Below are 72,089 nucleotides of genomic sequence, written 5' to 3'. Positions count from 1 at the left end.
TATCACCTCACCCAGTTCTAAAATATTTCGGCAAACCAAAGCTCACCAAATAAAAAACCCCCATCACACCATGGTTATCTAGAAATGGCAAGGAAAGGTTGAAACCACTATCAAACCCAACAAAACCCCTGCCAATGACAACAAGATAACCAAATACACAAATGAATTTACCATGCATTCACAAACTAGCTAGGAAATCACACATGTAACCTATTACCTTCCTTTGCTTGCTTTCTCTAATTCTAAAATGCTCCAAGAATGCTCTAAGTGTGCAATATTATGAGAGAATATAGAGAGCCCCAAAACTGAATTGACAAAAGCTACACCAGCAAAAATCTATGAACTAATCCTCAGAAACATTTTTATCATTGAGGTCTCTATTTTATTCATTTTCCTATATTTTTCCTTCAATTTTCTCCATTAAAATATGTGACCTTTCATCTCCCTTTTCTCTTATTTTATGTTATTTTCATAAATAAATTCTAATTAATGCCTCTTTGCCTTTGCCAATTTCCTTAGCCATAATAAACCAAAAGTCACACCCACTAGGATGTTTTTCCCAACATTCAGCTTGGAATACATGTTCCATGATCTTGGTCTTATTTTTTGCTTTATTAAATTTATTACATGAACTTTTAACCTAGGGTTGTTACAAACCCTCCCCTTTAGGGAAGACTTTCCTCGATGTTTTATGACACCAATGACCAACAAAACCGTTGAAAACCAAAATAAATTTCCTATGGAACTTTATAAGTTAGCTCAATGTAGTATTTATAATGAACAACCTATTCAAAATAAAAACCATCATGACAAACATGGCAACATGACAACCATACCACTTATTGGAGATTTATAACACTACTCATTTCGAAATTTACAATACAAACCATACATAAATATGTACATATACCAAAATTTCTTTGCCTCAACCAAAAAAAATTGAATGATACATAGGCCAAATTTGATCAAACATCATGTGGATTCATTGGGCCCAAAGTGCTTCCACTTCACTTTAACTTGCTCAATTTCTTGGTTCCGAAGCATGAGTTGTTTCCACTACAATATGCACTGAGGTTCCAACTGGAATTCTCCTTCTAGCTCCATTTGTAATACAAAATAATTAATCACATGATCAAAATCCTTCACATATCTTTTAAGAAATGAAACATGGAAAACATCATGGACTTTCAGTGTCAACGACAGTGCAAGTCTGTAGGCCACTGGTCCAATCCTCTCAAGGATCTTGAAAGGCCCACAATACCGAGGTGCCAACTTGGCACATGATCCAATCCTCAAGGAGCTCTTCTTGGGTTTGATGTGCAAGTACACATGCATCCCATCCCAAAACTCCTTAAATTCCTTGTGTTGATCTACATAACTCTTCTATTTTTCCTATGATGCATTTAGATTCTTCTTGATAACCTAAATTTCTTGTTCCATCTTTGCCAACTTGTCGAGTCCAATCAGTACCTATTGTAGTGGCTACAACCACCCTCAAAATTTTTTCCCATTCTTTGATTTGGAGCCTTCCTTCCTATCCATAGGAGCCTATCTTGCACTGATTCAAGTATTCATGCTATGACTAAGAATTATGTATTTCATTTTTGCTTGTGCTCACTTGTTTACACATTTAACTAATCTTTCTAAGTCACAAGCAGATCTCCCAATTTGGTCTCACAGTAGTTTTGGGCTTGCATCTAGAAATTGCACAATCCTTGAGGGAAAGTAGCCTTGATGATGGGAATTACACAGTTCAGAATGAAAGTCATCCTTGAGCTCAGAATTTTCATAGTCATGGAAGGTAGCCCAACATTGAGCCCAAAAACTACACAATCCCTCACTGAGCTTAGAAAATACGCAATGCACTGAGCTAGAAAGTTTCCTAGTTTCTAAGAATTTCGCAGTATTTCCTAGCGGTGTGCATGGAAAGTTTCCTCAAAAAAGTAAAAAGCTAAAAGGAAAAAAACATCCCTAAAAAATAGGGATCTATTATTAGTATCCTGAAGGAGACACTTTCAATATTTTTGGAAACTTCTGCCAAGTGTCACTTTTTCCTTGATTTTAGGCATGCATGTCATAAGACCTAATTCACTCAAACCTATTTAATCGATGCATCTAGAGATCATTTGCACATTTTATCTTGGAGCTCAATCATTCTTGAGGAGATCAAGGAACCTTTGGTATGGTCTTCATTGCTTTTTTGGGTGAGTTTCACTTTTGTCATCTTTTGCTACTTTTTTGTCGCTTTTTGTTGTTTCACTTGTATGAGTGCCATTTTACTTATTTCTCTTCATAATTCTTGGTGTTTCAACTTATTTTAAGTTGTATAAGTTTATTTATAATTTTTCATTTTCCTTTCACAAGTGTCGCATTGATTTTCCTGTTTTTTTTCACCGATGGTCGTCATTACGGTGACTCTCCTCACATACTTGATTTTCCTTTTGTTTGATTAGTTTCTGCAATTGATCTACATTGATTTACTCATACTTAGTTAGTTTTGCACTCAAGATCACATCATATTTCACTTCTGCACTTTTTTCACACTTCCACTGGGCATATCTACACTTTCCTTGGATAGATCTTACCTTTCCCAGTTGGGCATTGCACAATCCTAAGTCTCAAGCTACAAGATTTGCGTCTGGAACTGCACAGCGTGTAGTATAGGTTGGCCCAACTGCGCATTACATAGTTCTAGGGCTTAGCCTTCACCTTGGCCACTGAGACTATGCAATGCATAGTCTCTCCTAGTCTCTGCACAGGCTAGACTACACATTGCGTAGTCTCAAGCCTCAGGCTTCACCCTTGGCTATTAGGACTGCGCAATGTGCAGTTCCCACGTCCAATCTCCCCTACTTGTTGATGAAAATTGTGCAATCGCTCTCAACAATTTTACATATTGTTGCTTGATCATGCTTTGAAGGTAGATTTGCTGAAGCTAATGTTTGCTTGCCATGAGTATCCTTTATGTCCCACAACTAGCACACTTGAGAAGCACTTATCTCCAACAGTCATTTTTACCATGGCACTAAAGGGAGATGCTTCAAAAGAGACCACTGAGAGCATTACTAGGGAAGGAGTTGAGAAAACATCATTAGACTTGCTAGTGTATGAAAACACTCAATTTCTTATAGAAAAGGGGTCAACACTAACATGGCAGCAAGTTAATGAAGATATTTTGGAAAAGAGCCTTGAGGCATATCTAGAGGAATGATAGGTGTATCTCAGTATTTGACAGTCAGTACTACACAAGGTTGCATGCAGCTATTTAGCCTTCCCATGTGCAGATGTCGTCAGCTGGATTGTTTCACACATTGATGAGAAGACCATGAAATTGAGCAATGTCAGTGGATAGAAACTTGCTACCCTTCAAGAAGAAGATTATCAACTCATGTATCACTTTCCTGAGCCAGTGAAGCTCATGGACTCATTTTTCTATGCCACGAATAACTATGTGAATACACAAGACATTGTCAAAGGCTAGGTGAAAGAGCCATCAAAGTTTCAACAGACACCCACCCATTAATATAAGACAAAGTCTCTTAGGAAGGCCTACCAACTTTTGATTATATAATGCTTGCAGGATCCATGGTTAGCAGAGATCAAAGACCTTTACTGAAGGGTGGGCAGTCTTATTGAGCTACTTTATGAAAGAGGGGAAGTCATTCAACTGGTTAGATCTATTGGCTCGATAGTTGAGAACCCATGTAGCATAGGCCCAGAGTCCTCCCAATGGTGAGAAAACAATGTTTTATATGTCTGCATATTTACTGGATTCAATTTGTGAACAACATCAATTCCCTATCATGAACAGGACATGTACACCACGAGAAATTGTTGTGCATATTTATTGTAGGTTTCTTTTGGATTGTAGTCATCGAGGGGTAATGGAACAACTAACTAACCATTTCATCATCCTTCTTTACAAACTCATCTTTGAAGAAGATCCACCTTGCATGTCACGAGGAGAAATGGAGGCAATAACAAAGATTGCAGATTGGTATATCTCACCAGGTGGCACCTTCCTTAGATTATTTAGTGGAGAGAAGCCTCCACATGTTTTACCAAGGTATGCCACTGACAAGCTTGTCATGCAAAAAGTGTCATATCATGACACCATAGGGTTTTCAACATCTTTGCACAAGAAGAAGAAAGCACCATGGCCTACTCTTCCTCTTGAAATTAGATTATATGAGATAAAGAACTTGAAAGTCACATATACTGAGGGAAAGGAGATAGTAAAGTTTGCATTCGGTAATTGAGACTTTAATTCATATGATCCCCATGTTATTTTCAAAGACCACTATGCGAGAATTTAATTTCAGTGGATCAGTGGGGAATTTCATTGGCCATAGGAGGATCCATGGAGGATTTTCTATAATTACTCCAGACTTTGTGAGTCGGTTAGTTTAGCATGGACTTCACGGGATACTCTACAGAGGGTAGCAATTCTGGAAGAAACAACAACATAATGCAATAATCCCATGCAAGACAAGAGAAAGAGATATTTCTAATGGTCCAAAGGGAGAAGAAAGATTCAAGATGAAAGGATCATATTTTCATGAAAGAAACTTTAGCAATAGAAGCAAAGAGGAAGCATAGGATGCAGAGAGAAGAGTAGAGGAAGAGATAAAAGAAGAGATTATAGGAAGCAGAACAAAAACTGAAGGAAGAACAAGACTTGAGGAGGAGAGAACAATAAGAGAATTTGTAGCAGGAAGAAGAAAAAAGGAAAGGTGCGATGGCAAAAGAAACAACACCGATACAGGTTGAAGAGTGGGAATAGAACCAGACAACAACTGAGGAGGAAGGTGAACAAATGTAGGATTGGGAGCTTGCTCAACATATTGAGAACTTGATTGAGGTAACAAACATGGAGATGTAATAGGAGCCACAAAATGAAGATGTTGATCTGATGTCGAGAGCACCAAAATTCATCGTTAAGTCTCCACCACCTCCAATAAAAGAGCCAACCCCAAACGAGGAAGGGAATATTGTTCCTCTTGATGATGATCTGATAATGGATATTTACAATCAATCATTTGATGAGTTCCAAAAGAGGATTATATAAGCACAAAGATTTCATTTTTCGGATGATCATGCATCACCTACATTCGTTAGAGAAAGGGTGATAGTGGTGCACACCAAGAAGAATCCAAAAGCCATTGTTGAAGAAAACTTAGCTTTTGCAGGATAAATGAGATAAAACATTCAGGGTTTGATGGATGAGAATGAGAAATTAGCACAGAACTTGCAGGCTTCCAGGAAAGAGGCAGAATAACTCCACGTAACAGAACAAAATGTAGTTTCTGCACAGGTTTACTTAGAGGAGATGACAGCAGTGATACTTGATGAAGTATCAACAATTGGAGAAACCATACATAAACTCTATGTGGGGTTTGTGACCGTACATAAAGCAATTGTCTATTTGCATGACATAAAACAACAGAGCATAGATTTTGTTAAAAATATAAAGAAAATACAAGCTGTCATTACCTATGTACGAGAATGGACAATGCGATTCAAAGGGGCACCTCTTGAATCAGTAAAGAAAATGAAGCCATAGGTAGAGATGGAGAAAGAAAGAGTTCAGATATTGATTCAAAACAACAAGCAACTTGCCTCATTCGTTAGCAGCATTCAAGCCTCATATGTACGGTTATTCAGTAGTTTTGATGTCTTGGTGAAAACACACAAGATCCCATCATTTGGTTCACTCACCAAAGCGAAACCCAGTAACCAATTCTGGCAAGAGATCGAAGATTAATTGGAGAAGCTAAGACAAATTTCCACCAAGGAAGATTTGGAGTTGAATAGGAAAAACATGCAGAACTACTTCAGTGGTCCTGTCCAAATTAGAACAATGTTTCTCATGCTTAAGAATGAACTTCAAACTGGTTCTAAGACATTGTACCAAGATGCCATGGAGGCTAGAGTTCACTTACAGCCAGACACCATCACGTAGTTCGGGAATATCATCACATAGTAACAAGCTTGGCACCAATATGTGACCGAGAAACATCAAGTGGAAGTTGTTGAGCTATAGTTTTCCCATACTCAAGCATCATAGTGTTTTGTCACATTAGACTTTCAAGTTGTCTCCACCCTAGTTTGTCTTATATGGGTACAAGAGTAAATTGTAATATTATTTATAATTATGTTGTAAGTGAAATTCTAAGTCTCAATTTTGGAATGTGAAGAGTAATGATGTAATGTAATGAGTCATTTTGTAAATAAGTTGAAGAGTCATTAGGGTAGTCCAAAGGTCACAAAGGGGAGCTGAAGAATTACCCCTCTTGTTATAAATAGAACCTCATAACTCATGTAACAGGATTTTGGTAGACAAGATTTTTTCTAGGCTTAGGATTAGAAGGAGCTTAGGAGTATTGTGAAGATACTTGGCTTCTCCATAGCATAGAATGAGTATAATTCTTTGGAGGAGTAGGTGTTCTTGACTTTAATGTTCCACTATTGGGGCTAGTGGTTCGTCAATGGTGTATGCTATGAATGTAACTTTCACTTATAATAAAATCAGAGCCGACACACCTTCATGGATATGTTATGAATATAGTAGGACTATTCTTGTTGTATTTGCAATGTATTTTATTTAAATTACGCTTATGATTATGAACTATTTTGTTTACATTTGTATGTATCTTGTTGAATGTTTGTTGTTGTATTAATTCATCACTTTAACTTGTGTACTATTCCACATCTTAGCTTGTGATGTCATTACGATCGTGTGTTCCTCTCAAGCTACGTACTATTACATGCTTCCAAGGGGCACACTTCCTTTTCCCTTCATATGTTGGAACCTTCACACATCACACTTGAATTTTCGCAGGGTCACACTTTCTCTCACCAGAGTTACTGTACTTCACTCTGCATTTTTTAGCGATCAAGGCATAGCATTACCATCCACTGTTGGGACTCTTAGTCCAAATGGTGTGAGGTCTAGTTGGGAATGTTGGTGGATCCAACACCATCAATAGTACCCTATTCACTAGATCACTCCAGCGAATATGAGTGTTATAATTGGGCACATACAGCGCCTCAAATAGACTCATCCTCAAGGACTCTTGATACCCATTATTGTATGCAAACTCTACCAGTGGAAGATAATACTCCCACTTCCTTTGATGGTGCATAAAATACATCATTAGCATTTCCTCCAGAATCCTATTAACCCTCTCTGTCTATCCATTTGTCTGTGAATGATAAGTTTTACTGAAGGCCAATCTTGCATCCAAACCTAAAAATAACTCCTTCCAAAACTTAGAAGTGAACTTGGCATCTCTGTGGGATAAAATCTTCTTAGTAATATCGTGCAATCTCACTATCTCCCTGATGAAGACCTGAGCTACCTCACTAGCTCAATTAATAGTCTTAACTGGAATAAAGTGAGCTACCTTGGGAAACCTATCAACTGCAACCATTATGGAATCATGTTGTCTACGTGTCTTCGACAAACCTATAATGAAATCCATGGAAATGACCTCCCATTTCCATTCCAGAATCATAATCGATTGTAATAAACCACCTAGATGCTTACATTCTTTTTTTCTTATTGACAATCCAAACACCTTGTGACAAACTCAACGAGCTATTTCTTCAAATTCAGTTAGTAGTAAAAAAATTCACAACTGTCAAAGTTTTCTGATATCCTGGGTGACCTAAATATGGATTAACATGAAATTACCTGAAGACAAGCTTCTTGAGTTTTTGTGTAGGCAATCCTTTATGTGGACAAAAATGATCCCTCTAGTCCTATGGGAGGATCTAACAACAAACAAAGACAAATATATGTAAACTTTCCTAGTTTATACCAGAAAACACAAAGGAGGATAGATGACCTACCTCACTCTGATGCTAACATCCATTGGTGTCATCCTTGATTCTTTCATTTCCAATCTCAATCTCCTCTTCACCATTATGGATGAATACCTGCAAGGAAGATCACGTGGAGACAAAAAACAATACATAGAAAAAACCATTCCGATACAAACCATGTAACAAATCAAGGATTATTACACTAAATGAGAAACAAGTGACACGTTTATGGAAAGAAAACACATAATGTATTATTAATAGATGGTAAAGGGAGCATTACAACCACTTAAGCCTTGATGTTGGAAGCCTCCTTTAGGTGAGTTTCCAAGTCCTAGCCTTAACCTTCAAGCACTCCTTTCTCCTTAGAAAAATGGGCAGCAATTGGGCATAGTTCAACACTAGGAAGGAAACCAATCATTAGCCAACCAATAGTGGATAGTAGGGATCTCATTTATAGGGAAGGAGAGGGAGTTGAGGATCCATGAAATGAGGGAGGAGTTCCACATCTCAATGGAGAGATCCATGGGAGTAGGATCTAGGGCCAAGAATGGGAGGTCTCGTTCCAATACTCATCTACCTGAAACCACATCGTCATTCTTGAGCTTTCTAGTAAGGGAAGCTTCTCCTCCATTTTGGGAAAAACTGCCTAAAAAGGACCAGCGTAGATTTTCCTGGTAAAAGTATTGATGGAAACACTAGTCACTAGTTATGAAAAAGGTTACCAACATGGATTTTCTTGATAAAAGTAGCACTGGTATTGCAAAACAAGGTTTTTGACAAGCCCTTCAAAATTCTTTCAATACAAGTTTTCTTCTTTTCTTCAGGATGATTATAAACATGCTTCATGGTGAATACACTCACAAATTTTGTCATTTTACAACATTTGTGGCATTAACGACACAAAGTTAAAAACTTCCAGATACGAGAGGGGGAGTGTGACAAAATACTACATAACATATTTCCCCTAAATCATAAAGTCATAACAAGAAGTGATGGCTAAAGTGATTTACAAGCAAAGGCAAGGAATTAGAGAACCACCATCAAGAGACCTCCAAATAAAACATAATACAATATATCTGACATTTCTGATGTAAGTATTCTTAAAATTTAAGCATATAACAATACATGGATCCACGACATGGATGCAACCATCCATATACAAATGATCATGTTTACAATCATGAATACTTAATAACTCCATGCAGCCTGGATCTATCAAATGAAACCAAAAGTCTTCATCTATGTCTCGATCCAACCAAATTACTAATCTCACCATGCAAATAAATGGGTTGAAGTCAAACATGCTAGAAACCACCTAATTAATGGTCAATGATGTAGACCATTAATAGGTATGAGAGAAACCACCAATGATGACGATGGCTTTCAAGGTACAATACCACAATCCATGAGTGTGAACAATGAAGCTAAATTTGAACACTCGCAGAGTCATTTTATCGAAGGAAAATTATTTGAACCTATCATTGAATGCAAATAACTTTCCATTGAGGCATCCAAGCTCCAAGGTACTGAAAGGGAGTTTCTAGATCATCTTCCTGGATAATGAGTTGGAGTCGACATGAAGTGATCTGTCGAAGGAGGGCCATAATGTTTCCCACATCATCGACACGAAACATAGGATTTTCTAAAGTTAGAAAGAGTGATTCGGGATTGTTGCAGAAAATTCAAATAAGGTATAAGCGGTTTGAATTTGCAGGTGGGACTTATCTTGAATATATCAGTGATACGAATCCATAATTCGGTAGCATTAGACTCAAAATAGGGTTAGAGGTCATGGTGACAATATATAATCAAATGAGAGGAAAATGTATTTCCCAAACCGAGTAAGACAAGTCACAAAGTGAGGATGTACCAAACCCGACACGACATACAGATAAGTGTCATGTTCAAGAGAGATATACTGCCTTTCATAAAAAATATAGGATATATGTTTCTTTCCATTCCCCCCCACTATTTCTAGAAATTACCTCTTTATTTTTAATCTCAAGCTTGAAGAGGATACCATAGGCTTGTCATATAAGTTCATCCTTCAGATCAATCCATCCTAGTATTTATAACGAGCCCTAGGAAGGAGTATCACGGTCTCATTATGGTGACAAGTCCTTTATTGTTTTAGTTTTACGAGTCCAGCGGAGGGGTAACTCGACATATTTTTCATGTTTAGAGAGTTTGAAAAAGAGGCGAAAAGAAAACTCCAGATGTCCCTTTTCATAGATAGTCTCTTAAGTCTGAAAAGGTAGAAAACAATAATCAAGAGAAACTCTTAGCCATGTTCGACTTAGGTATTCCTTTTTCGTAGCTAGTCTACTTCAGTCCAGAAAAAGGTTAAACCTATACTGAGTAGACGTATTTTCATTTAATTTTACGAGCTGGAAAAGAAAAGTTCTCAACAATCTTTTCATATTTTTTGAGTCTGAAAAGAGATAAAAGAGGATTCCACCAGGAGGAATGAGAGGTATAAAAGGAGAGAAAATAATTTTGGTCATGATGGAAATAATCAAAACATGTAAAGGTCAAGAGGTTGGCTAATAAGACCACTCATTGCATATGCTCCTCAGGCAAGGGTAAAACAACCAAGTGAAAGTGCATGATCAACCAAAGATATGGTGATGATGGAATGAAAAAACCAAGTGTCATCTGGAAAAAACAGGCTGATAAAAATGGCAATCATGAGAGATAAAGTGGGAATGGTTTCATTTGTACACAAGCTTGAAACATGGGAAACTATGCTTCAGGATACTTGAAGATGGTTTCATTTTTTCACAAGCTTAAAACATGAGAAAAAACTATGCTTGGATTTGGTTTCATTTTTATACAAGCTTGAAATACAGACAAAACTATGCTTGGATTTGGTTTCATTTTTAGTCAAGCTTTAAATGGAGACAAACTATGCTTCAGATTGGTTTCATTTTTACACAAGCTTGAAACAAAGAAAAACTGTGCATTGAGATAAGTTTTCCTGCCCAAAGCTTAATAACTCAATTCGAGGTACATGCTCCCCAAGATTCATTTCATTCACCTAAGTAGACTACTGGTTACTAATAGGTCGATGGAATTAAGGTTCATTTACGAGATCAAGTGAAAGACTCAACGAATATTTTATGAGATCTAATCAAAGACTCGAATTGGAAGGGGATTTGTTTCATTTTTTAACGAGATTGACATGAGAAAAGAACCATGCTAATGACACCTTGTTTCAATTTTTAACGATCTTGGCACAAGTAAAGGAACTCTGCTTTGGGAACCTTGATTCATTTTTGAAGGAGCTTGACACAAGAAAAAGAAATTGTGCTCTAGGATCTTTGATTCATTTTTGAAGTAGCTTGACACAAGAAAATGAACTATGCTCCAAGAACCTTGATTCATGGTCCATAAGAGGCCATGGCTTCCAAGAGGTTCTCATCAGATGGGAGAAAAATGCTCTGGAAGGGATACATGTCAAGGGATTTAATGGAAAAATCAAGATCCAATGCCCCCAGTACATGATGCACTATATCACTAACTAGATCATCAACAGACGTGAGCATGGAAGAAGTTTCCACATTATTAACCTGTGGAAGGGGTGATACCACTTTCATACAAGGAACATTTAGGGAATATGGCTGATTGGGAGTCAAATTAGGACCAACAAATAAAATTCTATCAATGGTCACAATTCTCCCTTCATGTGGGAAACACATTACTTGAAAGAGAGAAGAAACAAGAGATCCTGTGACATAAACATAGTCACAGTCGAGGAGTAAATTAAAATCCAAAGGGCCATGGACAACCATCACATCGATATAGACGATCTTTCCTCCCAAAGTAATATGAAACTTAGGAATGATCCCTAACGATTGACTGGTTCCTCTGTTAAAAGCTAACAGATTCTGGGTAACGGGCACAAGTTGCGAAGAACCTAAAGATTTCCAAGTAGCTAACGACATAATACTAATAGATGCACCTTCATCTATAATTGTGCCAGGTATCGGTATATTCTAAGCATGTACTGTGATCTGAAAGGGAATGTAAGAATGAATATGATATCCTGCCAGTCGACTACAATCAAAGGAAGTAACATACTACTTGAAGGGGGTTCCATGGGAATGGGAGAACTACCCCCTTGAATTATGGGAATGGGAGGATTTCCCCCTGTACCGTGGGAATGGGAGGATTCCCCCCCAATTCATTGGGATTTGAAGAAATAAGACGAACCTGAGTGGTATGAGACTCACTCTCTACGGGAGAGGTATGATCAACTGCAGGTGAAATCTAGTCAACCATTTTCTCAACAAATGGTTGGTCGGGAACATACTCATGGGACTCACATTTAGAGTGAGTGGGATTGAATAGAGATGAATGTTGATCAATCACTTGGTCAACTAGTGGAGGATCAGGGGAAAGTGTTATAGACATTTTTGTGCCTTACATCATGAAGCATGAAATGTCAATAATCTAAGGGATCCAAAGTCCCTAAACATGTTGTTCCTACCCCTAGAGGAACAAGGTCAGCAAACCACAGCACTAAATATCAGTTCTCCACCTGAAAACACTCAAAAACAAGCTAATTTTGGATCATGTCAACTGCTCCACTGAGCATCTGCGCTGAATGTCAACTGCTCCACTCTGTACCTGCGCTGAATGTCAACTTTAATGAAGGCTACCTGCGCTAGGCGAGTTTGGCCAAGTGGCACAGTCATTCCTCAAGGTGTCAATGCCCAGGAAGCTTCCAAAATGACACTTGGATCAGGGAATTCGCCTTGTGATGAGTAAGAGGATCTAGATCTCCAAGTGGAAACAAGAACCTCCAAGTGGACTCAAGAACTGAAGAATAACTGAAGTGGGAGAGGACACTAGTCAGCTCCATGCCAAGCTCAAGCTGACTCATCCTTTCTCCAAAAATCCTATATATAGATCTCTCTCATGAGGTCTAGGGAGGCCAGAATCTTGTGAATGTAAGGAAGTGCTGTTGGTTTGAGTATAGAACTATTGGGTGATTTGCTTGAAGGAGATGAAGAGGAGATTTCTTTCTGCTGGGAGGTGATGCTGGATTGGGCCTATTATGGTTGTATCACTTCCTGAACTTTACTTCTTCCATTAATAAAGCATTTGAGGTTCTTCTATATGCATGTGTCTCAATGGCGTATTGGTACTTGTATATTTGATTTATTCTAATCCTTGAATCAATTATGAATGTATGCTTCTTGTAGTTTCCCTCTCTTGTCATTTTGCAGGATCTTGGTGTAGTTGGGCCAGTGAAAGAGCAAGGAGCTGGGAGCAAGCAGCAAAGAGAGAAGATTGGATCAATCATTAGCAGAAGATAACAGTTAGTGGATCTCTTTCTCCCCTCTCTTACATCTCATAAAGAAGTAATCTCGAATAGCTTTACTTTGATTGTTGCTGAGGTACTATCACCCTTAGAGTGGGATAGGGTCATTCCGTATTGGATACTTTTCCCAACAACAAATTGGCGACTCCACTGGGGGTCGTATATTGTTGGTTGTTTGTGTTTTTGCTATTCATCTCATAAACACAGGGAGTACCGAATCGAACTGCATTTGGATCTTTCAAATGCAAAGTAGAGGGCAGCTACTCTAGCTCAGTTTTTGGGCATGTTTATGATTTGAAGAGCTGATCCACAAGGACTCTAAATAGCTCTTAGTGATAGCTTTTCATCCTCCTTTTCATCCCTTAGTGTGTACTTGACTGATAGATTCTGATTTGGCCAAAAACTGTGAATTTTTGAGCAATCTGTGACCCGGAAACTAAGAGAAACGAAAGTTTCGTTCTTCAGTGCAGGCTGTGTGAAGGCTGTCTGCATTTCAGCGCAGTTCCCGAAGGGGCTACCTGCGCTGAATGTCAAACTGATAGTGTACTACCTGCGCTGAACCAGTCTTGCCTTGTGCTACTGGGGTTTCCTGCTGTTTCTTGCCCTGTTTTCACCCTTGTTTTTGCAGCCTGTTACCAGTCAATGTACCTATCTGAAACCAACTTTCCTTGCCACTATTCTGCCTCAGTTGTATAAAGAAACTGTATTTGTTCTTTGTGTATTTCTTACATCATTTGCAGTTTCCCATAACGAAAGTGAACTAGTCTTGCTGTGGCCTCTTAGATCTAGACCTGTGATAAAGTGTCGTTTTGATCTTAAGAGTTAGTTTGTTTGTTGTTCATAGCTGATTGAGCATTTGCTTTTGTCATATGGTTTGAATTTATATATTTCTAGTGTCGAAACAAGTAAATCTTAAGGTGTCTTTTGATTTTGGACAAACTTGTTTGCTTTCACTTGAAATTGAATTCAAAGTTATACAACAGCTTTCTTTTTGTATCGCACAAACATTAAGAAAGAGAAAAGAAATACCTGCATTGTGCATGTGCATTATGACAGTTTGCATGTTGATTTAGGAAAAAGTGCATTAGTGTGTGCTCTATGATCTGTGTGAAAAGATGTTGTCTTTCTTTTCCCTCAGTAGTTAAGATTTTCAAAGTTGAAAGATTGAAAAGCTTGCTTATCATCTTAGACTGCATTTAGGAGTGTTACTATACATCTCGTGGTGATCCATAAAGGAAAACTTCTAAACAAGATCAACCTTAAAATAAATTGAATTTACATAACAACGCATTGAAACATAACGCAAACACATAGAGGTCTAAGCTAGAGACGTGTTCCGGCGTCGTTAAACGTGATATCTTAGCGTTGAGTGGTTGGGTGATTCCTCCACGGTGAAGCGATAAGTATCAATACGAACTTGTGCTCCCACGTACCGTCGCATATATATTGGGAGACCCCTATAGGAAAAAATCCTTTATCCATAGGAAACCGTGTCGGCCGCCCTACTGATCGCAATGCAGTGAACACAGCATTCACGAAGATCGACCACTCGTACCGTAAAACGTATTATGTGGTTTTGCGAAAAGTTTGGCACACCCTCTACCTAGAACTCCAGAGCAGTTTCTTTTGGCCTTTTTCAAACTCTATAACTGAAAAAGTCCATCCGAGCATTTGTCACTTCGGGCTCGTTAAAACATCGAAGGAGACTAGAGCCATCTTTAGCTTTTTCTCGACTCTTAAAAAGTGAAAAAGCAAGTTGTGTCTAAAGCGTCGTTATAAAATTTATTTTAAACGGAACATAATCACCTCCTATTCCTACGTTGATCTTTAGGTTGAGAATATGGAACGCCCCAACCAAGGAATTCCACAGGATGGAAATCCTAGTCCTTTCTCCTCTTGGGGAGAAGTTGGTGCGCCCCACATGGCCACATTGTCGCTTCCAGGACTGACAATTGGCCTCCCAATTTGGCTATTCTCAACCAATGTAGTTCAGAACACCATGGTTCCTGAACAGTCGAGTCAACAGTTAGATGAGTCTAGAGCTACCCACCAACCTTCAACTTCCTATAACTCTTCCTCCAATCCTTCATCTTCGCAAGGTAGAGCCGGCAAAAGCCAAGCTCCCATGGAGAAGAAGGAGAAGAAGAAGAAAGAGAAGAAGAAGAAGGAGCCTAAGGCGACTGGGGGCAAGCAAAAGACATCTGACAAAAATCCACACACAGCACAAACCGAGCCCAAATCGCCATGTGTCATATGTAGAGGAGACCACTTCCATAGAGATTGTCCCTGTATTCCCCGGATACTAAGGGACTGGTCCCCTCGGTTGCACAATTCGGGAGAATCAACCTCTGATAGACATGTTGAATGCTTACCGTCAACCAGCGAAAGTGAAGGTTCAAGACAAAGAGGGGGATCAAGATTCCCCTGCAGACTGTGTGAAGGCGATCACACCATCCACCATTGTCCCTTCTTAGACGAAGCGAAGAGAGTTTTGGAAGATCGCCCGGTTTCACCGATGAGACTTCCTCCTGGATACAAAAAACTCGTGCCAAGTCCTTCGTTGGTTGAAAATACAGCTGGCCCGCTCAAGTGGTCAGCTGAAGCATCAGTCATTGAAAATGAACCTACTGAATCCAGACCAGACGAAAGTCTAAAGGTAGATACGGCAGTTGATCCGGTTCCGCCTTCAGAGGTTTCATCTTCAAATGACACCATCATTGAAGATTCATCTTCAAATGACACCCTCACTGAGGAGAATAAGGATGACACCATCCAGATTCTTTTCATCAACACAGATTCTGATGAGCATCAGGGCAATGCGCCCATTCCTTTATCGCAGGAAGGAACATCGTCAGGGTCATATCCGGCCGTGTATTCGGTCCCACCACCAAGTAACCTGGTTGTGTCCTTTGATTGGAACCAACTAGGTAGACCTCGGTTACCAGCCAGTATACCATTTAGAATCATAGTCCAAATTTACAGAATGGTAATGGCTGGAACTATCATTGATGAAGGGGCATCTGTGAGTATCCTTTCCTCTATTGCTTGGAAAGCACTGGGTTCCCCGGAGCTTTTGCCTGAGATAAGAAATCTCTCGGGTTTTGATAAAGGAACCAGTCGACCATTAGGGATCCTCCCCAATGTGCCTGTTACATTGAAAGGGAAGACCGTTCAAATGAACGTGATGGTCGTTCAAGGACCCTTGGATTATAACCTACTCCTTGGACGAGACTATATATATTGCATGGGAACTATAGTCTCCTCACTCTTTAGAGTAACGTATTTTCCACATGAAGGAAGAATGGTCAAGCTCGTAGACCAACTTTCATTTCCGGGATCACGCATCGCAAATAGTCACATACCAACCCTCAATGGTCTATTCACTCAAGAAATGTCTCCACCCCCAGTCCTCCTTCCCGATGAGTGCGAGTGATTCGGAAAGATGGGACTGGAACCCAGGGGGCATGCATCCTGGTCTGCTTCGGGCAGAGGAAACCCTGGGTATAAGGTAGAATTTCCGTGAAAGAATATGACTAGTTCGTACCCCGTCCGAAAGAAGGAAGAGGGGTTGTTCTGGAACAGGATTCTTTTGTTAAGGTTACTTGTTTGACAAAGGTCATTCACCATTGTCTACTTCGGTAGACAGTGCCGAGGAGATGTTTTCGTTTGATGATGTTAACAAAACAATCTTTGGGTAACCAGAAAGAGGCAAGCCTCCCTCAATAACATTAATGTTTTGTCTTTGAGTAGTGTTCTTCTCTTGTCGCAAGTAGTTGCTCTCTTGTCGCAAGTAGCTGTTCTCTTGCGATCTTGCAAAGAGCTGTCAAAAGTTAGGCTGACGGGAAGACAAGTACCGCATAAGCCCTGTTAAAAATAACGAGAAGACAAGTATCGTTAACATTAGACTGGCAAGACGACAAGTAGCTGTGAACACCCAAAGAAAAACAGAGGTGAGGGAGAGGAGGGGCAGCCTTGAAATTGTATTTTATACCTGGGGGCATGCAAACCTTTTGGAGTGCAAGCCAAGAGCGGTTATTTATCTGTTTTTTGGATTAGTCGTTTCCTAACTTGCATAAAGAAAGGATGTGGGGAAAAGGTCAAAATTTGCCAAATGAAGAGCATAGCTTCGTGAGATAAAGCTCCATAAAAAATAGCTATCTCACAGGAGACATTTCTTATCTTATGACTGGTATATCGAGCAGTTTTACCGCGGAATTTATGCTCGTTAAAAAATAGAAAAGCGAGATCCGAGCAGTTTTAGTACATAGTTCATGCTCGTTAAAAAATAAACATAAGAATGAGCAGTGTTTTGGCACATTCAAGCTCTTTAAAAAATGAACCCAGTACCGGTAAATAACCATTGTGATCGTAAATTTATTAACCATAAAAAGCCTTGGTCATGTTTGCACCCGCCACCTCCATTCCATTTGGCCAATCGTTCACCTCCATATGATTGTTTACCTATTTTGAGGAACAGCTGCGAAGAGTGATTTCACCTAGCCATCCTTGTGACACTGCCGTGATTGGAAAATTCCAACCTGTACCTGGAATCTGCTGCTATCCCTGTTTATCACTCGTTCCTCAAAAGACGAGTCTTCTTTGAGCTCTTTTCTCCTGACTCGTAAAATATGAAAAGTTTGCCGAGTTTTGGCCTTCCAACTCGTTAAAATGACCGGAAGAGCTATCCCTCCTCTAGATTTTAATCTTTTGGACCTGAGGGATTATTACACAAAACGGTCGAGCGCTTGTTTTATTCGGCTTGTTAAAGTTATCGAAAACTCATCCCTTCTGTATTGTTTTATGCTTTTTCGGACTTAAGGGATTAGATGACGAAAAAGGAATTTTGGAGTTAACTTTCTTTACCTTTTCAGACTCTCTAAAAATGAAAAGGACTGAGTTTTCCTTGTCATTAGACTCGTTAAAATGATTAAATAGCGACAAACTTGTCTTTAGACGAGAACGAGTTTCCCTATCGCTAGGCTCGTTAAAACATAGCGATGGGCTTGCCCGAAGGGCAGGTTATAGAACAAGCATATGTTATCCTCCTCAAGCTTGACAAAAATAAAGAGGTACTGGTCAGAAATGACTGGGGAAAAATTAGGAGAACCTCAAAGCTTTAATGGTAGCAAGTCGCTCTTGAACATGACACTTTGTCCTCCGTATCACATCGGGTTGGGTTGTTTCATTCACCGGTCTCATCACCATGGTCTTCACCAAATCATCCACATTTGGGGTAATGCTACCGATCCATCACATCAGTGTCGTTATATGTTCAAGAGATGTTGTTCAGAAAGAGTCAACCGTGTCCCATCCACTGCCATACATTATCCTTCATCCACCCATGATCGCCACCCTGAATCATATTTCACAGATTGTTTTCATATCCACTAAAATCATTAGCTCCGTTCCGCGTCATTGATGTGGGATTCATTAAGGCCCTCCTTTGACGGATCGCTTCTCGTCGACTTCAGCTCATTATCCAAGAAGTCGATCTAGGAACACCCCCTTCAGTATTTTGAAGCTTGCATGCCTCAATGGCAAGTTTCTCACTTCCGGCGACAGGTATACATCAATGACCTTCGACCAGAAGATTTTGCGTGGTGTTCAACGTCAAGTCCTTTATTCACACCACGTGAATTGTACTGCTGTACCTTGAGGGTCATTATCATTATCGGTGATTCCTCTCGCGCTTGTTAACGGTTTACATTATTGACCGGTAATCAAGCGATGTCTTTCCATGTTCGACTTCATCGCAATTCTCACATGGATCGACTTGTACTTAGAGTGAAGATCGAATGAGTTTGAAGACCCCGGATCTAGTTTCATCCATCCGGGCTGCGATATATATTCAGAAAATATAAAGACATTTGATATGTACATCATTGCAGCAGATGACCATCCTACTCAAAGGATGATAATTTCAGCAGAGAATTATCAGTCTACCATCAGACGATCGTCTGTTCTATGTACCAAAATGAATTTATAAAGCTGAGCATGGGAATGCCCACCTCAGCTAGATCATGAAAGCAGAATGAATCATAATGTATTGTATTGTATTTTATTACAGGTCACCTCTCAGCGATTGAATGAACTTCGGATCCTCCTGATAAAGCATTTCACCCGATAAACGACCTCATACTTTAGGGGGCAACTGTTATAGACATTTTTGTGCCTTACAGCATGAAGCATGAAATGTCAATAATCTAAGGGATCCAAAGTCCCTAAACATGTTGTTCCTACCCCTAGAGGAACAAGGTCAGCAAACCACAGCACTAAATATCAGTTCTCCACCTGAAAACACTCAAAAACAAGCTAATTTTGGATCATGTCAACTGCTCCACTGAGCATCTGCACTGAATGTCAACTACTCCACTCTGTACCTGCGTTGAATGTCAACTTTAATGAAGGCTACCTGCGCTGGGCGAGTTTGGCCAAGTGGCACAGTCATTCCTCAAGGTGTCAATGCCCAGGAAGCTTCCAAAATGACACTTGGATCAGGGAATTCGCCTTGTGATGAGTAAGAGGATCTAGATCTCCAAGTGGAAACAAGAACCTCCAAGTGGACTCAAGAACTGAAGAATAACTGAAGTGGGAGAGGACACTAGTCAGCTCCATGCCAAGCTCAAGCTGACTCATCCTTTCTCCAAAAATCCTATATATAGATCTCTCTCATGAGGTCTAGGGAGGCCGGAATCTTGTGAATGTAAGGAAGTGTTGTTGGTTTGAGTATAGAACTATTGGGTGATTTGCTTGAAGGAGGTGAAGAGGAGATTTCTTTCTGCTGGGAGGTGATGCTGGATTGGGCCTATTATGGTTGTATCACTTCCTGAACTTTACTTCTTCCATTAATAAAGCATTTGAGGTTCTTCTATATGCATGTGTCTCAATGGCGTATTGATACTTGTATATTTGATTTATTCTAATCCTTGAATCAATTATGAATGTATGCTTCTTGTAGTTTCCCTCTCTTGTCATTTTGCAGGATCTTGGTGTAGCTGGGCCAGTGAAAGAGCAAGGAGCTGGGAGCAAGCAGCAAAGAGAGAAGATTGGATCAATCATTAGCAGAAGATAACGGTTAGTGGATCTCTTTCTCCCCTCTCTTACATCTCATAAAGAAGTAATCTCGAATAGCTTTGCTTTGATTGTTGCTGAGGTACTATCACCCTTAGAGTGGGATAGGGTCATTCCGTATTGGATACTTTTCCCAACAACAGAAAGCTTTTGATAACCAACCGGAAGATGAGGCTAAGAAGTTGTAAGGTTGTCCAACACTTTTGAGGTTTCATCCATATAAGGAAAAAGGTGAATATGATTATTCCCTTCACATAACTTACAAGGAAATTTTACTTTACCCTTTTTCCCATGGACCTTACTATCACTAGTTGAGGGTTTGTCACCAACATGATCTCTAGAGGCTAATGACAAAGGTCGATGTGAGCCTGTAGACCACACTTCTAATACCTTGGGAATACCAGGACAATCTCTAAGAAGGTGGTCACCCTTACAAAGCATGCAAGGGAATTTAACTTTGCAGGGCTGATTGGAAGGTTTCTCCACATTAGTTGCATATGTAGCAATGATTGTTTGGTTCCCCCTTACTTATTTTCTTCTTCTTAATCTTCCTTTTATTCTTCTTCTTATCCACTTGGTTACTAGCTTGTAGAATTTCACTAGATGAAGAGGAAGAAGATCATGTTATGTAGATTTCTTCTCGAAGGTGTACAAAAAGAAAACACTTTAGACTATGGATGAAAAACAACCTTAATAGTAAAAATGGCCATAAAAAAGTGTGTATCTATAGAAAATGATATAAACAAAACCTGCCAAAGTCCTGATCTATGTAACGGAAATAGTTAAACAACAAAATGGAATAGTAAAATAAGTGTAAATAACTCCAATAATTCAATGGAAACTAAATATAAAGAATATGTTTTATTAGATGGCACCTGTGAAGGGAACAAACAATGTTACTAGTCCCCCTTCGTGGGATGGGTTCTTGGTTATCCTCAATGTCTTTAGCTTTTTAGAGTCTCTCTCTTCTCTACAATGTGTAAACCCAACAAAAATAATGTTTGAGCTCAATGGGAACTAAAAGAAAATGCAAATGGTGAGCGACAATGATAATCATCCGAGCTGCAACAATGAGTGCAACAATGAAAATGATCAAAAGTGAAGAATGGATGTAAAACCCTCCAATTTATAACAAAATATTGGGTTATTCTCGAATAATGGAAAATAGTAAAATATTATTAACCAAATTCTAGAATTAATTGTTTGGAATATTTTATTATATTTGGTTGGAGGGAAAAAGTATTTGAATTGGTTAAATACTTTTATTTAGAAATAATAAATAAATAAATGATTTATTTATCATCTCAAAGAATGTGGTTAAGGAAAAGTAAACAAATAATGATTTGTTTAAGTATTCCTAGAGGATTTAGTCAAACTTGACAAGGAATAATAACTAAATAATGATTAATTAGTTATTCCTAGAGAAAATAAGATAAACAATGATTTATCTAATTATTTTTTATGATTGGGTCAAATATGACAAGGAATATTACTTAAACAATGGTTTAGTTAAATATTCCTAGAAGATAATTAAATAAATAATGTTTTATTTAATTATTCTTCATGGGTTAAACTAGAAATAACTTAACAAATGTGGTTTATTAAGTAATTTCTTATAGTGAAAGCAATTTTACTATGGTAAAATTGGACCTACGTGGTGTATTTCAATCCATCTAGTAGGTTATGGCTAGATGATCATGTTTTTGGTGATAATATATTGTCCCCCAATGTACGAGTGTTAGGAGAGAAACTTATGACCGAAGTACGTTGTAAGGACACAATCACTAGACATCGAAGGAGAGTCAGAGAGAGAGAGAGAGAGAGACCAATGGAGCTGAATTGAAAGAGGATAGTGACTGAGGGGGTGAGACCAACTAATTGATGTAAGTCTCCTTTTATGTTGTGGTACTTGATCTCAGTGAGGCGGGGGAGACATACCTATACCCATTGAGATAACTCAGTACAAAAAATAATAATGCGCTGAAAAAAATGAAACTGAGCACTAAAGTACATGTTGAATGGTACATGACATGTTGGCATAAATGAGCCAGAAAATAATACAATGTATCCCATATACATAATGCACCTGGGAAAAACATGAGCCAGGGCTGAATACAATAACATCTAGGTACATGAGATATAATGGCCCTTCCCCTCAAAAAATGGGTGGGAGTGAGGGTAGAACAAGCAAAGAAGCCTTGTTGAACAAGAAAGGGCTTTGAAAAAATGAATGGATCATATGAAGGAGACATGCATGCTATGAACATTGCAAGTGGCAAGAACCAAACCCATCAAATCTGCAGAACTGCATATGAGGTTGTAGCATAATATGAAGTCATCCGGGCATGTGGGGGGCTACCTGAAGGGCCACCCCCTCATGAGGTTTGAAACATCTCACACACACCTAAGAATCACTAGTACAATCTGTTGCATCACTGGACCATCAAGTGTATGAATCAAAAGCATGAAATAATTAAGTCAAAGGGAAATGATGAGTCTATTTTCTTGATCTAAGGCATCGAACAAGAGTGGAAGCTGGAACCAAGATACACTGCCCTCTAGGTTGTTCTTCTGGAATAGATGTCGAGAGAATAGGGCCCCCCTTAGGTGAAGAAATTAGGATCCTCAACTAAGGCACGAGGGAAAATAGTAATGTGACTGATGGACTGACACCAAGGAAAATGGGGAAAATTAGACTGAGGGACAAACTTACGCCTTCCCTTGTCATAGCATAAAGTGCATGGTTGACCTCGCAACAACTGACTCGACTCTAGAGGGGATGGTGGACAATATGATTGAAGGCCAAAATGGGAAACACGGGATGAATGGTATGAAAATTTGGATGGAATAATATGACATGATACAATGGGACGTGAAATAGACTCCATAGATGCAAAGGTGACTCATCGCGGATGCTCTGAACAAGGGTGACTCGATGATGCTGCCACACAAAATAGGCCCAGTGGGGACCATGGAAACATGAGAAAATGATGGTTTCTCATGATGAAAATGGACACGTGAGATGACAAGCACTAAGGGAAGATGGTCCCCAAAGTACAAGCATCGCATATGAAGAAATTCAATTTTGAGAGGCAACGAAGTGATCCTTCTTGGAAAAATGGCTTTCGAATGAAGTGTTAAATCATCAAAAATCAAGAGAGACCCATTATAGTGCTTTATGAGATATTTCCAATGGTGCTAATGGTTTATCAAACTAATCTACAATTTGGTTGCAATGGGCTATAGAGAAATTGGGGGTTTTCCTATAAAAGGGTGTTTCCCCTCTAATTTAATTCATTTTCACATTGGGCTTTGGTGAATTTGGAAAGTAGGAAAAGGCCCTAAATCTTGTGGAGATTGTAGCAGTAAAAACAACCATCGAAATCGGGATCTGTGACTTTCAAGAAAATGGCCTTACTTGTCTAAAGATGGCCTTAATGCTTCTTGGAATGATGGTTCATGGTGAAGAATTAAGGGAAGAGGAAAATGAGAATGAACTTCTAGAGGAGGTCTAGAATAATCCTCACCCACTAAGTAAAACATGGGGACTATGTGGTAAAGATGGTATGACATAGAGTATGATATTTGAAGATATGGTATCAAACGTCTACAATATGTGATGTGAATATGGCTCGTCGAAGAGGCCGGTAGGACAAATTATCCAAGGAATGGTAGGATAATTGACCATACCTAGATCTGGTGGAGTCTAGGCCAAGAAATATCTTAATCATCATGCCCCCAAGCATGGGATAATGTCCGCAAGCATATGTGATGGAGGGGATTGATCTGGTATGCAAAGGTGGGAATGATGCCCCCTAGCAGGAGGCGTTTGTGGAGCGCCAATGTGTTCTGAGTGCTCAAAAATGGGATTCAATCATCTCGGCCAAACTTGGCACGAGATCCTCCAAAGGATGATAAGGAGATGTAGGGGCCTATGTGTCGCCTAGTATGCTATGGGCATACCAAATGTATTTAGAGTGGTGGACTCCAAACACATTTATTTTTATATGTCGATACATAATGTGGTTATGCATATTTTATGTGACGATTGTGGTTCGATATTTGTTTTGGTTATAGTTTCCTTATGTGGTATACATGTGATAAATTCCAACCTATAGTGTTATTTACAATGGTATCTTCATAGTTATTCTAGGCTCGATAAACATGACTGAAAGTAACGGTTTCAAATTCACGTACCAACAACTTAACTCGTAGATATTTTCTAAATAGGACTTGGTTATGCACATGATACAAAACATTCAATTGCATGACAAGCAACAAAGAATCTAAATGAACATGAAGATGAAGGATGCGATGAGCAAGGACATCGACTAACAAACCTATCACTACATCATATTCGTCCTGGTTATTGGTAGTAGATCTAATGTACACACCGTTAGCATGGAATAACATATGCAAGGGTGTGAAAATGGCCCATGCTGCCAAGGCTAGATTCCTAGAGAAGTGACTCGCACTGTTAACATAACCGATATACAGTGTGGATGATGGATCCATCTGAAAGGTGCAAAAGACAAAAAATGAGATGATACAACCTATCTAAATGCATGACATAAATAAATACATGCAAATAAATGAGATATGCTATGGGTAAAATTTCTTGAGGTAGAGTGCATTGCGAGGATTAGGAATAAATTGGCCTTCGAAATCCTCTAAGAGATATGCTCCCATACCCAAGTCCTTACGAATGATGTATGATCCTAGCCATAATGATGAGTGAGACAATGATGAAGGATACAATCAACACTGCAACGATAAAGGTAATCACCGGTGAGAAGATAGCGAGGGGCCCGGTATCAGATGCGCCATTGATCATCATGAGTAAGATGGGGGGAAAACTTCTAGGTTCGCAAACATGTGATGAATTACACACGAAGGTGCATATCATCCCAAGGGTAATAAGGGGTAGTCGTGGATTCCATGATGTCCTTATCAAAATGGAAGATGGGTGGATGGGAGGAAGATTGACTACATGATGTGGTAGAACTACCTAGTGCATCATCATGAGAAAGAAGGTTCACATACACATCATATGAAATGGTATATGACGAGCTAGTAGATTGAAGATCTACTGATGTTGAGACCCGGGTTTCTGATGAGGGAGGTTTGACAGAAGCATGTGCGGGAACCTCAGAGAAGTTTTCTTGTGAAGATCTCAAGGATGATGACAGGTAAAGGATATGGACCATGGAGTCCATCATCTTGACATCGGGGGAGGGATCACGATGGTGGGTGTTTGGTCTTTACTTACTAAGGTAATTTAAGCTCTTAATTCCTTTATCAACCCGGGAAAGTACACTTAGAGGCACTCATCTAATGTATATAGATCTAGAAGGATCTAAGGTTCTAATGATAGCCTAGTGAAATGAGATTAACAATGCTCTCTTACAAGAGGTCCTTCCTTGTCTTTTCAAACACTTAAGCATCAATTTAGATGAAAACAAATCTAATGAAATTCTGATTGCCTAGGTAACAAAATAGAGTATTAATGACTGGTTAAAAATCCTATCATTCCCTTACAAGAATCTTGCTTAATAGAATCTTATCCAATCCTTGGATCATAACAATTCAAAGAAATTTCAACACCTAACTAATCAAAGCAACAAATAAGATAAGTAATGTTGCAAACCAATGATAGTTGAATCTCTTACAAGAATCACTTATCTAACTGCAAATTGAATTTAACAATTACAAATCTGAATCACTTGGAAATCAAACCATGAACTATCTTTGAAATTAAAGCTAATAAGCAGAGATCGAAATTATACAACAGCAAGCATATATATGTCAATCTTCAAGATCATTATTGGTTGAGTCCTTTTACAAGGCTCTTTTCACAACGAATGCAAATCCTTTCCAGTTAACAACTTCAATCACATAACCTTCCTTACAGCACATAAAATAACCTCTGAGTTTTAAATCTATCTATGCAACTAGTAAAGAAACTTGATGATAGAGTGTACCAACGTAGTGAAGAGGGCCCTTCAACACCTCACAAGCAAACTGAAAAATGATTCAGAAGAATATGGCTATTGGATATGAAGGCATAAATTCGACAGTGAAGTCTGTATTAAGTCTGGAATTAAAAATGCATAAACTATACTTTCATGTGTCCAAAATCTAGCAGAAACATAGTCTTTTCTCATAGGTTATTTATCATAAATCCTATAAAAAAAAAAGATATTCGTCCTCCATATTATCCTAAAATAATTCTATTAATTACATCCAAGAAGGTCGAAATTGGATTAGTTCCTTCAGTTGTGCAAAAATTCTCAAAATAGAAAATATTTTGTTCACAAAATCTATAAATTCTATTGAAGTCACTGGGTTTGACCAGCGTTGACTAGACACCTATTTCCTTCAAATTTGAAATTGGATAGGTAATCCACCATCTGTGTACATTTAGCTTCATGCCCATAATCTTCAAATTCACCCACCTGTTATGAAACATGTCAAACCATGGAGCAATTACAGGAAGTTACAACCTCTTGTAATTTTCTGGAAAATGTCATTTTTAACACAATAATTTCAAAAATTAATTTCAAGCTAAAAATAATGATAATGACATCATATCATTTAGTTTCTAAGGATTATAGCTGGAATATGAAGGTTAAATGGTAAAAAATGGTAATCAAAAGAGGATTTTTAAGTGAAATGGACAATGATAATTTGATACCAACAGTGGGACCAGAGTCCCCCTGTTCTAGTGCATGAATGGGACCAAAAATCACAAGCAGAGGGATAGATGACCCACTATGAGTGGCCTTGAACTCGCGAACTACCTAGAGATATTCACAAAAGCCATCAAGACGAGGACAAAGATGGGTATAATGGTTGCAGTTATCACACAAAGCACAAGGGTGATTCATGCGCAACGCTTTAAGTTTCTTTATAGAGTCATGTAAGATAACATGGACCATCGGGATGTTCGACTCAGGAAACGTGTTGTTGGCTACAGACTTGAGGTGATGGAGCTCAGGAAAATTATTGGTGGCACGCCAAACAACATCACACAAAGCACAATGAGGTGTTGACTTTGTAGGCTTACAGGTAGATAGCATTTTCTGGGGAGCCTTGTCCTTAGGTTCCTTCTTCTTGGATTTGCCCCCTATCTAGATGATTTCGCAACAAGAGTGTGTTCCTGTTGAGATTACAGGGGAACTTGAGCAACAACAGGGGTCATAGGGACTAGTTAAACCAGGGTCGAAGCATGATATGGTTTGAGTTGACCATGTGAAGTGCTCGTTGGAGGATCAATGTCCTAGACTAGGATCCCCCAAAGTCATATTAGGGAGACTCAACGAAGCCATGACAGGGACAAAAAAGATTCTAGGAGGAGGAAACAAGAAAGGTATCTGCCCTACAGGATAATGTCTTGGGGGAACAATTCCTGGATGGTTAAGACCTAGAGGAAGAGTTCTTGGTGGGAACAAAGGAGAGGCACCCATAAAAGGAGGAGGTACTAGAGGGGTAGATCTTGATGGTTTAGCTGAAGTCACAATAATAGGGTGTTGTGGAACTGACTGTTGACCAGGTACTAGATTTCTTTTGAGTAGCTTGTGATGCTTATAACATGAAAACACTCGATGAACTAGGCTCAGAGATGGGAGGGGGAGGACCAGGGAAAGGACCCAACAAGGTGGAATATTTGTAGACTCCAAGTGAAACAACAATGATAGGGTTGGAAGACTACTTGCTGGACATTGATGAGATGATGGACTCAGGGGAGGTCAAGGATGGCAGCTCGTAGTATGTCAACTAATCGATAGTGATGATCTTCTGTTCATGGGGGAAGCACATCTTTCAAAAAACCGCAGACACCATGGCTGACTTGGGATAAATGTAACTACGACCCAATAGAATGTTGTAATCTGGAGGGGCATCGATAACCTCAATGTCTATAGAAATAGTCTTGCCTTTAAGAGTCACTGGACAATTGCGATACATGGCAAGAGGCTGGGAGGGGTGACTGTCCCAAGCACACAAAGTGATGGTGGATGGGGACAATTCAAGTGACTTTAGTTTCTTCCAAACAACATCAGATATGATGCAGGTGGTTGCATCTTCATCAATAATGCATCGGGAGATGATGGCATTACAGACTCGGACTGGTATTTGGAAAACAATAAATAGTGGTAATGGAGGATGTTTTGACACATCAAGAGGAAAGACAATCAAACGATCATCTGAAGGATCTACTGGGCCCAAAGAAGTTAGTAGAGCTTTCTTCTGAGATGGGCATGACTGGAGGACCTCCAGCGTCGATATGGTGGTAGGTGATTGCGCCAAGTCGTTTACTATATTGTATGTGTGGGAAGCATGGTTAGAAGACACATTGTGACGCAATGACCCTTTGGGGATCTTGGGAATTGAATCAACCTTGGGCTGAGTGATCTGTAAGGGACCATTTGGTGTCATAAGAGGCTCAGTAGAATCTTTGGTTTTAGGCTCAGTTCTGGATGAAGTTGATGGCTTGTCGTATTGATGCAGCCAAGTTTGCAAGTTGATATCGGAGGTACTGACCCCCTTAGAATTCATCATGAGAACTGGTAGTCACTAGGACCAGAAGGTTGGGGAGGGTAGGATGATTGACCTTGCTGAGGTTGAGCAACAACAAATCCTTGCTGAGGGAAAGGATTCGTAAGCACAATCGGTTGAGATGGTGTAGGATTCTGAGGTGGTTGCTGCATGGGCGATTGAACTCTAGAAGCTTCTTAGGATTCCCACATTTTCCACATCTGAGGAAAGAGGGGACACTCATGAGTATAATGGCCATGTACACCACAACATGCACAATGCTTTTTTGTACAAACAAACTTGTTTTGCTTGGGTTGGTTGCCTTATTACTGGTTTTTGGTGTTAGGTTGGTTCCCATGGGGTTGATTAGGTTGATTACCTTGGTTACCCTAGTTACCCTTGTTACCCTTCCCCTTATTCTTTTTCTTATAATTTTGGGGATTGGTCGCACTCTAATGTGCATACACTTGACCCTGAGGGGGTGGTGGCTGCTGGGGCTAAGGATGCATGGGAGTCTACGATGCTAATGCCTGAGGGGCCAGAGCACTCAGCAGTGCATAGGTGTAAGATGGTGAAGGGGCAACAGTCTGGTAGAGAGGTTGAGCACTAACTAGCCCTGACATCTTTTGATGTGGTTGGGTGAATTCATAATATGTGCTTTTTCCTAAATACACGTTGCTAGCAGGAGGGGGATGATTGTTGGAGGAACTGGTGCCCCCCTCCTTATAGCCCTAACTCTGTTGAGTATACAGTGAAGGATGTTAAATAGTTCCAACAATACTGTCGACGATGTGAGATTCCCCCAATGCATTGGCACCACTAGGATGATGGAGGTCTAGTATAACAGTATAGACATAACTAAATTGAGCATAAATCAAGTCATATCTCAAAGCGGTCTAGAGATCCTCTTCCTCTGTTTGAGGAAAGTGAGATGCGACATCTTTGGCAATGGGTGCTAAAAGAGTATTAAGAAACCAATCGAGGTAGACACGCTCTTTGAAGGAAGGAGCATGACACATGCTCCTCCTTCTATGCAATTCCTGGACATGGTCGGAAAGACAGGTGACAGAGGACTAACAAAATGTGGTCAAGAGCTTCGTACCAGTGTTGTATCGGAGAGGTAACTAAAAATATGAAAGGAAAGCTTTAGCAAGCGTCGAAAAAGTGGAATGTGAAATGGAGGGCTGGTTAATGTACCACTTCACAGCATCTCCAGTGAGCATGTGTTGGAACAACCGAAGATGAATGGAGTCATCGATGATGGAATTAGATGGACACCACATATGAAAGGAGAAAAAGTGATTAGTGGGGTCCTATCTAGAATTATCCTCAAACTTGGGAATGTCTAAGGGAAGCTTAGTCAACATATCTAGCAAACCAACATCATGGTGTATGGGGTCATTAATCAACTGGATAAAATCTGGGAGACTCAACCCAACCATGAAAGGTAGAAAACAGGTTGTCGACACAGTTCATGTAATGGTTTCGCTAGATGTGACTATTGGGATAGAACCAGAGCCACTGCCAGGTTGGTTTCCTGCACCTGCAGTAGGTCCTGACATGATGAGGGTATGTGGTGAAGGAGGCTAAGAATTGAATGAAGAATTAGATGAACCAGAAAAAGAGTCAGTATGGGGACTTGGGAGAGGAATAACGCAAACCCTGCAGGGAGGAGTAATACGTCCAGGCAAAAATTGGGGATGAAAATCTAAAAGTCTTCGCGACAAACACTTTGGTGGCGCAACGGTTACAAGACACAAGTGACACGGAAATGGTGAAGGGAGATGAAAAAAATGTCTCTGTCTCTATTGGGAATATAAATTAATTAAGTTAAGTTTTGGCTTGGCGATGTTAACCAAGCGCCCTTCGCTTAAGGTGTTCTTGTGTGTGAAAATATGTGTGTTTATTAATTAAGCCCAGATCATGTTTGAAAAAAGAAAAAGAAAAAGATTGTTGAAATATTGTAAATAAACTAAAATAAAAAACATCAAATCAACTATCTAAACCCCACCCAAACTGGGTTTGCAAACATTGTGCTAGTTGGTGGCAAAATCAACTGAAAACACACTAAAATGGCCAAGAGATATAAGAGTCGGTGTGATTGGGATCAAATGACACTATGCTGCTAGAAAGTGGTGTAGCAATAACAAAAAACTAGTGAGGAAAATCGCTACAAAAGATAGGGAGATGGGTGTGGAACCTAGGAAAAGCAGTGGCACCCTAAGGAAAATGACCAAACAAGGTTCAAGAGGTAAATTTAGATGGAAACAACCTATCTTTAAATATTTGAAAAGGAAAGGTACATATCTGAAATGTATGGCTAAAAGCTCTGTAAAAACTTAGACTTCTTACTCCGTTGAATTCCTCCTACAAAGCTGGAAGCGTACTACAAGACCTAGGGGCTAAATTCCACTTCGACGAGAAAAAAAAAGTAGATCAAGGCCTAAGTGGGCTAAGATAGTGGTCAACCAACCCAGCAGAGTGCTCTCGGAAAAACCCAGAAAATGATCAGAAAAATTCTCTGAAACCCTAAAATCGCAAGTACTGACCTGTTTTAGTGGAGATCACACTTTTTGGGCCAGAAAGTGTGATATGGACCTCCAAATCATAGGTTTGGTGTTGAAAAGTGTGATTTCTTCTCCTCAGTTCTCGGGCAGCAAGTTGTGGAAAAATTTGTCGTCTCTTGTGCGGATAGTTCCTGTCACCTGCAGAAATAACTAGAAAAATTTCGAAAACTGATCTAGGGTTAGAATGCTAGTAAACAAAATTAAGAGACTAAAAAAATAAAAACCCTAAGCTGAAAACTGAAGGTCACCTAAGTTTCTAAATCAGAATTAAAAACGCAGCAGAGTCACCATCTGTTGGTGACAATCAAAAATTCCATAGTGGAGTCGCCATTTGTTATGTAGAGTTCTTCTTGAAGGTGTACGAAAAGAAACCACTTCAGATTGTGGATGACAAACAACCTTAGCAATAAAAATGGCTATAAAATAATGTGGATCTTCGGAAAATAATAGAAATAGAACCTGCCAAAGTCCTGATCTATGCAATAGGAATAGTTAAACTACAAAATGGAATAGTAAAATAAGCGCAAATAACTCCAATACTCCAATGGAAATCAGATATAAAGAATACGTTTTATTAGATGACACCTGTGAAGGGAACAAATAATGTTACTAGTCCCCCTCTGTGGGATGGTTTCTTGGCTATCCTCAATATCTTCAACTTTTTAGGGTCTCTCTCTTCTCTACAATGTGTAAACCTAGCAAACAAAATGTTTGAGCTCAATGGAAAGTCAAAAGAAAAAGGAAAATGGTGAGCGACAATGATAATAATTAGAGTCGCAAAAATGAGTGCAACAATGAAAATGATCAAAAGTGAAGAATGGATGTAAAACCCTCCAATTTACAACAAAATATTAGGTTATTCTCAAATAATGAATAATAAAATATTATTAACCAAATTCTAGAATTAACTGTTTGGAATATTTTATTATATTTGGTTGGAGGGAAAAAGTATTTAAATTGGTTAAATACTTTTATTTAGAAATAATAAATAAATAAATTATTTATTTATCATCTCAAGGAATGTGGTTAAGGAAAAATAAGCAAATAATGATTTGTTTAAGTATTCCTAGAGGATTTACTCAAAATTGACAAGGAATAATAACGAAATAATGATTAGTTAATTATTCCTAGGGAAAAATAAGAAAAATAATGATTTATCTAATTATTTTTCATGATTGGGTAAAATATGACAAGGAATATTAGTTAAACATTGGTTTAATTAATTATTCCTAGAAGATAATTAAATAAATAATGATTTATTTAATTATTCTTCATGGGTTAAACCAGAAATAACTTATCAAATGTAGTTTATTAAGTAATTTCTTATAGCGAAAGCAATTTTACTATGGTAAAATTGGCCCTACATGGTGTACTTCGATCCATCTAGTGGTTATGGCTAGATGATCAATTTTTTGGTGATAACAAATCGAACAGGTGAAGAAGGAAAATATTCAACTTTAGGATCAACAGGAGGTTGATATTGTTCAGGTGGAGGAGAACCTAGTTGAGAATAAGTTTGGACATTCTAAACCATAGGGGTTGAAAATAACCAAACTAGAAAACCTATGGTAAATCTGGGAAGGGACAACGTTGCCATATAAGGAGCACCAACATTTCCAAAAGAAGGAAACGAAGCACAATTTTTGTGAGAGGGGTTTCCTTTATTGGTGGACTCAGGAACTATTGCCATTAGTCTCAACCTAAGATCTACTAAGGAGTATTTCCAAGGAAAGGATGTCGTTCCACGGTCAATTATTTTTATAGCTTAACAAAAAATAAATCAAAAATGGGTAAATAGGTATAAAGGTTTACCAAGCAACCATGAACTTCAATATACACCTTAGCAAATCAAGCACTTAAGTATGATATCCAATCTCCTTGAATGATGTGTTCATTGTATTATAGTATACAAGGCGACAGACTCAATTATCTATGAATGGATAGCAACCTATAGGGGACTCCCAAAATATACACTTACATACTACGTATGTGGAACACGATTTCACCCCCGGAATGCAACGCTTGGAAACAATGACAGCTCCTATGTTTAACGGCACTGGAACACATCTCTAGCCTAGACCTCTAGATGTTTTCGTTAATTTTCCGAAATTCTCCTTAGGTTATTTGAGATAAATTTTAAAGTTGATCCTGAATTATGTTTCGGTTTCAAGGCTCAAAAATTGATGTCACCTGAACACACCTACGATGCAACTAGTATGAGAAAAATACTCTTTCCATTTCAGTGAAGGCTATCTAGAATAGGGAATAAGTTCAAACATTGATACAACAACTGAGTATGCAACAAACAAAGATTCCTAACTAGATATTTCACTTTCACTATTCCAATGCACCTACTTTGAGATGAAAGATAAGAAAATGCAAATTCCATTTATTTTATGGTTTTAAAAAGACTAACAATGCTTTAACCAACAGAAAATCAGTATTCGTTCCACACATACAAGTAGCAAACAATAAATTCAATTGACCCAAAGAACTAAAGACTCAACCAAAATTCACTTTCACTACTTCAAACAATGGGATTGAATTTTGCAAACCACAATGAATATAACAATAATAAGTCAAAATTATATACACACAGAGTAGGAGAAATACTTTAGTGATCAAGAAATTTAAGATCTTCTATCAAAAACCCTAAATAAATCTCATTTTTTGGACCAACGCGATTGTAATGGTAAAAATCCGTGCTGACAGGGTCTTTAGCGCTACTGTAAGCAAAAAAATCCATGTTCGAAGCACTTTGTTTTGTATAAAAAAATGCTCTCGGCAAGAAAAGCTTAGGAAATACAAACAAAGTTGAACAAATACCTATATTTGACACTCTAAACCACACACCACTCAAAATGTGGATCCACAATCAATCAATGTTATGGATCACTAAGAGGTTGGACAAACCTATCAAAAGAGACCAAAGACAAATGAGGCTTGAAGGGTTATGTACTCCCCAATGGAGATGCCATTTTATTGTGCAGGGAATCCTTTCTGCAGACATAATGATCTCTTTAGTCCTATGGGAGGATCTAGCAACAAACAAAGACAAATATATGTAAACTTTCCTCGTTTATACCAGAAAAAACAAAGGAAGATAGATGACCTACCTCACTCTAATGCTAACATCTATTGGTGTCTTTCTTGATTCCTTCATTTCCATGCTCAATCTCCTCTTCACTGTTATGTATGAATACCTGAAAGGAAGATCACATGGAGACAATACACACTTACATAGAAAACTTCTTTACAATATAAACCACGTAACAGATCAAGGAGTATTACATTATATGAGCAATAATTGAAACATTTATGGAAAGAAAACAAATAATGTATTATTAATAGATGGTAAAGGGAGCATTACAACCACTTAAGCCTTGAAGTTGGAAGCCTTCTTTAGGTGAGTTTCCAAGTCCTATCCTTAACCTTCAAGCACTCCTTTCTCCTTAGAAAAATGGGCAGTAATTGGCATAGTTTAGCACTACGAAGGAAACCAATCATTAGCCAACCATTAGTGGATAGTAGGGATCTCATTTATAAGGAAGGAGAGGGAGTTGAGAATCCATGAAAAGAGAGAGGAGTTTCACATTTCAAGGGAGAGATCCATGGGAGTAGGATCTAGGGCCAAGAATGGGAGGTCTCATTCCAATCCTCATCTACCTGAAACCACATCGTTGTTCTCGAGCTTTCTAGTAAGGGAAGCTTCTCCTCCATTTTGGGAAAAACTACCTAAAAATGACCAACACAGATTTTCCTGGTAAAAGTAGTGTTGGTAGCACTAGTCACTTATTATGCAAAAGGTTACCAGCACATATTTGCTTAATAAAAGTAGCGATGGTCTTGCAAAACAAGGTTTTTGACAAGCTCTTTAGAATTCTTTCAAGGCGATTTTTCTTCTTTTTTTTTAGGGATGCTTCTGAACATGTTTCATGGTGAATACACTCATTTTGTGAAATTTATGGCATTAACGTCACAAGGTTCAACACTTCAGGATATGATATGGGGAGTGTGACAAAATATTGTATAACATGAGTTCACTGTTGCATGTCACACAAATCATGTCCCTAAATCTCACCAAACCATCTACCATGAGATGATAATCCACATCCTATTCACCTATCCCCTACTATCGTAACTCGTGCTTAAGTTGTCAATACATGTCATCTTGTTGTCTTGTCTGTAAGATCTAATCCTGTAAATGTGTCCCATATGAACTCATAGTTGTTATGTGATTTACCTGCACTCTTTTGCTAAGAGCATCTGAAATGCTATTCGCCTTTCCCTTAATGTATCTGATCTCGAAGTTGAACTCACTGAACATGGGCAATCATCTAACATGTATGACATTCAAATTAGGTTGGTCAAACAAGTATCTCATCCCACTATGATCAATCATCAAAATAAACCTCCTGTCAAGAAGATAGTGCCTCTCATTAGAAGACATTTCAGCCTAAAAATACCCATGAAATTCTCATGTAATTTCCATGTCATAATATGCAAACCAATAAAAATACTTAAAATTTAAAAAGAGGTACAATCCTAAATAATTTTAAATGATTTAATTTAGGTATTTGTGAAATATTTTATTATCAATTTGGGTATTAGTGAAATATTTTATTATCAATTTAGGTATCCATTATCACTCAGATTTTCCTAGAAGTTGTTGGGAAGAGGAAAGGGGTCCGAGGTAACCACAAACCAACTTTTAGGTACATAATCTAGCCAATTTGTACCCAGAGAGGGCTCTCTCTTTATGATTTAGCTTGGTTTTGAAATATTTTAGGCTAGTTGTGAAGTTTAGGAGTTTTGTTTGAATTTAGGTGGTGAGATTCAATAGCAGAGGGGTAAAACTGAGTAATTCAAGCCATTGGGCTATTGGAGTCAAAAGATGGCTTAACTGGACTTGGTTTCTTAGCAAAAGATGGTTTCACAGGGCAAGATGGTCAAACAGGGAACAAATGGAAACTTGAGATGAATGGAATGGGTTTAAAATGGGTGAAGGGTAGTTAAGAATCCTTCAACACATTTAAAGAGGGAACTTGAATGATTACTAATAAAGAGTAGTTAAGAATTCTTTAATAAATAATCAAAATGAAATAAATAGAAAACAGGAGCAATCAAGATTTCATTGTTTATGCTAATTCAGAAGAAAACATGGAGAACAATAACAATTGAAAACAGAGTGCAATCAAGCCTATTCTGAATTATTCTTTTTCGTTTATCATTCAGATGTGAAACATAGATGATATAATAAACAAGGAAAACTTTAAAAACAGAAAGTATAGAGGACTTATTGATCCAGTGTTTGCTTCAAGAAATTTGTGAAAAGTCCTTTGCTTCAATTCTTTATCCAGCAAGCCATACAAAATTTGGTCCAATCAACACTTTATTCCAAAATAGTCAATGTTACAGCAATGTCTACGAATCCACCCTCAATACTCCAATTGAGGGGGTATTTATGCAAAAAATATTTACAAAAAATATCTCATAACAGAGTTAGATATATTCTAGGATGACTAAGAGTAGGTTATAAGAAAATAGAGACAACTAGTCTCGAAGATAGGAGAAAGGTAAATTGATGTTGTGCTATTCCTTTTCTTGTTGAGTGTGCTGGAGGCAGGCCCTATGATTTGGCTTGCTGCTGTCTTCTTTAGTAATTATGTGCTGGCTGCCCTATTTTGACTGATACTCTTTACCTGTTCTAATACACTTCGACCTGTTTGACCTTTGTTCATCTCTGTTCACCTTTATTCATTTTACCATAGTAAATAGCTCAAAATTTACATTTTACCAGGGATAAATTTACAAAATTTCCAACATGTCTTCCCACCATTTTTGCTCTGGCAATTTGTGTTTCTGAAGTTTCCTCAGAGTTTCATCAGTCTCTGTATATCTGAAAAAGTTAGGCTGGATTGGGAACAAGTGTTTAATCTCATGCTCAACATAGAATAAGTTCTCTAAGCTGTCATAGAGAACTCAGCCTGTGGGGAGTGCTTTTATTCCTGATGCACTTGTTGATGAACTAGCTTGACTGCCAACATACTTATTCAATTTGCTTACATAATCTATATGCTTCATTAATCTATCATTAATCACTAAAGGACTTGGTAGCCCTTTATTCTGCAAAATAGTGAACTTCTCCATAAAAGAATTAATTTCCACCTGCATATCTTGACATCTTCTCTCCAAATTCTGCATCAAAGTTTTCTTGGTTAGCACCCTTTTGATTTCCAAAATAGTGTTTATCCTGTCTGCAATGCCAAGTTGCTCCAGTTGTTCCTTAGTTCTGTTATTCAAAAGATGTATGAGCCGGTTGGCTTGATCAGGCATTTGTCCTAACAGAGCTTTTGTCTTTTGAATTTCTCCCTGTGATGCTTTAACTAGATCAATCTGTTCATAGATTACTTGGATGGATGGCCAAACATCATTTATGGACTGTGTGATGTTGGCCCAAAGAATGTTCTTGATCTCTGCAAGAGGCTTGTCAAAAGTGAGATTTTTTTCTAAGGTTTTCACTTTATTAAGGAATTCAGACTTCTGTGATCCATAACATTGTTTAGATAATCTTCGGCAAAATCACATAACCAATCTTTTGTCGACGCGTTTCGAACCAACCAGTGTGGTTCATCATCAGGACAAGGTGGTTATTTTCTAATGCTTTGATCTCCCTTGTTTTTTCCACAACATTTATTTTGGAGACATCATAATTTCATTCTACCTTAGCCAATTTCTCTTTTACCCATTTTAATTCTGAAAATTGTAGTCTCATTTCTTCTATGGCCTTTATCAACTCTTCAATGCTCAAATTAGCACTGCCACCTTGTCCTGTTCCTGTTGTTGCTGTACCTGTGACCACCTCTGTTGTGGCTGCTGGGATGTTTGGAGCTAATGATGTTCCAAGTGTAGAAGGGACTACTTTTGAGACTATGGGGATTACATCAGGAGGCCGGGAGGTCAACTCTCCCTGCTTGTCCTTCAGTGCTTTTTCTAATGCCTGCTCTGTGTCATTCAATCTTTCATTTAGTTTCAAAAGGAGTTCCATCATCTCTTCTTCAAATTTCTGGTGTATGACCTCAACAGTCTGTGGATGCCTTGAAGGAGGCAGCTTTAGCTGCTTCCTCAAGGCAGCAATGTCTTCTTATTTCTTCTTGATTAGAGCTTCTACACCTTTTACATCTTTGGGATCATGTCCCAATCCATTGATGATTTCTTCTAATGATTTTATTATGTTGTCCTTAACCAGGGAGGAGGATTTTTCTAAGTTCAGCTGGGTAGTGGTATTATCTAAAGAATTTTGTAGCTTGTGAGCCATCAATGCTTTACTGGTTAAGGTAGAATAGACCATTTCTCCAGTTTGCTTGTGAAGTTCAATCTGATCCAAAGGATTAATATCCTTAGCCAAGACTTCTAGATTTGTTCTGATATAATCTACTGTTGTTTGAGGTTGCTGAACCTTTGGCTTGAAGTAGCTCATTATCATCTTACCCTCTTGAATGTCATAAGCTGACATCAATCTCTGCTAGTTTGTGGGGGCCATTCTCAAATACTGATTGTAAATTTGAAGTCTTACTGGATCATTTTTTGCTTTTATTTCTGTGAATGTCTTCTTGATATCCAAGGCCTCTTTACTTCGTGGCCTAGTGGATGACACTTCTACACTGTGTTATCTTTCTAGCTCTTGCCTCTATGAGCTAGTGGATGTTCCTCCCAATGGGGAGGTTTTCTGGCTAACTATCCTTTCAAATCCTTGACTGTCTATAGTTTCTTCAATAATTTCCTCTTCTGAAAGAGGATTTAGTCTTTGCCTCTTTGTCCCAAACTATCCTGTAGGTCCACTGATGGGGGTAGTGTTTTCCCTGTCCCTCTCTTTTTTTTCTTTCCTCATTTAGAGGAGTTTGCAAAATTGGACTTTCTACTAATTTAGTTTGAGCTGGAGGAGTTGGTACTTGACCCTGTTCTTTGGAGATTTCGGGCTGATCTGTCATTGTAGGTTGTTCTGTGGTCACTACTTCCTTTCCTTTGGATATTCATGTGGCTGGTATGTTGACTTCCTGTGGAGGCTGTTGAGAAGTTCAGTAGTGGATGTACTAAATGCTGATTTTTGAGACAAATTGAATGGTACATGCCCAAAATAATCTAAGTCAAGGGTTTTCTCAAGATCTCTCATAACATTTTCCATATTGACTTGCTCATTAACCTCTTCTACTAGGGTCCCCTCTATCCATTCATCCAGGTTTGCAAACTATTCAATTTCTGGGATCTTATGATGTATATAAGGGGATAACCTGTTCTTATGGCACCCACCTAAAACTCTTTCATAATCTAAGGTGGTCTTCTAATATTTTTTCAGCTTCTTTCCATGCATCCCTATTGTTGATGACAAAAGGGCCTAGCTGGTTCTTAATTCTGAGCTGAGCTTTCTTCTTGGCACCACAAAAATGGACTAAATCTGCATTTATGATCTGCCTGAAATATTCCAATGCAAATAATCTCATGGGAACATACCTGGGCAACTTAAAAGGGCACAGTTCACATCCATACATCCTAATTTCTATGTGGTTTTCATATAGGTACCAGTCACCTGTCTTGTACTATTTAGAGAGCTAGAGAATTTTATTCATGTCACCATTAATCCTAGGAGGGGAAACTCCTATCAACAGAGTGGTTGCTAGATGTAAAAATAAGTCAATGAACTCATTATAAGTATAAGGAGACTCACTAGTATTATGAAAGATGGGACTCCAAAAGATAACAGATCTAGGATTTCCTTTGGTGTCCAATTTCTTGATAGGGAAAGGAAAGTTATCTGACTGATAATATAACATAAGATGGTATATGAAAGAGGTGTATTTGAAAACTCCTTCCCTATCCAAATTCAGGAATTGATCATGGATTTTGTTGGCAATAAAGGTGGCATAATCATATCTGGTAGTAGGGGGTCGTCTTGGAGTAAAGATTGATAGTAACACTAGGGTGATATCATCAACATATTCACTAGAGTTAAATCCCATAATCAGGGATATCATATCAACAATGAGTCTTCCAGTTTTAGTGAAGAAAGCCTGCAGATAAGGAGGTGGATCTTTGGGCTGGTGCTTTGGCAACATGAAGGTTTGAGCAGTACGAGTGACTTCTGATTTGGATAACTGAGATGCTTTTCAAGCAAATATCCCATGGAAATAGGAGTGAGGGGCTAAATGGAATGGAATTGCAGAATTTCATTGACGGATTTAGTAGTTATGGGAAAAAGGACTGTCTGGCTTGGGGACATAACCGCTCTATGGTTGGGATCATAATTAGCACAACAATGATGAATTATTTCTGGGAAAACATGGACTGAGGGGAGGAAATACATGGGAAGGTTAGATTCCCACAATCCAAAAATGTCTGATTTATTTAGATAACTATCCCTCGCATGGCAAAAGGCCTGAAGATGGTTTTTAGCACTGCATAGGTCTTTTATCTGAAAATCTTTATCGGCCAGAGGTAGATAATCTAAGTCTTTGTGAGTTGCATCATGGGTGCTACATCTAGGGCTATAGGGGTTTCCATATTTGGTTCTTGTGGATTCAATATGGAATTCAGGATTTTGTGGGAAAATAGACCAAATAGTAGGTTTGGGGACTTTTTATGGTAACAAAAACTATTTTTAGACTTGAATTTGGTCCTCTCTGGTAGAATTTTCAGTAGAAAACCGAAATTACAGGGTTATGGGGTAAACTGGATAAATACCTGTGTTTAGGAGGTAAACTGTACAATGGCAGGTTGGATGACAGGCTACGGAGTGCATCAGTGTAAATTTTTTGGTTAGGTGGCGGCTGGGAAACTGGAACAGTTGACTCATACGTTGTTTTGCATGGGAGCATGGGTTGCAGCGTATTACAATGAAAATGACACTTTGTTCGTTTATTTAACAAAACTGAGGTTGGCGTGTCTTTTTTGGTTCATCGGGCATATGACGTAAGCGGGATGTGACGTTTTGTCGCTTATGGAGGGTGGTAAGCAGTTTGTATTGCACCGCTTTTGAGGCTAGGTGGTTTTGGGCTGGGGGTGAGCGAGCATATGGACAGCGTGACGCGTGGCGGGAGTACGGGTGGAAAACTGCCTGGTGATCATGAGTTAAAGCGCGGTCACCAGGGGGGGTGCGATATCATTGTCAACCGTCAGATGAAAGGAGATTGATCGAATGGCAGATGGACATGGGACATGGCGGGACATTAACTGTGGTGGGCCCAACACAATAAACAATGTTTTACTCGTATTGGGGGCAGTGTGATTGGTTGAGAGGTGGTTACTAATTAACCTAAAGGGTCAATTAATCCCGTTGTTGTGCAGTGGGGAAGGTTATTAATAAATTTTGGATAAATCTATTAATCCCTGCTAAACAACGTTTATGGTTATATTTAACCGGGGTGGGAACATATAATACTTTGGGGATCTATATAGTTAAATAATACGAGAATGGTAAATGTTTACTCGGGAGTTGTATACTATTAGTTAAAGTTAATATGACAATGAAACGAAAAGCGTCAAGTTAAACATTTCATGTGTGTATTCTAACTTAGGCTAAAGATAAGAAAGGTTTTTTTTTAGGTGATATTGTGCATTATTCCTAAGTAACATAGGATTTTACTTAGGAAACTTTATGAAATGAAAAGAATGGTTTATGGATGAGTCTAAGTACTTAGGCTTTTAAATCATTTCCGAGGGTCCGGTCCTTCCAGAAGTCAGAGAAATGCTCTAAGCCCCTTTAATTTTCAAAGACCTTAATACTTTAGGGGGAATTAGTGAAATCTTTAGGGAAAAATGTGAAGGGAAGTTAATTATGTATCCTTGTTTTGCTTGTCCTGCATCAAGTAAATTGTCTGCCTTGCACTTGTGATAAAAGTGAAAATTGACACATTTCAGAGACATTATCCATCACAAGTAATTCTGCAACACCATCTACCTACCCTACCTACTTTAGCCTAACATTTTTTCTTCTTTATTAGGGTGCACTTGGACTGGAAAACCCTTATCACACCTTTTCTTTTACATATAGAAGTCTATCTAAATCTAACCTTATTACATCCAAGGGTTCAGATTAAACTATTGAGCTCCTTTTATTCACTCTACCTATCTACTTATCTTCCAAGATTAATCAGTTTGGTCAGATTTTATTCTCTACTTCTAAAACATGAAATTCAAATCTGAACTAGCCAAGCTTAAGATGTTTGACTGTTCATCAATTGTGGCATAATTTACAAGTTGCACACAATTTGATTATTACACAAGAGTAAAAAGTAGTGGCATTTAGACTTGCACACTTTCCTTGGTCTTTCTTTTGGCGGGGTTCATTTTTCTTCACTTTTTGACCATTTTATTTCTTTTCACCCTTTGATTTTTCTTTTAGGGTATACCATCTTTACATTTTTTAAATTTTTTGATTTTTTGAAAATATGGAAAACCTTTGCAACAAGAAAAGGTGTGAACATATTATAGAGCTCATCAAGTCAATCATGAAATATGACACCTATTGGTATAGGAGCATAACAGTATCCATGAAATATTTTATTAATATTTTTTTACCTATCTTACCCATATGAATTAGAATATGGAAAAAATCATTAATGCAATGTAATTATTGATGTTAGTGAAAAAATATAAATTAAAAATGTTGGTCCATTTGACATTAATAAACATGCCCAAAAAAAATAGTAACAAAATATACATTAAAATAACAAGTCCATGACATTAATAACCATGCCCCAAAATACCAAAAAGAATAGTAATATTTATCAATTATTTTCTTAAAAAAAATAGCAACATTTACTAATTTTTTCTTAAAATATAGTAACATTTACCAATTATTTTATTAAAAAATAGTAATATTCCCCCACTATTTTTTTAAATAGCAACATTGACCAATTTGTTTCTTTTTCTTTGAAATATTGTAAGTTAATAATATTTTCCAATCACCATTTAACCATATATTATTTTCAAACTCCCGCCAAAAGTTTATTTTCAAACTCATGTACATTATTTTCAAACTCAAGCAAAATTTTATTTTATTTTATGGTCCTCTTATACAGTTTTGGATCACCATTTCGGAAAAACTAATTTTTTATTTTCATTGTATGTTGTTATTCTGAAATTGGGATCAGCATTTGGGCAAAAATATATTTTCTGCAATTCCGATCAGCATTTGAGAAAAATAAACTTTTTTGCAAGGAAAATATGAAGGAAATTGGAAATTAGGATGCATTCAAACCCTAGTTGCATTTGTAAAAAATTAAATCCCAGATTCATCTGATCAACGTCAAATTGAATTGTTTGTCTCTATATCAAGAACCAGTGAAATTCCAACCAGAAGTCTGAGGCAAATCAACCTATTATATCTTTTATTTTAGGTTCCAGCACACAAGAAGGCATACATCTGGAGAATATGAAGGTTTGTTGGTGAGAAAAATCTTGGGAAAGCGTCGACACTCCTCTTGAAGTTGAATGAGTTATATGATGCAAGACATACCAAATTTAGAGAAAAAAAAATTTCCTGAGACCAAACTTCTGTGAATCTTCCTTGTACAGATCATTTAAGGTAGGTCGAGGTGCCTATGAGATTGGACCTCGCCACTATAATATTTTTCTAATTTATCCTGAAGGTATTTAGGAGGCTGGGAATGAGCTGTGATAGATACAAATTCACCCAACACAGGAGGCTGGGAATGAGCTGTGATAGATACAAATTCACCCAACACATTTTGAAGTGACTGCAGAGGGGTTTAAAATCGCATTGGAAAGATGTAGTAAAGGCATATTACCAAGTAATACCAGTTAGTTCCCTATTGCACTAAAATCCTTTTCGATGTTCAAATTGAAAGTGAATATTTGTCTATTCACCTTCAACAATAGAGCCTCTACCTTACAAGCACTAACATTTTACTATGTCCATGTTTTCTTTTTCATGGTAAGCTTAGAGGGAGAAGTTAGTTTACCTATGAGACATTGAGCTTCATGAGATTCCACCATTTTGTATAAAGGGACCAAGAGGTGGCTACCTACGTCCCTCTTGTGTGTTATATAATTTCTTTTATGGCCTTCTAACCATAATGATGTATTCATTGGTTATAGCATCACCTAACTAAAGTAGCCTGTGTCACATGTGACATGGATCCATCTATTGATTTTCATCCTCATGGAGACTTTCCTTTAGTAGAAACTTATTATCATATTGCACATTTATATGTGGGGTAGTAAATCAAGTATGATTCATCAAATGCTAGCATGAATAATGAAATTCTCCCATTTTGTGAGAGAGTGGTATTTAACACAACGAAGGTTCAACCTCTAGGTGATCTAATCACACAGACCATGCTAAAAGTATATCTTAACATATGCTTAACCTGTTCTTACTGACATAATTTTACATAATTTCTATTAAAATATTTTAACATAATTTCTCTAGTTTTGGTATGTTTTTTGCCTCATATCATAATTTTCATAGTTGATATAAAAGCTGCCAGTAAATGTATTTAACTTTGTATCTTTATTGCAGTGAAACAGGTACTCGTAGATCTTCAAGAAAATTGGAAACTATTATAGCTGAGAATGAAAGGATGAAATGGGTAATTGGATCCCATTTGACATTTCCATTGGAGATTAGGTTACCTTTCCTCCATAAAGGAATCAAATTTGGGCTAAAAGAAGAAGACTATATGATTTAAAATTACATTGGAAAGGTGCAGTAAAGGCATTTAAGAGGAGCCAAAAGGGTGAAAAAGTCGAAAAAGTGTTCATAGATCATTTATATGAGTGCAAGGACATACAAAAATAGTTTATTGCCCAACAACAAAATTTTCCTTAAATTGGACTAAATTGTAAGGGCTATTCCTTTTATGATCTTTGAAGACTTCTTCTAATTTTTTATTAGAGTGTTAAAATATGAATTCCCTAGATTAAATGGATGGTGAATGTGGTTTATATTTTTAATGTGTAGGTTTATGTATTTCTGACTTTGAATAATGATAGCCCATGGAGAGTTTTACCATTATTCTAAGTGGTTTCCATTAAAAAATTGGGGAGTTCCCTTATGAGGGAAAGATTGCCGCATAATTGAGAGAAGGAGTTTGATTTTATACATATGATTATTTTTCTTCAAAGTGGTATAAGATTTGTACATATTGAAGAATCCAAGTTACCCATGCTTCATGAAATGGGTTTACCAAATTCTAATCCAACATTAATTGATTATGTACGTTCAAAACTAGTACTTGAGATTCAATCTGGTATGCATGAGAAGGGTGGTGCATGTGCTCATTTTGGTACACTCCTACCATTTTTGGTTTTTGCTGAAGTATTCAAGGAAGAGGACTCAATTCAAATGAATAAGAAAACATATGTTTGCACAAACGCCTCAAACATGTTATTATCTAAATTATTTTACTCTAGAAGGGATATAAGATTACATATTGTGAATGGAGAGAAATTAAAATACATGTTGACTGTAGAGACACTTCATTTTAGGTAATGTTTGACATTTTTTGTTTTTTATTTTCTTTATTTTCACAAGGTTTAATATCACTTTCTAACAATTTTTTCAATCACGATTGTAACCTACAGATATTCACTAAGAAGGAAAACTCTCTATGTTTCTTTTAAATTTTGATGGTTTAAGCAAATAAAGGATAATGGAAATTGGATTTGGATGCTAATTAAGCAAGACAACAATTATGACACCCATTCTTCTCTAATATCCATTGATGATTTTAAGGATGGTGCACATTTCAAAACATTGTCAATGGAAGAAAATTGGACTTTGTTTGAAGTTAGAAGACATATTGAATTCGAAGAGGAATTAAGCTCTGAGGATGACTTCTATTTTATTTACAATGGAAAAAGGGTGATAAATTTTTATAGTTTATTTATCATGTGTGTTCATTTTATAAAACTAGTTTCTTACATATTAATAATTTCCTCTTGGAAGATTGGTTAAAGGCGAGAGAAGAGAATCATGTGCAAAAGTTGCATTCATCCCCATAAAATAGAAATTCGAGGAATGTGTCGCAAAGTCATTCTATGTCTTCATTGCTCTTAATGATATTCTAAACCACCATATGTGGTCATGATTTTTTTGTAAGATTAGCTATAATTTGGATTCTCTAGTTGTTAAACATGATGCCTTACATATGGATTCCTATTTTTTCAAAATAAACTTTTGACAGATTCTAAAGTCTCTAAGAGAATATTTGTATTGAATATGAATGGAATAATCCATCCATTGAAAAATTTGTTCATTTTCATTATGATTTCTTCTTTTGATGTATTCTTCCATGCTGATTCTCTGAGAATCTAATTTCATTGTAATGTTTAATTCTCTAGATGTTAAACATGATGGCTTACATATGGATTCTTATTTTTTCAAAATAAACTTTTGATGGAATGTAAAAAGTCTCCAAGAGAATAATTGTACTGAATATGAAAGGAATAATCTCTCCATTGAAAAATTTGTTCAATGCCATTGTGATTTCTTCTTTTGATGTATTCTTCCATGGTGATTTTCTGAGAATCATTAAGCTTATAAAATAAGTAAGAGTGTATCATTGGAGATACATTTACTCACATAATAAAAATCCTCATTTAATAATTTTTTTAAACTTAATTTTTTTAATTTTTCAACAAGAAAAGTCATTTTGTCTCAACTGCTCTTTTTTATTAGAAAACCTGTAAATTGTTTGGTATATTCTCTTCACTTTACATAATAAACTCTCAGACAAATTGGAATGGTATAACTGCTAGTTCCAATACAATACAATATGATCCAAATGTGTTGAAATGTTTTTTCCGTCATCTTTGACATATGACAAGTACAATAGCTTGTGATGACAAATGTTTTTCTAAAGAGACTAGAAATGAATCCAAAGAGCCACCACCACCATGTATACTTTAAGATGGAATAAATGTCAACCATCATCTGAATACATGTAGAAATGACTACAAAGCCTCCAAAAGAAGTCAACTAATGTATAGTTGTTTCTCTATCATGTCTTTCTTTCCTTGTGTGCTCTCTGACCTACCCTTGCTAGATATTTTGAAGCTAATTATAATAGGTGGGAAGATGAAAACAACTTGCAGTGCAAAACTTTTCATTTCCTTTGTAGGTTTTAGGTATCAAAAATATTTTAAATGGCTTTTGGAGATGCTTATGAAACTCAACTTCTTGGTAGTTTATAAAGTTTAAAGTACCCATGTGCTCATTGATGGTTGTTATAGTCATAAATGATCTTGAATTTATGATATTGGACCTTACAACATGCAATCATGTCAAAAAATGAAATTTCTAGATGTGAATTTCATGGCCTAGTTTTCGAGAGAGCCTTCAATGACTTTTATTTGTGGTGTGTACAATCAGATGCATGCATAGTCCACTAATTTTGTTGAGGTTTGTGCAGTGTATCATATGCAACTCAATTGATGATGCTACAAGGCTATTGTACTGTGTTGCATTGAAGCAATCATTCATTATCTACTAGTATGTTTTTTGTAGTTTGCATGTTGTAATGTTGTCATTTATTTTACGATTGTTTTTGGAACCTATGCATTGTTTCTATGATCCCTCTCATGGTTTACCACTCATGTTAGGACTTGTTTGATTCTTGTTATTCCATTATATGTTGGTGGATTTTATGCATGTGTGATGTTTTGCATGTGACTAGTTCTATTTTAGTATATTTTTGGTCCTTTCTGGTGGGGCTTATGTAGTGATTTGTATAGGAAGTTCATCAATATACTTCTTGTGGGATGTATGTTGTTTATGTTGGTTACCACATAATATTCCCATTGTGTTTGGACATATTAGTGTTTTGTGTGTTTTTTGAGTGTGGTTTGCCTAGTCTAGGATGTATGTTGTGTTGTGAATCTTATACTGGTCACTGGTGCAATCTGCTCATGGAATTTCATTATTGTTCTTTGTGATTTTATATTTTATCTTGTTCATGAAAAGTAAGCTTGCTAGGGAGATGTATTTCGTTTTGTGCATTTTTTGCTAGTTACTTACACATTTGGCTCATTGCATGTCAACATCGTAGTGTACTTTAGGGTAAAATTTGTTGATGTTCTTGAGGCTTATGCATTTCTTTTTCTGAATACTAGTTGTGTGCACTCTCACATATGGATTTATGGATCATTTGTAGCAGATATTACTGACACAATTTTTTCATGATTGTGGGACTAATGCACTATTTCCTTCTTCTACTTGCAATTTCCAATTTTTACAGGGGTTGAAGCCTTTTAGTGGTATATTTTGTATTATATTGTATTTGTTAACATGGTATGCATGTAGGATGGTTGTTATGCATGACAAGACATTTCTCTACTTATGTACACTCCACCAAGGTATTTATGAGTCATTTGTGGCATATTCAGAAAATATTCTCCCATATGGAAGTGCAGCCTTCTAGCATCTTCAATGGTAATAATTTTGGTATAGGTCATAAGAAAATTTTAGTTCTTTGTGCAAATTTTATTATGACTAAACTAAGGGACTTGTACTAAGATGACTTATCCAAAGTCCCATTATTTGTGTCAAAAAAACATATTTAAAAATATATGAGTCAAATTTTAAGAAAGTTGTTCACTCATATATTCATATTGCCTTTTTTTGTTGTGTTTTGAAGGACCTTTGCATACAATTCTAGAATTTAAGTTTCAATGAGTATTTTCATATTAGAATTTTTGCAATTGATGTTAATTCTTATCATAGTTGGAAGAAAATTTTTGAAGTACATAACCAAGTTGGAAGAAGATACTACTCTAGGAAATAAAAAAATAATATGTTCTCTAGTTGCTATGGGATATTCGTGGGATTTGAAAATTTGTTAGAACTGAATACAAGTTCTATTGTTTGTAGTGCTTTAGGTTCCTAAAAGAAAGAAAAAATGTTTGCTTCACTACAAAGGCCTACACATTCTCTCACCTGATTATTTTTGGAAAATATTGCACATGAAAGTTGTTGAATTATTAATTAGTTCATTAATGATCAATAATGAAGCAACTGCACATGCATTGTGTATGCAATCTATTTGAGGTATTAATTAGGAATGGAATGTATGTAGATTCATGGGATAGAGCCCTGTTGTGTTCTTCCAAGCCAAATTTACATGAAAACATAGATTAATGATCCCTGATTGCTACTATCATGAACAAGTAAGCTCCTACTATCAACTATTTGTTGGAGGTCCTAGGACAGGTTGTAAAGTTAGAATTGGAGCTTGGTCATGGGATACAAACTCTACTGAAGAGTTTCATGTTGGGGAAATATAGTAGATCCATATAATGAAGCATGGTCAATTGTTGAATACTATAAGAAAGGGCAAGAAATACTGAATATGTTTCTTGAATACACATGCCCACATAGTGAACATCAAGAGAGAAATTTCGGGCATCTCAAGGGTAGTTGGTACAATTTTAGATGTTGGTGTAAATGGTGAGTTTTGTGTAAGGATTAAGAAAATACATGAATTCCACCCTCTTCACATGGATGTTAGGGTGGGATATCATATAATTTTAAAATAGTTCATAGAGAATAAATGCAATCTGAATGTAAGAAAAAAATTGGTGAAATTGAAGTTACATTATATGTAAAGGCTAATAATCAAGAATGTTTATGGGAGTTATTGGTTGCAGGGGTTGATCCTAGGTTAGTAAATATGGAAGGGCAGACTGTGATAAGCATAGTAGAAGAAAGTGACATTATTTCTTCTGTCTATCAAATTCCTTGAGATACACTAAAGGCAAGACATAAATTAAATTCACTTTCCACAATGCAAGGACTGCAGTTTGTATGGAGAATGGAGATACTATTATTATGTGGTGGAAAGCTTTTTTCTTAACTCAGTTTTGGATGAAAGTTGTTAACGTGAGAGACTAGGATTGGACTGGTGAAAATTTAATTGAAATTGGAGTAGCGAAATACAAAAATACTAGCTCACTTCATGATATATAATGTATAATTCCATATTGAAAGAAGGAAATACAAAACCACAAAATAATTTGGTTGATTATAACAACTCTTATGAATGACATGTTGCTCAAGTCCTCTCAAATAGTACCTTTATTTCAAGCATAGTCTAGTTAAACGTGCATGGGGTTGCTGGGACCTTATTAAAGAGGTTTAGCATGGTTTCCTAATGGCAAGATGGCCAAACTCCTTGTAGGACTACCCAATGTAGGCCAGACAATTTAGGCACTTGACGAGGAGTAGGATTTTTCTAATTTTGATGACCCAACATATCATACATATTGTGTTAGCCTTGGAAGGGTTATCCCTGAAGGAGATTAGTATTAACAATGATGCTAAACATTTAGGCCTAGTCAATTCAAAACACATGAAGAAGAGTTTGAGGATTTTGTGTTTGATTTTGATGAAGGCTATAGGTAGAAGTTTATTTCAATATCCATAAAAGGCTACAGTCACTAGCTCACTATAGGTTAAGTCATGTCCTTAGACCTACATAAGCCCTTCTCATTATGGAAAAATTTCAAATGTTTTATCACGGGAATAATAGTGACATTGCATTGAGCCTGGGGTTTTGTGATATGCATTAGCCATTTTGAGAGGTTTCTACCTTGGGTGTCATCTAAGCAAACAACATTTTTTCTAAAATTTGGTGACACAATTCATGGTGATATCACAATGTTCTGTTTAAATTTCATTTTTGAATGTAAAAATGGATTCAATGCCCTGGAAAACCTCTAAGACATTTGGATTGTGCAAAATCAATAGTTTGGAATTACAATTTTCCCAATTTATGGATGGATTTTGAGAAAAATTAACTAGAAAATGCCCAAGGGCCAAAATTTCACCTCATTAGACTAGGGAAATTTAGGTTTGTTTGCATCTACAGGGTATATTGCACATTTTTTGAAGACTGTAAGATGTGATCTTTAATGATATAGTCCTTCATCCTAAAAGAGGCCTTTATCATGTCTCATCCACCTACATGTAGGTCATTTAAACTTTAGAGTCCTTGAGTAGCTTGATTGGAATCCACATAATACACTTAGCACTGGAAATGAAGAGGAAGGCCTTATCCATTACCAATACTAGTCAAGATGGGGCCCTTGTGCAGACCCATGGGTTGTTCAAGGTTTTGTATTGTCTTATTTTTTTGGTTCATAAGGAAAGTATCTTGGTTTTTATGGATTAGATACCTTCCTTATTTCCATGTATGGAAGGGGTGTGCTTAGTAGAACTTGTGAGGCTTGTTTAGAAATTATTGTCTAATCTTCCTTGTGGAAAATTTGGACAAGTAAAAAAAAGGAACTTGGGTATTGAATGAGGAACCATCCATTTGTTGATTTTTGGTGGATAGTAGACCATGGAACACATGACAACCATTTCAAGAATTATGAGGAAAGTTGTCATCCTAAATATTAAGTTGATAAAAACATTCTTAGAGGTATTTGTGGGGTTGTGATTACAACTTTATAATACATATTGATAAGCTAGAAAGGGAATCGTTTATCTTCGTGATAAAAAAAAAAAACTGAAAGTATGAGTTCAGGGGTATATATTAGGTCCAAGAACCAACAATGTAATATGTTCCATCAAGCAACAGGTAGTCACATGGGCTAGCCATCTGTAGAACAAGAAAATGATGAGACAAACAGTGAAAACATCAAATCTAGTCCCCCCACCTTCCAGTGTTTTTAAGATCCAAACTATCTTGTGTGAATAGAAAGGGTCACAAGGAGGAATTCCTTTCATCTTTGGGGCTGCTTGGAAAACTCGATTGCATACACATACATCTAATTGTGTGGACTCGACCACTTAAAACTACAAATTTTCCAACTTTTGGTCAGGTTTTGGCCAAAATCAATTAGAAAATTTGCATAAAAAGGCCAAAAGGTTATTAGACTGCACCGATTTAAGTTTTTTTGCATATACAAAGTATATTGCACATATTTTGAACAATGAAAGCTATGATATTTGGTAATATAATCTTTAATCATGAAACCAACATTTATCGTGTCTCCTCCACCTACAAGTAAGGTTGCTTAAAGTCTCAGAGCAACTTGATTGACACCCAAAAAATACTCTTGGCACAAGAAATGAAGATAGGATATAGAAAATCAACTTATTTTTTATGGATAGGACACCTTCCTTATTTCCATGTATGTGAGGGATATTAAAGAGGACCCTTGATTTTTTGATTTCTAGTGGATAACATAGCATGGAACACATGACAACCATTTCTAGAATTATGAGAAGAATTTTCATATTCAGGATTAAGGTTATCAAAACATGCTTAGGGGTATTTATGGGCCTTTTTAACAACTTTTATAATACAAAGTGATTAGACTGAAAGGGGGTGGTTTATTTACATGATCAATGTAACAACCCTGGTAAAAAATACATGTAAAAGTTAATAAAGGAAAAATATTTACAATGGTCAAGGGACATGTATTCCAAGCTGAATTTTGGGCAAAAGCATAGAGATGGGGATCATTGGTGATTGATTAATGGCTAAGGAAATTGGCAAAGGAAATGGAAAGTACTTCGGAAAGGCAAAGTGGCATTTTGGCACATTTATTTATGAAAATAATGGAAATTAGGAGAAAAGGGAGGTGAAGGGTCACAAGTTGCATGTGAGGAGGAAAATGAAGAAAAATAATGTCCTCTTTGATAAGAAGGATTATGAGGATCAGTTGGTAGTTTTTTTCTAGTTAATTTTTGGAGCTCTCATTCTATTCTCTCTCTCTCGCATACTCTTGGACACTTAGATTTTTCTTGGAGCACTCTTGGAGAGTGTGGCATACTTGGATGCTTGGAGAAAGAAGGCAAAGGAAGAACATGAAATCGCAAGAGGACATCGGGATCAACAACTACAACAGGTTTTTATTGTAGGTACCGAGTTGCATGTATGTTTTCATCACTAGTTTTGGCATGCATGGCAGATGCATGTGGTTTATTATTCATGATCTATCATTGGCATGGAGGATTACCTAGATTGACAGTGAATTTGCTTAGCCTTGCCATTTCCGGGATAGCCATGGTATTGTGGGTTCATTTCTTTGTTTTCTGTCTTGTTCTCTTGTTCATTTAGTTGTGGGTTGAGTTACTAGTTCCTAGAGCCTTGGTTGGATAAACTCTCTGGAGCCTTGTAACAACTTGGGTTGAGTTACTAGTCCTGGAGCCTTGGTTGGAAAAATGCTCTGGAGCCCTTGGTGAGTTGATTTACTAGTCCTGGAGCCTTGGTTAAACAAACGCTATGGAGTTTGGCGACAATTATGGGTTGAATTACTAGTCCCAGAAGCCTTGGTTGGAACAAATTCTCTAGAGCGCTGGTAGGCTTGACTAGAGACCAATTTGGTGATGGTTTGTGATGTTCCACCATGAGGTGGAACCACTATTTGATGGGTTAAGGTGGTTTCACCTCTGGAAGCCCTGGTTCTATTTTGAGGGACTGCTCCATGAGATCCCACATTCATGTTTGGAATATGGCATGGGGGTGACTGGCTGAAGAGAGATTTGGATTAACCATGTCTATGGTCAGGTGGTTCATCGAAATCCAAAACCTAGTTGGCCTTTGCATCATTAATATGAGGTTATGTCCCCTTATTAATTCATGAGTATTATAATGGTTTATATTTGGATTATATGGCGGTTGTTTCCTTGGTATTTCTGTTGTTATTATGCTGGTTATGAACATGCATTATCACTGTGGCTATCTATGGCTCTCATCATGTTTTTACTTGTAAATTAATGAACAATGTGTTGAGGCATCAATGATTCTTAGCAATTCTCAGATAAGTATGATACCCCTATGCTAAGATTTTGTTTTTAAAACATGTAGCTTTCATGTTTGTGACATGTTGTACGAAATTCCTATCATGGCTAGTAGGGGTCTAGCCTAGTCCTTGTTGATTATTTCGCAAATGTATCTTTATCCGCGGTGAAATTTCATTTTTGAAGATGTCATTGAGTTTTGGGAAGTGACCTAGGATCTGGTCCTAAACAAGTGGCACAAATCCTGGAGTCATAAGCACAAAACTGGGGAAAATGTCTCTAGAAGCTCCCGTTCCCTTGTTGTGGGAGCTTCTGGAGCCTCCCAGATGTACCCTTTTCCATATCAAAGGAGCATCCAAGGGTTTGATACACTAAAAATTCAGTTGGTCTCAGGGGCTGGTTACCTGAGTGGTTGTGATGGCTCTTGGGAGTTTTGTTGCTGATGTGGAAGGTCTATGCAATGTGTTCCACCAGTTCCACTTCCTTAATTGACACATAGGGAGTCAAATCATATCATAGTAACTACTCGTCACATGTTTACCCCAGTTGGCTGGTTACATGGGTAAATGTAGGAGGAGGGTGTTATAAAGTGGTATTAGAGCATAGTTCACCCCTTAGACTGGATGGGTTGTGTGTTGTGCATCCATTAATGTTAGTTGCATATGTTTTTGTTGTGTTGTAAGACCATGTGCTTGTTTCAATTGTATGGTTTGGGTTATGGTTGCAATGAGGTCACCATGGGAAGTTGATGGTGTTGTTGTGGAGTGTGTCGTCATGAGTGTATGGTTGATTATGAATTTTTTATGCACATTAGTATTCACATGTGTTCAAGTGTACAGTGATGGGTGGTTGTTGTCCTACATGAGTTCATGGTATGTGTAGTTTATATGGCCATGCATCAATGACTGGACTCTAGCTAGAATGATGGTTATATGATTGTGTTATATTTCTATATGTTTCCATGATTATGTTATACATATATTAAGTTGATTTGTTGATCCTATAGATGAGGTATCCTCCCTGAATTATGCTAAGGTACATTGGTTTATTGTGATTTGGTTTAGCTGACATGATATACCTTGTAGGAAGAATATCAAAGATGACTAGCAAGATGGTAGACTACAGTTCCCGAGACTCTCCCTATGGATCAGATGAGAAGTGTGGTGTTTGACAATCGTCTGATTTGGAAGACACTCTAAGAAACTTAAAGGTAGAAATAAGGAGTTGTAAGGTAGACAATGACAAAATCATACAGGCACGAGAGAAACAAGCAGAGGTAAATGCAGTGATACTTCAAAGTTTGTCATAACTGTAGCGATAGGGATGACTTCAGATCAACCATGAGAAGGAGGATAGAACTAATGGGGTGAATTGAAGCAACTATCACGATGAGTAAAAGTTGGATAGAGAGGACACGATTAGAGATGGTAGGTTCTTGGACACTCCGGATAAGACAGGTGATAGATATAGGTACTATTCTAGTTCTGGTTCTGACATGCACTATGATCATTATCGTTATCATCCTTATAGGAGTAGTGATAGGGAATATTTTTCGGATGAGTTTAAGAAAGCAAAGCCACCTAAATTTGATGGAGAGATGAAGAAATCACAAGATGCAGAGACATGGTTTCTTGGTATGAGGAAGTTATTTAAGTTACATGACTATTCAGACAACAGAAAGCCATAATAGCTACATTCAATCTCAAAGGTAAAGAATATATTTGGTGAGAAGATGTGAATAATTTCAGAGGTATTCATGAGGATGACTTTACTTGGAGTGAGTTCGAGAGGCTATTCTGAAAGAAGTATATATTGGAGAGATAGTTTGATGATAGGGAAAAATAATTTTATGAGCTAAAGATGGGATCGATGACAAATGAGGAGTACACTAGTAGTTTCTTGGAGCTATTGAGGTATGTGCCTTACCTCAAGGACGAGAAAGCCAAAATTCAGAGATTCATTAGTGGATTATCAATTGCATTCAAAGACATGATTGATTTCGATGAGCCTAGATCATTGGAGGAGGCCATATGCAAGCTAAAGAAATTATATGAGAAATCGAAGCACATGTCTGAGACTAAGCAATATTTGAAGGGAAATGATAAGAACAAAGGAAAATGGGACAAGAAGTGAATAATACCTTGGGATTCAGGTAACAAAGAGAATGTCACACCACCTAAGAAGTTCAATACATCTGGCAGAGGACGAGGACTTCGATCTAAGGGGAAGAATTAGAGTGAAAATAGGGAGCCCGTGCAGTGTTGGAATTGTGGAGGAGGTAATCATAGGAGAGATTGTCCACAACATCAGGGTGGTAGACTACAGATCTACAGTGCTCAAGACGCACAGATAGTGGGAGATGTTGGAAAATTATTCCTAGGATTTATGTGGCACTGGATTAAAAACAGGAAGATCACTAGGTGTATATTATCGAGATGGATGGTAAGATTTGTGATCAAGTTGTTTCTATTTTGATTGACCCTGGATCTAATTATGGTTATGTTAATCTCGACCTACTAGATAAGTGTGATTTGAATAAATAATTACATGTAGAGTCTTGCTTAGTGCAGTTGGCTACAGGTACAAAGAAGCGAGTTCATTATTGGGTAAGAGCTTGTGGATTTGATTTGAATGGTATGCCTACCTCATCACATTTGAATGTATTACCATTGGAATCATACAGTATGTTGTTGGGCATGGATTGAATGTACCTTCATAGAACCAAGGTGGATTGTTATGACAAAGCCATTGAGTGCTTGGATGAAAATGGGGAACAAAGAGTCTTGTGTGGTAAGAAGAAAGCAACATCTGTTAGAATGGTGACATCTATGCAGGCCAAGTGTAGTTGCAGGAAAGGGTGAGTGTTATTTGCAATGTAAATTTCTACTGACAAACGTAAGGAAGTTGGGGATACAAATTTTTTGAGCAGGTACCTAGTTCTAGAACAGTTTCAGGATGTATTTCCTGTAGATTATTCAAAGTTTCCACCTCATAGGGGAGTAGACTTTTCTATTGATTTGGTGTCAGGGGTAGTGATGACATCAAAGGAACCTTACAGGATGAGTGCACCTGAGTTGTTAGAGTTGAAGCTACAATTGAAGGAAATGCTTGACAAGGGGTACATTAGGCCAAGTGTATCGCCATGGGGTGCACCAATATTGTTTGTGAAGAAGAAGGATGGTACTCTTAGGCTATGCATTGACTATAGGCAGTTAAACAAAGTGACAATCAAGAATAAGTATTTGTTATTGAGGATTGATGACTTTTTCGATTAGTTGAAGGGTGCAATAATTTTCTCGAATATTGATATGAGATCCGGATATCATCAGGTACTCATTAAAGGAGAAGACATCTACAAGGCAACTTTCTGGACCATGTATGAGCATTATGAGTTTGTTTTAGTTCCATTTGGTTTAACTAATGCTCCAACTACCTTTATGTGTTTAATGAATAGTGTATTACATCCGTATTTAGACAAGTTTGTTATTGTGTTCACTGAAGATATATTGGTATATTGAAAAAATGAAAAAGAGCATGTCAAGCATTTAACAACAATGTTGAGATTGTTGAGAAAGCATCAGTTGTATGCTAAGCTCAGCAAGTGCAGTTTCTTTCAAACTGAGGTACACTACTTGGGACATGTAGTTTCCAAGGATGGCATAGCAATGGACCTAGAAAAGGTAAGAGCTATCATGGAGTGGGAAGCTCCCAGGAATGTAGACGAGGTGAGATATTTCATGGGGTTTTTAGGTTATTAGAGGAGGTTTATCAAGAAATTATCGTAGATTTATTATCCTATCACAACATTGTAGAGGAAAGGTAAGAATTTTGAATACACAAAGGAGGGTGTGGCCAATTTTGAGAAGCTCAAGTAGTTGTTGACACATGCACCAATGTTAAAGATTGCAGATTCGGACAAAGAGTTTGTAGTATGTACAAATGATTGCAACAGAGGACTTGGTTGAGTCCTTATGCAGGATGGACATGTGGCATGCTATGAGTCACAGAAAATGAATGAGCACGAGTAGAACTACACGACACATGATCTTGACTTGGCAATGATCATACATGCATTGAAGATGTGGATGCACTATCTTCTTGGAAGGAGTTTTGTATTGATGAGTGATCACAGTGGTTTGCAGTATCTATTTGACCAATTGAATCTAAATGGCAGGCAGGCTCGGTGGTTGGACACAATCAATGAGTTTGAATTTGAGATCAAGTATATCAAAGGTAAAGAGAACAGGGTGGCAAATGCTCTTAGTGGGCAGATAGATAAATCAAATAGCAGCTATGAGCTCCTATGAGAAATATTTACAAGATAAGATCTTGCAGGCAGTTCAGTAGGATGACAGGTATATGGAGTTTGTGCACAGGTTGCAGCAGAGTATAGGTACAAGTAGTGGTATAGGTACAGGTCAGGGAAAATTTTAAGGATGGAAATTTATCTTAAAGTTTAGAAACCTTGGGGAATCCCACTAGTCCATAATATGAAATATATAAAATGTTTGGAGATATTCTTGTAAAAATATTCAAATTTATAATACTTTTATATAGTTTAGATATAATTTTATGGCGATTTTTAGGGTAAAATAATTTCATTCTATAAGATTTGGGCGAATCATTTTTACAAAAAAACAGAAATTAGTGAATATTTTTTTGGAAAAAGTATAGAAAATTAGCCCATGGGCAAATATTAGCCCCTAAAAGTTTCCCTGGTACAAGTACAGATGCAGGTGCACAGGATGTGGATTATTGTATCACGACAGATGGATTGGTTAGATTTAGGGACATGATATATGTGCCAGATAGAAATGAGCTCAAGAAGGTGATATTCAGGGAGTTTCATGCGAAACCATTATTTGGTCACCCAGGTTATCAGAAGACACTGACAACAGTGAAGAAATTATATTATTGGCCGAATTTGAAGAGAGACGTAACAAAATTTGTGGTTAGGTGCTTGGTTTCTCAGCAAGTGAAGGTAGAATGTAAGCATCCAAGTGAACTGTTGCAGTCGATTTCGATTCCATTGTGGAAATGGGAGGTCATTTTCATGGACTTTATCACAGGTTTGTCGAGGACAGTGAGACAGGATGATTCCATCATGGTAGTGGTGGACAGGTTGAAAAAGGTAGCACACCTCATTCTAGTAAAGTCTACATTCTTAGTGAGTGATGTAGCACAAGTCTTCATCAGGGATGTGATCATATTGCATGGATTTATAAAGAATATTGTGTCATACATGGATGTGAAGTTCACTTCCAAGTTTTGGAACAAGTTATTTGCAGGTTTATGCATAGAGTTGACCTTTAGTAGAACTTATCTTCCGCAGAAAAATGGATAGGCAAAGAGGGTCAACAAGATATTGGAGGACATGTTGAGGATGTATGTGATTCATCAACAATGGAAGTGGGAAGAGTACCTTCCACTAGTATATTTCTCTTAAAAAAATGGGTACCAGGAGTCACTGAGTATGAGTCCATTTAAAGCATTGTATGGGCAGAGTTGTAATACTCCCATCAATTGGAGTGATTTAGTTAACAAGGTGTTGATTGGACCAAAAATGTTGACAAACATGGAGCGAGAAATGCATGTAATAAAGAATAATTTGAAAGCAACACATGATAGGAAGAAGAGCTATGCAGATTGAAATAGGTTGTTCAAGGAGTTCCAAGTTGGGGAACAGATGTACCTGTGCAACAAATCGAAGAATAGCTCCTTGTGGATTGGATCATGTGCCAATCTGGAACCCCGATTTTGTGGACCTTTTAGGATTATTGAGAGGATTTGGCTAGTAGCCTATCGACTTGCACTACCTCCAATAGTGAAAGTCCATGATGCTTTCTACGTGTAATTTCTTAAGAAGTATGTTAAAGATGTTGATCATGTGATTGACTAATATATATTGTAGGTCGAGCCAAAAGGAGAATTCCAGTTGGAATCGTAGTGCATTTTACAAAGAAATATTCTCATGCTTCAGAATCGAGCAATCGAGTAGGTTAAAGTGAAATGGAAACACTTTGGGCCTAATGAAGCTACATGGGAGGTGGCAGATTAGATGTGGGCTATGTATCCTTCTTTATTCCCTGGTTGAGTAGATGTTTAGTTATATGTCTTTGGTATATGTTTTTGGTACATGTTTTGGTGATGTTTGGTATATGTACATATGTATATTGATGTAAATACCTCCATGAGCTATGTTATAAATCTCCAATAAGTGGTATGGGTGTCATGTCATTATGATGTTATACTTGTTATGTTTTCATGTTGGTTTGCTTCTCAGTAGGATGATCATTATAAATACTACAATGAGCTAAGTTATAAATATCCATGGACAATATGTTTTTCTTATAGCAACTTTTTTGTTTGTAGGTGTTTTTGAACATCGAGGATGGTGTTCCCCCAAGGGGGAGGGTTTTATAACATCCCTAGTTAAAAATCCATGTAAAAGTTAATAAAGGAAAAATATTTACCAAGGTCATGGGACACGTATTCCAAGATGAATGTTGGGAAAAAACATAGTAATGGGGATTGATTGATTAGTGGCTAAGGAAATTGGAAAAGGAAATGGTAAAGACTTTGGAAAGGCAAAGTGGCATTCCGACACATTTATTTATGAAAATAATGGAAATTAGGAGAAAAGGGAGGTGAAGGGTCACAAGTTGCATGTGAGGAGGAAAATGAAGGAAAATAATGGAAAAGTGAAGAAAAATAGACGCATCTTTGATAAAAAAGGATTTTGAGGATCAGTTGGTAGCTTTTTTCCAGTTCAGTTTTGGAGCTCACATTCTATTTTCTCTCTCTCTCTCATACTCTTGGACACTTAGATTTTTCTTGGAGAACTCTTGGAGAGTGTGGCATACTTGGATGTTTGAAGCAAGAAGGAAAAGGAAGAGTAGGAAAGTGTAAGAGGACATCAGGATCAACAACTACAACCGTTTTTTCTTGTAGGTACTGAGTTGCATGCATGTTTTCCTCACTAGTTTTGGCATGCATGGCATATGCATATGGTTTATTGGTCTTGATTTGTCAATGGCATGGAGGATTTCCTAGATTGATAGTGGATTTTCCTATCCATGGTGTTGTGGGTTCATTTCTTTGTTTTCTGGTTGGTTCTTATGTTCCTTTAGCTGTGGGTTGAGATACTAGTTCCTGGAGCCTTGGTTGGAAAAACTCTCTGGAGCCCTATAACAACTTGGGTTGAGTTACTAGTCATGGAGCTTTGGTTGGACAAACGATCTGGATCCCTTAGTGGGTTGAGTTACTAGTCCTGGATCCTTGGTTGGAAAAATGCTCTAGAGCCCTGGGTGGGTTGAGTTACTATTCCTAGAGCCTTGGTTGGAAAAACGCTCTGAAGCTCATTGACAACTCTGGGTTGAGTTACTAGTCCTGGAATCCTTGGTTGGAACAAATGCTTGGGTAGAGACCAATCTGGTGATGGTTTGTGATGTTCAACCATGAAGTGCCCATTCCCCCCAATATTAGCAAGTAACTCAAAATTCGTATAGTGATCAAACTTCCAAGGGAACTAAAAGCAAGGTGAAAGAATCAGAAAGATGGCATGGAATTTCAATCCTTCTCTTTTTCCACTGGAAAAATCGTAATCTTTAATTTACTTTGAAAAATTACATATTGTAGATGCAGTTCAGCATATGCTATAGGTTCTTTCACCACAGATGGGTATATCTATATATCTATTCTGTTCAAAATGCAAAAAAAAAATCACGCAGGATGTTCAGTGATAGTTCTATGCTATATATACCATTGCCACGCAGGGCTGTAAGTAGTTGTATTGTCAGCTATGTACAGTAAGTTTCCAAAAAATATCATTTTCAGATCTGCAGTTCATGGGCTGGCTGCCCTGTGATAATGTGTATCTATATACGGACGATGATAGTATTGATATTCATTTGTTCCATGCTGCTCCTGGATCATCCACTCTCCTCTGGGTAGTGCCGTGGCCTCCTTGGATAGTTGGTCGGCACTGCTGTTGTATTCCCTGTAGATATGTTGACAAGTGATATCAGTGAATTGTGCCTTTAGAATGTTGATATCATCCAATATATAGCTGAGAGTGTGTGTGTGGCATATAGTGGTATTGTTGAACCAATCAATGATAATCTTCGAGTCTCCGAATATATGTATATGCATGCAGTTGTGTCCTAATGCAAAATGCAGAAGATGTCGGAGAGTGATCAATTCAGCGAAATTATTTGTGCCAGCTCCCAGACCCAGTTTCACTTTGTAATAATGCTGTTCATTGATGTATAATAGAAAACCGCCTCCACAGCCCTGCTGTTGGGCTGCGCCGTCAAAATATGCCCATGGTGAATTGTGATCAATTCTCGGGGGGTCGTGCGGAGTTCTAACTTTCGGCTGTGGTGGTTCAGGCAGCTCGTTATAGGCTGAAATGATATGAGCAGTGAGATGTGGCTAGTTTATCGGTTTATCATCAAATATCAATCGGCTCCGGGCAAGCCATAGATACCAGCACATTACTACAGGCAGGCTTTGTAGTTTGGAGTTTTTGTGTTTGTTGTACCAAGACTCCCAAGTCCGGATTATGTCATCCCCCTCCCATTTTCCAGAGTGTTGTATGGAGGTTGATAGAGATTGCCATAATGCCTGTAGTGTAGAACAGTTTATAAACAGGTGTGTGCACGATTCTGAGTCGAGTTTGCAAAGGGTGCACCAGGTCGGTCCGTGGACTGCTCGGCGCATGAGATATTCCCCAGTGGGAACAACTCCTCTCAAAATACACCAGAAGAAAAGTTTTTGCCTGGGGGGAGCGGTGAGTTTCCAAACAGATTTCCACCAAAAGGAGATAGTGTCCGGGACCTTGTGTGCTATCAGAGTGAGGTAGCCGGATTTTGGAGTGTAGATGTCGTTTTCCGAGTGATACCATATGAGTTCATCCAGCCCCTGTTTGATCCTGATATGTGAATCTGTTAGAGCGCTGATGTACGAAGACCAGTCCTGGTGCCAGAGGGGTGGGATATTAATCTGTACTGTTGTTTTCCAGTGCTGATCGAAGATGGAAGAGTTTTGAGGGTCTGCTATGTCAGCCAGTACTTTAATGTTCTGTGAGTGCATATGGCGGATGAGATCTTTGGGTAGTATATGCCTACCACCACTACCATTCCATGGATCCAATCCAATACGAGCCTGTGATCTGTCATTTATTTTCCATACCAAATTATCCCTGATAATTGGTATAGAGTTGAGAAGAGCTTTCCATACAGATGATATGCCAGCTTTTGGCCAGGATGGGAGGCGAATCCAGTCCAAAATGTGTAGAGGCCATATATATTTGTGATATGTGATGACTGTCCATAGATTGTTACCAGTGAGCAAGGTCCATCCCATTTTTGCTGCGAGTGCTTGTGCGAATGTAGGAAGATCTTTTAGACCCCATCCCCCCCATTTTTTGGGTGTTGTGATCTTTTTCCATCCGACCCAAGCATATATGCGCTTATCCTGATTTCCGTTCCATAGATATCTATTGCAAGTTTGTTGTAATCTGATCAGAATGCTTCGCGAGATCCAGGCCAGTGCCATCCAAAAGACTGGGGTCGCTTCCAAGACAGCTTTTACCAGTACAAGTATGCCCGCTCTAGAGAGATATCGATGGCTCCAGATATTGAGTCGCTTCTCCAATTTAGGAACAAGCCATACCTAGTTTGTGATCTTTGAGCTGACAGGCTTGATCCTGAATCCCAGATATTTGAGTCTGATGTCCAAGGGATGAGTGCTATAAGGAAAAAGATGATGGGCCAATTGTGATTCCTGGATAGAGGTTCTAGAAAGAATAATTGAGGATTTTGAGTGGTTGGCCAGCATCCCTGTGGCTGATGTGAAGAGGGAGATAATGTTTGCGAAGGAGCGAGAATCTCGAATGCTGCCATCAAGGAAGATCAAGACATCATCTACAAAAAGAAGGTGTGTGAGGAAGCAGTCATCAGTAATTTTTAGTCCACGAAGATCCCCATTCCTCTTTGCCGATTCAATAAGGCGACTCAGCCCATCCATGACAATCAGGAATAGGAGAGGAGACAGAGGACAGCCCTGTCTGAGACCACGTTCAGAGTGGAAGAACTGGGATGCAGATCCATTTATCAGAACACTGAAGGTGGGAGTGGTTATACAGGCCATGATCCAAGTGATGAAGTTATTAGGGAATCCCAGATGAATGAGGATCATCTTAAGATAGAGCCAACTGACCCGGTCAAAAGCCTTGGCTAGATCAATCTTTAAGATAATGGCTTTGTGATGCTTGGTCCAGATAGTATGGAGGGCTTCCTGAGCCACTCCAATGGCTTCATGGATCTGTCGGTGTTCGAGGAAAGCGAATTGTTGAGGAGCAATATGACGAGACAAGATGGGATGGATGCGATTTGCTATGATTTTGGTAATGATCTTGTAAAGCACGTTGCAGAGGGAGATGGGACGGTAATCTTCAAAAGAGGAAGGGGAATCAGATTTAGGGATTAGGGTTATGAAGGTAGAATTGATAGCATTGTATAGCGATCCCGATACTCTACATTCCTCAACCACCCTCAGAAGATCATTGCTAATTAGCTCATAGAAGGCGATGTAAAATTCGATGGTCCATCCGTCCGGCCCCGGGCTTCGATCCTTCTTGAACCACTTAAGGGTGCTTTCAAGTTCTTCTGATGTCACTGGATCAAAGAGGGTCTCTGCATCTTCATGGTTTATAAATCTGGGGAAGTGACCAGCAATGTTGATGATATCAACAATAGTTGCACCTGGTGGTTGTTTGTAGAGGTTCATGAAGTGGGATGATCCCAACTGTGAGAGCTTGGGGAATGTGTCTGCTACATCACCATCTGGCATAGGGAGACTCCAAATGGTGTTCCTTACCTTTCTGCCTTTTGCATAATTATGGAAAAAACGAGTATTGTCATCTCCCGCTTTTAGCCAAGTAGCTCTGCTACGAAGTCTGGCAGATTCTTCTCGCTCCCTCAAGATTTTTTGCTTCTGGTTTTCAAGATCCACCAGGTGGGCCTTTTCATCAGCCGAGGTAAAGCCCAATCCTCTGTCATTTGTGAGGGTGGATGTTTCTGATTCTATGAGCTCTAGGACAGAATTCTCCTTATGAGTTTTTTCTCTGGCCCAGTTGATTGTAAGATGTTTGAGTTGCGATAAATTCTTGCAGAATCCCTTTGCCAACGAGTCTGATCTGTCGATTGGGTGAAGTACCCAGAAGTCCTTGACCAACTTTATGTAGGATGGGTCCTGTAGCTAGCCATGGTTGAATTTGAATGGGGCTTTTGGTTTTTGGAAAGGCCCCGCAATCTCCAGGTAGATTGGGTGGTGATCAGATATGCCTCCAGAACCGACCCATTGTTTGTAGTGGTGGAGCTGCTAAAACAGAGAACCTTTCATCAAAAACCTATCTAGTCTTCTAGCCAGGGCCGCTTCTCCAATTCTTCTGTTCCTCCAGGTGGGGAGAGGCTTATTCATGGGAACATCCAGTAGGTCATGGCGGTCCAGGAGGTCAGCCATGTATTCAGTTATCGAGTCAATCTGGGCCATAGTACCCCAGGATTCCTGATAGCCCAATGAAAAGTTCAGGTCACCCCCCAGTATGATATTCTCAGCAGTGAAGATCGATAAATTAAGGAGGTGGCTCCAGAAGGATTCTCTGTGATGGCAGGGTCCATAAATGTTAATAACCCAGAGGCATTTACCCAGATCGGCCGAGAAGAGGTCGAGGCCCATGAATCCAGGTCCCCCCCAAGAACCCAGAGCCCTAATAGTCTCAGGATTATAACCAATAGCAAGCCCCCCGAACGACCCATGGAGTCCATCGCCGAGAATTGCCATCCCGGGGTGATAGAGGAGAGAGAAGCAGATATGGAGTCGGCAGGGCCCAGGGTCTCCTGGAGAAGGATAATATCAATAGGAGATGATCCAAACAGACGCTTCAGGGCTAGCTTCTTGGAGGCGCTAGCAAGACCTCTGCAATTGAAGGAAAGGCACTTCATGGAGGGAGGTTCCCAGGGGTATTCATTGCTCTAAGAACCCCATCGATAGTGGATTGTCGCCCAGTGGCAACTTCAGCTTCCGCTCTTCTGATAGCCTTTGTGATATGAGATTTTCTCCCCCGAGCAGATAGTGAGTTCGTCCCCGGAGATGAGATGCCCAAACCAACAATTTTGAGATGTGATCCTAGGGTGTGGGGATGAGGTCGAAGATTGTAGGTATGCTTTGAACCCCGGGAGGATGTTGGTGAGGATGATGTCGAGGGAGTCATGTGTGATGAGGGCATCGAAGGTGCTATGGCCGGTGAGGTGGGAAATGAACAAAATGCAACAGACAATGCAGGAGAGTGCAACGAGGGAAAATTGGAAAATAAGGACAGAGCAGAGAGTTGAGAAGTACCCGGAGCAGAAATGGCTGCTGAGGCTGCCCGAGATCTGGTAACCGGCGCTGATACGGCATATTGAGCTGCCCCGAGAGTCTGTTGAGCTATGCAGGTGGGGGTGCTCGCAACCGAAGAGCGCTGTGCGGCCGGGGAGATAGTCTTCGAGGGGATGGTAGATGTCGTTGGAGGATCTTCTTGTTTTTTGTTGAGCGGGCAGTCCTTAAAAATATGTCCCACCCTGTGACATCGACGGCATCTGAAAGGCACCCCTTCATAATCCAAAATCTGAACCCGCGTGTATCTGCCCCAGTGAAGAGTGATCTTTTCCTCCAATCCATCGCGGGTGTCTAGGTGAACGAGAATGCGAGCAAGTGTTCTATTCCTGGACTCCACAAAAGTGCGGTCATGGTCGAGGTAGGAACCCAGTGCGTTCCCGATGCGAATGAAGACCTCTTCGCTCCAGTACTGTAGGGGGAGTCCAGGCAGGCGAACCCATAATGGCCCAGCCCCTATCTGTTCTCGTTCAGGGTCGAAGAGGGGACTCCATCTCTTCAATAACACCGGTGCCATCTCGATGTGCCAGTATCTGGCAAGTACCATATCAGTGTAGTTCTCCTTGGCGAAATGCAGGGCAAACCAGCCACGGGGCAAAACTTGAACCTCCGGGAGTTCCTTTAGAACCCCTCCCCAGATCTCCTTCACCCAAAGGGTGAGCCGGGCAGCCGAATAAGCACGTCCTCGAACATGGCCGACTAGGATGGTGTTCGCCATTTTGGCAGCTTCCCCGATAGCCAACGTCTCCCCAAATCGAATTGAAATGTCCTTAGAAGTAGCTTTGACGCACCTGGTTCTTTTTTTCCCCGATCGCGGTGCTGAAGGGTGGTCCGACAATGGATCCGAGGAGCTTTCCGGAGGGGATGTCTTCGCCGGGCTGATCCTAACTGCGGGGGTTTCAAAGCAACCTGAGGGTGAGAGGATGTGGGCAGGAGGCCCGGCCGTCGAAGAGGGGGGGATACCTGAAGAAGATGCAGCCAGAAAGGAGGTGGATGGTGGGTGCGGATCAAATGAAGGTGATGGTGGAATAATAGATGACAGGAAGCGGAGGGTTCCAGGAGACAGAGGTGGGGGATCCAGGCCCGTGGCCGCGTGTGGTGATGAGCCCTCAGGCGGATATGGCGGATGGGGATCCGGAAGAGTGACCACAGGAGAGAGATGCGATGATGAGTGTAGCGGAAGGCTAGGGCCAGCAGAAGACGAGCTGAAGTGAGGTTGTCCGAAAATAACCTGAGAGTGGAGTGGATCCTCAGAATAATCAACCGCTTCCTCCGTTTCCATAACGTCACCGACAGAGTTGGAGGTCATATTGAAAATGACAGATGGTGCCAGGAAATCCGGGCCAGGTAACAGGCAATGCAGGTGCGCGGGTAGAGCAGGCGGTTTTGGGAGGGTTGCAGTAACCCTAACCAAAACCCTCATGGGCAGTAGCAGAGCGTGCCATCTCAATCCTTCTCATTAGACAACATGAACTGAAACAAGATATCCTTCTAGTTGAAGCAAGAGTACAACCATTAAGTGGATTTCTAATTGTGGAATTAAAGGACAAAGACATACTAGATATTGCAAAAGCATCAAATTTTTCAAATGGTATAAAGGAAAAGAAATGCATTGGGCATAAATATTAAATAAGATTTTTCCAAAACAAAAAATATGAGTGTTGATGGGATCAACAATCAAATGCTTATTTTGATTCTTATTATGGGAAGAAGCTAGACAAATGGGAATTATCTCTAGGATCGTTATTAGAAGAATCATGTTATTACTTATGCTTGTATTATTACATTGTAGCTTTCACTTAATGAGTAAATGAGGTCCATGTTGGTGTTGAAAGGAACTATTCTAGGCATGATTATTATAGAAACAAAATGTTGAATTCTCTAATTATCAATATGTCACTTGGAAAATAAATAGCATTAGTGCATGTTGTGAAGGTCCATATAATATTGCACTTCAAAATGCCTCTAAAATGATAGATAAGCTATTGTAGAAAGAGTCACAATGCAATAATAGCTCAATTCAAATGTGTCTAGCAGGGAATAAAAGCTATTTAAAAAGGGAGCAATATATCAAAGTGATGGGGGACAAATTCATCAATCTAAGAACTATAGTGCCACAGTGCCTCATAGCATTTTATGCTAGTTACTGGCAGAATTGGCTCATTGCATGTCAACATCTTAGTGTACTTTAGGGTACAATTTGCTCATGTTGTTGAAGCTTATGAAATTATTTTTCCAAATAATAGTTGTGTGCACTCCCACATTGGGATTTATGGATCATTTGTAGCAAATCTTATTGACACAATGTGTTCATGATTGTGGGACTAATGCACCTGTTTCCTTAGCCTTCTTGCAATTTACAATTTTTACAGGCGTTGAAGCCTATTAGTGGTATATTTTACATTGTATTGTATTTGTTAACATGGTACTCATGTAGGAGGGTTGTTATGCATGACATGTCATTTATCTACTTGTGTACACTCCACCAAGGTATTTATGAGTCATATGTGGCATCTTCAGAAAATATTCTCCCATATGGAAGTGAAACTTGCTAGCATATTCAATGGTAATAACTTTGGTATAGATCATAAGGAAATTTTAATTCTTTGTTCTAATTTTAATATGACTAAACTAAGGGACCTGTATGAGATGCCTTATACAAAGTCCCATTATTTGTGTCAGAAAACATATTTAGAAGTCTACGAGTCAACTTTTAAGAAAGTTGTTCACTCATAGATTCATATTTCCCTTTTCTATTGTGTTTTGAAGGATCTTTACACACATTTTTGGAATTTATGTTTCAATGAGTATTTTCATATTCGAATTGTTGCAATTTATGTTAGGGTTAGCATAGTTGGAAGAAAATTTTTGAAGTACATAACCAACTTTGAAGAAGATAATACTCTAGGAAATAAAAGAAATAATATGTTCTTTGGTTTCAATGGGCTATTCATGGGATTTGGAAATTTGTTAGAACTGAATGTAAGATCCATTGTTTGTAGTGCTTTAAGTTCCTAAAACATAAAGAAACTATTGCTTCACTACAAAGGCCTACACATTGTCTCACCTTATTGTTTTTGGAGAATATTGCACATGGAAGTTGTTGAATTATTAATCAGATCATTAATGATAAAGAATGAAGCAATTTTACATTAATTGTGTACGCCATCTATATGAGGTTTTGTGAATATTGTTTCCATATTAATCAAGAATGGATTATATGTAGATTCATGGGATAAAGCCCTGTTGTGCTCTTCTAAGCCAACTTTACATGCAAACATAAATTGAAGACCCTGATTGCTACTATCATGTATTTATTGGGGGGTACTAGGACATGTTGTAAAGTTATAATTGGAGCTTGGTCATGGGATACAAACCCTAGGGAATATTTTCATGTTGGAGAAATTATAGCAGAGTTATATAATGAAGCATAGTTTGTTGTTGAATACTATGAAACAAAGGAAATAAATCCTAAATATGTTTCTTGAATACGTATGCCCAGATAGTGAACATCAAGAGATGACTCTTTATTGGTCATGCATTTCTTTAGGCCATCTCATGGGCAGTTGGTACCCTTTTATATGTTCGTGGAAATGGTGAGTTTTGTGTAAGGATAAATAAAAAACATGAATTATACCCCCTTCACATTGATGCTAGGATGGGATATCATATAATTTTAAAATAGTTCATGGAGAATAAAAGTAATCTGAATGTAAGAAAAAAATTGGTGAAACTGAAGTGATGTTATATGTAAGGGCTAATTATCAATAATGTTTTTGGGAGCTACTTGTTGCAGGGGTTGATCATGGGCTAGTAAATATGGAAGGGAAGAATGTGATAAGCACAACATAAGAAATTGATATTTTTTTTTGTCTGCCAAATTCTTTGAGATACAATAAAGGAAATACATAAAATAAATTCAAGTGATCTCCAACTCTTCTATCCTCTTCTTTTTTCACCATATTTGGTAATACGGTAGTTCTTCAGAAACTTCTACAAGTAGTCTGCCATTTATTTGAGTGAGTAGGATTAGCAAGGATAATTTGTTGCCATGATTGCTGCAATAGAGGGCCATATTGAGGTTATCAAAGTCTAGGTTTTTTTTGGGCTTGATTTGAGCTTGACTAATAAAATGGGTGTAACAACCATGATCCTCTCAAAAGCCTCAAGAAGTAAAGAAGTTATGAAGAGGGTTTTCTTGTATGACATTCTAGAAAATGCATTGAATGAAGAAGAGTTTAAATGAATCCATTATGAAATTGGGAGAGGCAATGTAGCACTAGGTCAACTTTTGAAATGAGATTGTGAAGTTAATGATCTTGATGAGGATAGACGAACCCCTTTGATGTTTGCTATAAGGCTATGTAGATACTTTCAAAATCATACTTCTTGGGGGATCCAATTGTTTTCTAGTAAATCATAGAGGTGAGACAACCTTGGTACTTTCTAGGAGAAATAACCTCTCAATTGTTGTTGAGGGTGGCATATTGGATTATCTTGCATGTAAGTTCGTTTTTGCTAGTGAAAAACTTTGTAAGCATAGTGAGCATGGTAAAGGGGCTCCTCATATGAATATGGTTCGAGTTATTTAGTTAGAATTACTATAAGTAGTTACAATAAGGAGGAGAGTTTAAAAATAGGGAAAAACCCATAGCTATACATAAAATGTAGGTTTTTTTGGTACCATACTTAAACAATTCTACAAAGTCTTATTTTCAACAATAACACATTTTTCAACTTTTATTGATATAATTTTGCTTTAGTTTCCTACTCACTCTCTTTGGACAAATGTCTTTGTGAAAAGTTATGCAAAAGAAGTGGTTATTTAATTATGAATCCATCTTTTGGTGCAAGGATAAATCAATTTATTATATGGTGGAACTGCATGTGATGGCTGGAAAGTACCACCTGCTAAAAGAAAAACACATTTTTAAGGTTTACCTTTCGCCAGATGGGGATCAATTCAGGTCAATGAAATAAGTTCAAAGGTTTCTTGGAATTATACTGGTATTAAAAAGGACCTAGATAATATAGAAGTCAAATTGAAAATTGCCAGTGCCTCTATTCTCTTAAACTCCCATTCCCTCAAATCTTAGCAAGTAACTCAAAATTCATACAATAATCAAAATTTCAAGGGAACTACAAGAAAGGTGAAAGAATCAGGAAGATGCCATGGAATTTCAATCCAACGTAGGTCATTTGTAGTAGATCTTACCAATCCAGTTTGTTCATGATTGTGAGACCAATGCCCTATTTGCTTAGTATTCTTGCAATTTCCCATTTTTACTCGGGTGGAAACCTAGTAGTAGTCTCTTTTGCATTGTATCGTATTTGTTAACTTGCTATTTGTATAGCAAGGTAACTATGTGTGATATGCCATTTTTATTAATGATAGTATGCTTGTTTCAATTTATGCCATTTTATTTTTTTTGGCATACTGGTTGCCACTGTTATTCAACGTGTAGTGTAATAATAATTGCAGATGAAAGTCCCTACTTCTAGTATTAAAAACTATCTTGTTTCTTATAATATATTGGATGGTTCTAATGTC

The sequence above is a fragment of the Pinus tabuliformis genome, chromosome 2_2 (assembly GCF_031772625.1).
Source record: "Pinus tabuliformis cultivar Carrire ecotype Pingquan chromosome 2_2, CPIR1, whole genome shotgun sequence".
In the NCBI taxonomy this organism is placed as follows: Eukaryota; Viridiplantae; Streptophyta; class Pinopsida; order Pinales; family Pinaceae; genus Pinus; species Pinus tabuliformis.
Note: the sequence above shows the minus strand (reverse complement) of the source record.